Source organism: Cnephaeus nilssonii (genome assembly GCF_951640355.1).
Source record: "Cnephaeus nilssonii genome assembly, chromosome: 7".
NCBI lineage: Eukaryota > Metazoa > Chordata > Mammalia > Chiroptera > Vespertilionidae > Cnephaeus > Cnephaeus nilssonii.
This window is the reverse complement of record NC_137078.1, coordinates 81326216-81397462: the sequence shown is the minus strand read 5'-3', so window position 1 is coordinate 81397462 and position 71247 is coordinate 81326216. Positions and strand designations below refer to the sequence as shown.

Here is a 71247-nt window from a genome sequence, read left to right as displayed (position 1 = left end):
TAAAGCCTCATCCCCTAAGCTAAAACTATATGCCCAGAGAGAAAGAAACCCATTAGGAAGGTGGATGGGTGGATCTACCTATGGTGTCACTTAAGTTACAAACCAATTCTTTGGCAATTGAGAACAACTGTCCTTTATTAGGAACCTTTTCAAAACCAGAAATGCAAATCTAGAAGCAGTTCAAAGTCACCTATCTTCACCAACAACCTCAATTACTCAGAAAAAAATAGGAAACAAGGATTTTTGTAAAAAGCATGAACTGCCGCTCTGGCTCCAAGGCTTCTTGCCAAGGGCAAGTACAAATCTTAATTGTCTTCTCCACAGGCTTAGGCCCGCTCTCCACCGGGGCTGGCCATCGAGGGGAGAGGGCCTAAGCCAGAATTCAGACATCTCCCCCGAGGGTTCCAGGACTGTGAGAGGGCGCAGGCCGGGCTGAGGGACGACCTCCCACCCCCACCCCATCCCCCCAGTGCATGAATCTTGTGCACCGGGCCTCTAATTTCCAAATAAGATAAAATATTGAAGCATTAATTGTTAAATAAGTCTACATTGATCTACTTTTGTTTTCTTACAGAGAAACTTAAAAGGTAAATTTGAATCTGTTTTAATAAATGTTTTGTACTTTGGTGAGGAAACATATGTTTCTAAAAATTATGAATTATGCCTAGAGCATGCCAATAAAAGAACCCATAGGTTATTAAATATATTTCCAGAGGTTATTAAATATATTCATAAATTTGCCAATCTAAAGAATGCTGATGCCCTAGCTGGTTTGGCTCAGTGAATAGACCCCTCAGACTAAAGGGTCCCAGGTTCGATTCTGGTCAAGGGCATGTCCCTCGGTTGCAGGCTCGATCCCCAGCCCTGGTCAGGGTGTATGTGGGAGGCAACCAATCTATGTGTCTCTCTCACGTCGATGTTTCTCTCTCTGTGTCTCTCCCTCTCTCTTCCACTCTCTCTAAAAATCAATGGAAAAATATCTTCAGGTGAAGCTTAACAACAACAACAAAAAAGCTGACTGCTTACTTTTTAGCTGTCATTATAAATTAAGGTTTTTAAGGTTTAAGAATGCAAACTAATATGGAAGAAAATAATATTTTGGAGTTTAATAACATCTCATGGAATTTTCATGAGTAATCTAAACATATTCAGGTAAAACTTTTTCGCAATAATTATATGACAAATGTATTTTAAAATATACAGTAAAAGAAGATATAGGAATGGGAATGCATTTTTGGTGGAATTAAAAGAAAATTGTTTATCTTAAAATAAGTTGGTTATTTCTGAATAAGAAGAGACAAACTAAAAGGTACAGGAAAATTGTAGGTTTGTGAAAAAGAAATCTTGAGAAATTAATTTTGTGTGTGGTCAAGCTAAATAAGATTAAAGTGAATTTAATTAAATAATTGAATTGAAAAATCAAAAGTAAGCTGATGCAAAATTAGAGTTTGGTTCTTTCTCTGTTAAAAGGACAAAGTTTTCCTGTACTATTCCTATGCTCTTAAGAAGCAATTATAGCCCTAACTGGTTTGGCTCAGTGGATAGAGCATCGGCATGCGGACTGAAGGGTCTTAGGTTCAATTCCCGTCAAGGGTATGTACCTTGGTTTCAGGCACATCTCCAGTAGGGGGTGTGCAGGAGGCAGCTGATGGATGTTTCTAACTCTCCCTCTCCCTTCCTCTCTGTAAAAAAATCAATAAAATATATTTTTTTAATGAAGAAACAATTATAAAAGGAAAGCAAAGATTGTGTGTTTTATTAAAATTATTTTTTGTGCTCAGTTTCATTAGTTTTTGATTGTTTAGATAAATCAAGTCTTTTTAATATTAAAAGAGCTAAATTTTGCTTGTAATTATTTAACATTCTGTATTTACCTGTGAAGTCTTTATTATCACTATGAATAAATAGATAACTAAATACTGTTTCACAGTGACTTATGATCCTATTTGATTGTTTTAAAAACTTTTGATATGTTTGATAAACTTCCCCATAATTAAATTGTCTTTTTCTTAACCTGAAAATAACTGAAATTTTTAAGAAGGGTCCCTAAAACATTTCAAAGGACAGCTCTCTCTCTTTATAAAATGGAAAAATTAAACTAATTAGGCCTATCTGATATGCTAAAATTACATGGGAAGCATTGTCAAATAAGAAATTATAATTATGTTGTATTTGTATGTATATATTGTTGTTGTTAAAATAAATGTTCTATAAAATTCCTAAGAATCTATAAAATCACATAATCATATCAATTGATGAAGAAAGGCATTTGACAAAATCCAACACCCTTTTCTGATAAAAACACTCAGCAAGCCCTAACCGGTTTGGCTCGGTGAATAGAGCATCGGCCTGTGGACTCAAGGGTCACAGGTTCGATTCCAGTCAAGGGCATGTACCTTGGTTGCGGGCACATCCCCAGTAGGGAGTGTGCAGGAGGCAGCTGATCAATGTTTCTCTCTCATTGATGTTTCTAACTCTCTATCACTCTCCCTTCCTCTCTGTAAAAAAATCAATAAAATATATTTTTTTAAAAAACACTCAGCAAAATGGGAATAGACGGATCATACCTAAACATAATAAAAGCCTTATATGACAAACCTACAGCCAACATCATACTTAATGGGCAGAAACTAAAACCATTTCCCCTAAGAACAGGAACAAGACAGGGATGCCCTCTTTCACCACTCCTATTCGACATAGTACTGGAAGTGCTAGCCATAGCGATCAGACAAGAAGGAGAAATAAAAGGCATCCAAATTGGAAAAGAAGAAATAAAATTGTTATTATTCACAGATGACATGATATTGTACATTGAAAACCCTAAAGACTCCATAAAAAAAACTACTAGACTTAATAAATGAATTCGGCAATGTAGCAGAATACAAAATTAACACCCAGAAATCTATGGCTTTTTTATACACCAGTAATGAACTCACAGAAAGAGAAACTAAAAAAACAATCCCATTTACCATTGCAACAAAAAAATTAAGATACCTAGGAATAATTTAACCAAGGAGGTAAAGGACCTGTACTCAGAAAATTACAGGACACTGAAAAAAGAAATAGAGGAAGACATAAACAAATGGAAGAATATACCATGTTCATGGATTGGTAGAATCAACATCATTAAAATGTCCATACTACCCAAAGCAATCTATAGATTCAATGCAATCCCCATTAAAATACCAATGGCATAGCCGTAACTGGTTTGGCTCAGTCGATAGAGCGTCGGCCTGCGGACTGAAAGGTCCCAGGTTCGATTCCGGTCAAGGGCATGTACCTTGGTTGCGGGCACATCCCCAGTAGGAGGTGTGCAGGAGGCAGCTGATCGATGTTTCTCTCTCATCGATGTTTCTAACTCTCTATCCCTCTCCCTTCCTCTCTGTAAAAAATCAATAAAATATATTTTTTTTTAAATACCAATGGCATATTTCAAAGACCTAGAACAAACTCTCCAAAAATTCATCTGGAATATAAAAAGAAAAAATACCCCAACCAGCTACAGCAATATTGAGAAAGAAGAACAAAGTTGGAGGGATCACAATACCAGATATCAAGCTGTATTACAAAGACACTGTTCTCAAAACTGCCTGGTACTGGCACAAGAACAGACACATAGATCAATGGAACAGAAGAGAGAACCCAGAGATTGACCAAAGCCATTAGCTCAATTAATATTTGACAAAGGAGGCAAGAGCATACAATGGAGTCAAGACAGTCTCTTCAATAAATGGTGTTGGGAAAATTGAACAGATACTTGCAAAAAATGAAACTACAACACCAACTTACACCATACACAAAAATAAACTCAAAATGGATAAAGGACTTAAACGTAAGATGGGAAACCATAAAAATCTTAGAGGAATCCACAGGCAGCAAAATATCAGACATATGTCGTAGCAATATCTTTACCAACACAGCTCCTAGGGCCGTGGTCGGCAAACTGTGGCTCGCGAGCCACATGCGGCTCTTTGGCCCCTTGAGTGTGGCTCTTCCACAAAATACCACGGCCTGGGCGAGTCTATTTTGAAGAAGTGGTGTTAGAAGACGTTTAAGTTTAAAAAATTTGGCTCTCAAAAGAAATTTCAATCGTTGTACTGTTGATATTTGGCTCTGTTGACTAATGAGTTTGCCGACCACTGTCCTAGGGCAATGGAAACTAAGGAGAAAATAAACAAATGGGACTACATCAAAATAAAAGCTTCTGCACAGCAAAAGAAACCATCAACAAAACAACAAGAAAGTCCACTGCGTGGGAGAACATATTTGCCAATGTTATCTCCAATAAGGGCTTAATCTCCAAAATTTATAGGGAACTCATACAACTTAACAAAAGGAAGATAAACAATCTAATCAAAAAATGGGCAAAGGACCTAAATAGACACTTTTCGAAAGAGGACATACAGAAGGCCAAAAGACATATGAAAACATGATCAAAGTCACTAAGCATCTGAGAGATGCAAATCAAAACAACAATGAGGTATCATCTCACACCTGTCAGGATGGCTATCATCAACAAATCAATAAACGACAAGTACTGGAGAGGATGTGGAGAAAAGGGAACCTTCTTGCACTGCTGGTGGGAATGCAGACTGGTGCAGCCATTGTGGAGAACAGTTTGGCATTTCCTCAAAAAATTAAAAATGGAACTTCCATTTGACCCAGTAATAACACTTCTAGGAATGGATCCCAAGAAAACAGAAACACCAATCAGAAAGGATATATGCACCCTTATGTTCATAGCAGCATAATTTACAATAGCTAAGATTTGGAAACAGCCTAAGTGCCCATCAGCAGATGAGTGGATTAAAAAACTGTAGTACATCTACACAATGGAATACTACGCTGCTGTAAAAAAGAAGGAATTCTTACCATTTGCAACAGCGTGGATGGAACTAGAGAGCATTATGCTAAGAGAAATAAGCCAGTCAGAGAAAGATAAGTATCACATGATCTCACTAATTTGTGAAATATAATGAACAACATAAACTGATAAACAAAAATGGAACCAGAGACATAGAAGCATTGAACAGACTGTACAACCTAAGAGGGGAGGCAGGGGGTGAGGGGGCAAGAGATCAACCAAAGGACTTGTATGCATGCGTATGAGCAAAACCAATGGACACAAACAGTATCGGGGATGAGGTCTTGTGCTTGGGGGTGGGGTGTCGGGGGAGAGTTCAATGGGGGAAAAAGGAGACTCATGTAATACTTTAAACAATAAAGAATTTTTTTAAAAGAAATAATAATTATGTTGTATTGGTATGCATATATTATTGTTGTTAAATGTTCTAGAAATTACATAAAATTTCTAAGAATCTACAATGTCCTAATATAATGCTTTTATTTGTAATTTTATTTATAATCTTAAAATGTTGTGTATTGCAGAAAAAAGCAAATTTTTAGTCAATTGCATGGTAATCAGATCTTTAACCATGACAATTTGAGTCTTTGTCATTAACAGTCATTATTTTATTCTGACACTTTCCACAAATATGTTTCATCTTCAAAGAGATTCATAGAGGATTCTAACACTTATTCTAAAATATAGATTTCTGATCAACTTTCAGACCAAACCTTGAACGGGGTGAGGATTTGCAGAACTCCAGGAAAAACTGGATTCATAAAACCACTAGCAAAAAGATTAAGACCAATAAAAATTAATAACATGGGACTGAATGAACTTATGAGGATAATTATAGTTTTTATAACTTTTTATTTGAAATATTACTGTTCTTTGTTTGCTTACCAGATATATATAAAGAAACCTTTTCTCCTGAGCTGCTTTTGGAGTTCATTCAACACTACCAGAAGTGAAAATAATAATATAGGTATCATTTGGGAGCAGTTACTAGGGGCCAGGCACTGTTCTTAGGGCTTTACATGTGTTAACTCATTTCATCTTCCCAACAACTCACTGAAGCAGGTACTAGTCTCAGCCCCCTTCACAGTCAAGATCACTGAGACATTAAAGACTTAAGTAATTGCCCATGATCACACAGCTGAGTTTTCAATTCAGGCAATCCGACCCCAGAGTCTGGGTTGTTACCCACTGCAGTATTCTATCTCCCAGTCCACGAGTAAATAAATAAGTGAGGCATATGTACATGGTTGCATGTGTGGTGTATGTCTGTGGATGCAGATGCTGAGAAACAAAGTCATTAAGGCAGGTACCTGGCTCCAGTTTCTCACAGTCCAGCCAGGAGGCAGAGACACAGCTCATCCACACAGCCCATTGCCCTGAGAGCATCCTGCATGGAGCTCTGGGCACAAAGGGGAAGGGTATCCAGATTGGACAGGAGGGGTCAGGGAAAGCTTTCTGGAGGAGGTGGCACCGCACCGAGTTTTGAAGGGTAATGTGGGCAGGCAGGCATGGAGAGAGAGGTAGCAAAGGGCATTGGGTCAAAAAGACCCTGAGGACTGAAAGAGAAATGCAGAGACAGAACGAGACACCGAGAGATGGAGAAATACTGACTGCCACTTGCAGAGGCAGAGAAAAAGCCCCAGAGACAGAGGCAGCAAACAGCTGACTGTGTCGTGACTGCCTGCTCCTGGCCTGACCTTCCTCCAGCTCTGGGACAGAAAATAGCCTGGCTGACCCGTAGTGTGCAAAGCATTTCCTGTGCAGCCCTGGGGACCCCTGAGCTGTACTTTCTCAGGGGTGGGGCTGGTGCGGGGGGTGAGGGGGAGTATGAGGGCAGAGAAGGAGGGGACAAGAAGTCCCGGGACGGGATGAATTCTCTAGGAATCGAGTGACAAGATGGGAAGGAAGTGGTGTGCACATGTCCGGGTCCTTGGGTGTGATGTGGATGGGTATGCAGGCGATGAGGGTGCCTAAGGCGTGGGTGATGTGCCTCCACACGTGCAAATAGCTAAACCTGAAATTCTGCGTCTCTTCATGGAAAATGCAGGCTAGATGGACACGCAGCCGGTCACGGTGGCCGCCTCCAGCTCCGAGAGCCTTTTAAGTGCACGAGTCATCTCCTCCGGGAAGCTGCCAGCTTCCGTGTTGCAGAGCAGCTTCCAGTGGCCTCTCTCCTGCTGGTCCGCAAGGACACCACCTCCGCAGGCTCCCTTCACAGGCCAATTCCCAGGTCCCAACTTTCGCTGAAACTTCTCTGAGGGCCTTTCCCAGGGAAACAGAGGAGAGGTTGGGAGACAGGCCTGGGTCCCAGAACCCAGAACATCTAATTGGGGAAGATCTCCTCTCAAAGGAGATCCCAAACATCCCCCAGTGACTTCTCCACACCTTCAGCCTAGCCCCTTGCCCAACTTCCCCACTGAGTCCCTGTCCCCACCATGTTCAAGGTTGTTTTTGAGAATATCTTTATTTTTTTTTAATATATTTTATTGATTTTTTACAGAGAGGAGGGAGAGGGATAGAGAGTTAGAAACATCAATCAGCTGCCTCCTGCACACCCCCTGCTGGGGATGTGCCCACAACCAAGGTACATGCCCTTGACCGGAATCGAACCTGGGACCCTTCAGTCCGCAGGCCGACGCTCTATCCACTGAGCCAAACCGGTCAGGGTGAGACTATCTTTAAACCAGCTCTCCCCATCCCGTCTTGATGCATTTTCTCACACCCTGTATCCCTATTAGATTATCATTCCCACATGTGGAGATGTCTTTGGATCTAGAGCATGCCCTTCTCCCTATTGGATGGACCTGCTTCCAGAAACATTCTAGCAGAGACTGAGTGGCCATCCTGTGGGGCTGCCGCAGAGGGACTGCTTCCCAGGGAACGCCTGCTGGGGAGGGACGCTGGCTTCCGTTTCAGCTAGGCAGGCATGCACACTGCAGGAGGTATTCCAGGTGAGAAGGGGGTTTTCAGGACACCCCACAATGTATGTTCCCTCCACTCTCTTTCTAAGTCTGAGGTCTCGGTCGGGTTACCTTCCTATGTCCTATTGGCTCAAACCCTGACACACCTAACCACCAGCCAGGATCTTTGATTCCACTACATTGGGACCCACCGAGCTCACCCAGAAGACCACAAAAGGGCTGCTGGGCTGGGTGTACACTGGCTTCATCTGGCCGGGCCATTCCAGGCCCTCCTGGCCCTCACTGGGTCTGCTCCCCTGGTTCCCCAAGCAGCTACACAAATCAGAGGTGCCACCGTCCCTGCCTTCCCCAGAGGAGACCAATGAATTCCTGGATTAAGGAAAGGGAAGTAACATTTGTTGAGCTCCTGTCATGTATCCCCTTTACCTGACACCCCAACCCTTCTAAAAGGGAATTGCTCTCCTGGTAAAGAAGGGTTTTCCAGACGATGCTAAGTCAGATTCAGAGTCGGGTTGTGTCTGATACATGGAAAGGTCCGTGCTCCCTCCTCCCAGCATCCCTCCTCTCACTGGGGGAGGGTCTGACTTGGGGGTGGGGCATACAGGAGGTGGGATTCTGGAGAAGGAGAGCCAGAGCAAGGTGAGCTTTCCCCAGCCCAGCTCCCAGGACTGGGTCAGGACCTTAGGGAGAGATGGGGGGCGGGGGCGCGGGGGGCTGCCAGCAAAGGAGTTTTCTTTCCTGGGGATTATGTAAGAGAAGCTCGAATGCCCACTGCTGTGAAGCATGGTGACAAGGTATGATCTGGATTTGGTGAGGGGAACCCTCTCCCCACTTCTTCACAGAACTCCAGTGGTCCAGTTCAGAGAAGACTGAGTGAATGATTGTCTCTCTTCATTGATGGGACCTGGTGCCTAGTCTGTCTGCCGGTTTGAGGGTTTGGGGATGGGAATGGACATGAAGTATGGGCTCTTTCAGGGGCCCCAAAGCCCTTCTGTGGCTTGCAGGCCAGCGCCAGTCACAAATTAATGGGCTACTAACACATGTCAGATATCCTAGGGACTCTCTGAGTAGGTAGAAATCTGTGGTCCTATGGATGGAGGGTGGGGGGGTGTACAAGGCAGAAAAAGTAGGGCATTAAGGTTAATGATTTCATTCGTAGCCACAGGTTGATGAGGCCAGAAAAAGTCCCATCTCATGCACTTTTACAGGGAGATCAAGTTCAAAGAGGCCAAATCATTTGTCGGGGTGGTGGAGCCACTGCAAAGCCTGGGTCCACAGCTGTTCTTTCCAAAATATTAGTCTGTAAGGGCCACCTCCAATGCCTAGTTCAGTGCCAAGGTCCCAGGAATCCTCCTGGTGACTCCCACCACAGTCCCACTTCTAAAGCCGGTGCACTTCTAGTCAGACACCACCATAGCAGAGAGGACTGAACCCGTATTGCAAACCCCTGTCCTGCCTAAGAGACATCGCCACACCTAGTCCTCCTGTGATGTCATCTGAGAAACTGTGTACCTCCTCTGGGAACTGGGCCCCATCCACAGGCCACTGCAGAGTGGCTGTGCTCTTACCTGACACTTCTTCTCCAGCCACTACCTCTTAGTCAAGGGGCAAGAACCCCAGCCGGTGTGTCCCTTCTCTGGGATTTTTGGAATTGGAAACCAAGGATCAACATTGGTCCTGTGACAGAACCTCTAGGATCAGACTCAGGAATTTTCAACACCCCTGGTTTTCTTCCCGTGGAAGAAACAGGCCTGGCCCAGCCGCGGTGGCTCAGGGGTTGAGCATCAACCTATGAACCAGGAGGTCACAGTTTGATTCCCGGTCAGGGCATATAAACGGGTTGTGGGCTCAATCCCCAATCGTGCAGGAGGCAGCCAATCAATGATTCTCTCTCATCATTGATTTCTCTCTTTCTCTCTCTCTCTCTCTCTCTCTCTCTCTCTCTCTCTCTCTCTCTCTCTCTCTCTCTCTCCCTCTCTGAAATCAATAAAGATATATTTAAAAAAGAAAAAGAAACAGGTTTGCAGTGAGGGTTGGATGGAGCCACCGTAGAGAAAGACATAGCGGTGAGAGGCAGAGAGAGTACCAGTGTCCCTATCGTGGCTGCTCTGTGAACTGGGAAGGTTTTTTCGCCTGGAAAGTATAAGTCGGATTTTGGTTACTTGCCCAAGGCTCCCTGGCCAGCCCCCATGTGCCCTTTCCCATCCATCCCAGAATAGGCAGGACAAAGAGCCGCAGCTCCGGGGAAAAGAAGAGCGGGGGAAGGGGGACCAGTCGCACTGTCCCTTGGGTTTCCCCCAACAATGGTGTGGGCAGCACATTGTTTATTTCTGGGTGGAGACACCTCCCCGGATACCCCCACCCCGCAGCTGGCAGTCAAGTGAGGCAGAGACGGGAATGGGTGGCAGGGGCAGTCGCCAGTATCTTTGGAAACCTTCTGATGCCTGGGGACCACCTCTCTGACCACAGCTCACACAGGCAGGGGTGGAAGGAGGAGAGGTCAGGCGGCGAACAAGCAAACAACTTGTTCTGTGCTAGGGAGGAAGGGAGTGACCCCAGGCCTGGGTGGGGAGAGGGGCTTGGAGAGCTCTGACTAATAGAAGCAAGATGGATGCTTGATCCGACTCAGACCCTCGCTGTGACCTTGAGTCAGCCATTTCTCTTTATTTCCCCTCAGGGTCCCCAACTGTGAAGCAAGCAACAGGTTCTGTGCCAGAGAACTCTGATTCCTCTCAAGTGTGGGGACAACTTGGCCTCAGGTGGAATCCCAGACCCGCTCCTGACCTTAGTACCTGCCCAGCTCCTCTGAACTCCAACTGCTGGGATTGTCTGTGTACCTGCCCAAGGTGGGCAAGCCTAGGGGCCAACAGCAAAGGCCTTAGGTGCCAGTGATGCGGGGACTTCACTGTTGGGAAAGGACAGGAAGCTGTGACTCTAACTAGGCAGGGAGGGTAAGCGACTCCAAGGTAACATCCAGCCCAACACTAATGCCTGATGTTCAGAACAGACAGATTTCAGAGCTGGGGTCTCGGGAGATGTGTGTATTCAGAGCAGGACGGCAGTCCACATCTTAGGAGCACAGGAAGCCAGCCCAGGCACTCGGGGTGTAGGAGGGGTGGGGGGAGAGGAGAGGACACTAATGAGGCTAGTCAGGGTGTCAGGGAGCGAAGCAGAGCTTACAAACTGTATTAACTGGGCAAGTGCAGCTGGGACTAGACGGCTAAGTCCAGGGTCTCATGCCCACCAGGCTGTCGGCAACAAAGCTAATTCCAGAGCCCAGCGCCCTGCCAGGGCTGGGGGATTAAGGAGAGACTTAGAGTCATGGGCAAGAACCACCGTCACACTGGGGAGGAGCTTGTGTGATGTATGTCAGAGCAAGGCCATGAGAATGGCTCTAGTTTCTAGGCCAATGATGGGAGGCAAAGGGGTAGAAAGTCTAGAGCAGCAGCCTTAGGAATAAAGGGTCTTATGGGGGTTGTGCCTCCCGAAGCCACTGTTCACAACTGCATGGGGGCGTGGAACACAGGGCAAATTGTGTTCATCTGTAAGGCCTGGGGATGACCCACTCCTGGAGCACAGGGTCTTACGGGGGCAGCTTTCTTAGCGGTCCCTGGCATTGGAGTGCTGGCCCAAGTGTCCACTGGATTAATCCCACGGATGGAGGAAGAGCACATGTGAAGAGTCCAAACACCACTGACACTTCAAGCAGCAGGGGCCACTATTTAACTCAGCTCTCGGTTCCCCAGCTCCTGCCTCCCATTCATTTATGCTTATCAGATTCCATGGTTGCGCACAAGATCCAGCTCAGCGCTGTCCAATAGAACATCTGCAATGATGGACCCATTCTCCTGCCACTGTCCGAAACAGTAACTACCAGCCACATGTGGCTACTGGACACTGGATGTTTCATGTCAGCTCATTTTTACTTTTAATAGTTGCATGTAGTTAGCAGCTACCATATTGGACAGCACAGTCTTGGCTCTTCCATGTGGTGGGTGGGGCAGTAAAACCCTCAGAGGTCCAGGCACTTAACCACTTCCGAGTGCCAAGAAGGGTCAGAAAGGCCTCTATCTTCAGAATGGGGCTGAAGTGACAGAGAAAATAGGAGAAGAGATGGTGGGCATATGCATGACCTTATTCATCCTCACAGAAACCCTGCAAAGCAAATTGATGAACCCCACCTTCCAAATGAAGAGACCGAGACTCAGAAGAGTCTAATAACGTGTCCGAGGTCCCACAGTTAGTTAGAGACATAGTCCAGGTTTGAACCCAAGTGTCTGACTGCAAAGTCCATGCTTTCCCACCTCATCTCATAGCTGAGGAAGAAAGTGTCCCTTCCTGGCACCACCGGGTTAGGGCTGCACAGGGCAACGCCAGGGCTGTCAGACAGTTCTCCAACTCGCCTCTTCCTGAGCCGAGTCTGCCCCGTCACAACTTCATTATTTGGCTAAATGTGAATTTCTAGAACTCAGACACACCCAGATGCACACATAAGGCCAAAGGCACATGGCCAAAGAAAAATTATCTGCGTCTGGCCGTCCATTAGTGCAGATAATTAACCGTTGATTTGATATTCTTGGCATAAGGAAGGCAGAGCTCTGCTTTGTTTGGGCTGATATTAAAACACCTCTTCATCCCCCTACACACGCTGATTCGCTCACTCACTGGAGGACCGGACAGCGGGGTCAGAAGTGAGCTGGAAGGGAAGGAGATGAGGGTGGAGAAGGAACTCCCATTTCTTAGATATCTGCTATGTGCCAGGTACCAAGCTAAGAAGTTCAACAGATTATCTCAAGTGACGATCATCCCTAGGAGGTAACTATGACTGTTGTTTTGCATGAACAGGACTGAAGCTCAGAGAGGTGAGCCCAAGTCACACACACAGTTGATAGTGGCGGAATGTGGTCTGCCCAACTCCAAGCACCCCCGTTTTTTTAATCCTCACCCGAGGAATTTTTCCATTGATTTTATTTTATTATAGAGAGGAAGGGAGAGGGAGAGAGAGACAGAAACATCAATGATGAGAGAGAATCATTGATCGGCTGCCATCTGCATGCCCCTTATTGGGGAATCGAGCCTGCAACCCAGGCATGTGCCCTTGACCGGAATTGAACCCGGGACCCTTCAACCCACAGGCCGACACTCTATCCACTGAGCCAAACCAGCTAGGGCTTTCGATGGATTTTAGAGAGAGGAAAAGACAGAGAGAAACATTGATGTGTAGAGAAACACATTGATTGGGCCCAGTCTAGGGAGGAGCCTGCAACGGAGGTATGTGCCCTTGACTGGAATCGAACCCAAGACCCTTTGGTCTGCAGGCCGACACTCTATCTACTGAGCCAAACCGGCTAGGCTTCCAAGCCCATTCTGGCTCTTGGCAGAGATCTAGAAAACCCACCATGGCTCAAAGAAGCCCTGCACTCCTGAAGCCCAGCTCCTGCTGCAGCCTTCCCTTCTCCCAGGTCAGGCTCCCATGCGCAGGAGAGGACCCCCACCCCCAACCCCATTGTGCAGTCAATGACAATGAGAGGCAGGCGTCCCCGTCTTACCCACCACTTCCCTCCCCGCCCCATGGGGTGCTGCCAGTTAAGCACAATAGTGCATTCTGTGTCCAACGGCCTCGGCTGGCGGCCCCCAGACTTTTGCAGCCCCTCCAGACAATGGAAGAGCCCAAAAGGCCTGATAGCCGGTGACAAATGTATGTGAGTGACCAGCTCACAGGAAGTGGCGTTCAATAGTCTGATAGCTTCCTGCATCCTGACATTGTGAAGGCCCACTTCCTGTGCTGTCTCCGAAAATACAGCAAGGCAGAACTGGGGGCAGGGGCAAGGGCTTCCCTGTCTCCTGCCCCCCAGGCTCTCCTACAGGACTCAGATATTCACGTCCCCAAGGGTGCCACTGTCTCACCTGATGTCTGCTTCAACAGTGAATTCCCGTCTGGCCTCCGACCAGTCCCTCCACCTCCTGACCAACCCCACCCAAGGCCAGTCAGAACCGAGGGACCTATTTTTAAAGATTCCACCACCTTAGTCAGTGCCCCCTCCCTCTCTGCTGGGAAAGGCTTTCCCATGTCCACGTGCATTGATCTCTGCACATGAAACGCACTTCCTAGTGTCCGCTGGTCACTGGACTCTGAATGATAACCTCCGATAGGCTTACAGATGCTTCTTGAGCCTCCCCTTCGGCCTTATCTCCCCAGAGTGGACAGTCCCAGATCCTTCAGCTTCCTCCCTGTCACAAAAAGCAAAGCACAGCAAGACGGCAGGGAGGCAGGTGAAACTGAGGGACCTTATGACTTTAACTTTAGTTTTAAAGCCTAGCCCTAGAAATCATATCTCTATATACAGTATTGGAAATAATACAATAATTAATAACTAATAATACAAGAATAAACTCTGTTTCAAGTGCTCACAACTGTAAATCTACTTTTGCCCATCTCATGTACACCCCGGAGGAGCAGAAGACGGTAGCCCGGACCTGATTGGTGAAAACAAGGCCAGGACCTCTGGCAGCTGAAACATCTTAGGTTATGTTTCCGGTCCAAAGGTGGAATGCCCCCCTCGCTATTCCCCCGTGGAACTGAAGAGAGGAAAAGACCTCAGAGCTGTCCTCAGACCTGAAGAAATGATTTATTGCCGTTACCTCATCTCCAACCAATCAGCTCCCAGCACAGCCCTGAACCCCTAACCCATGGTGTCTTGTGATTTTGCCATCCATACTCTGCACCTACATGCCAGGGGGAGTTCCGGCTTTTGAGCATGAGCTTCCTGTTTTCCTGGGTGGCGCCAGCCATAATAAAATAGCCAATATTTCTCCACTGCAATTCCCGGTGTTTATTGTTTGGCTCTGCTAGCGCCGGGCAGACACTCTCTGCTCTATAACACAGAGGGGCCCCCTCTCTCTCCTCCAGCTGGACACGGGAACAGGCTTCCCAGGTTAGGCCTCCCCATGCACCCTGCCTGCCAGCAGAAGCTGGTTGAAGAGATCAAGATCCCCTACCAACCAGCAGGGAGGCGGGTGCAAGAAGGGAGCGAATGTACTATGTGTCTGTGGAGTCAGGACTGGGCTTCTCCCTCCATCACCTGGTGACATAGGTGATGACCGAGTACTGGCCCAGGGTTGCCCAGCTAACAAGAGGCAGAGCCCCAGTGATGCTTGGTGGCACTGAGAGACAGGAATAGGTGTAGGGGAAAGGGGAGGAAACCATTCGCCTCCTCCTCTCACACCCCCTTAGGATCTCCACTCCATATCCCAGACACTGAGCCTCCCTCCACCCTCCACACACACACACACACACACACACACACACACACACACACACACCCGCCGACTTCCTGGCGCTGGAGCAGCAACCCTGGAGAGGGGCGCTGGCTGCACCCACCCTGCCAGCGGCTTGCCTCTGTGAGTATTGTTCTCCCCTTTCAACAGGGCAGGCTCTGAAGCAGCCTCGGGCCATTGTGGTCACTGGGGGTAGGGGGCTGGTGGGGAAGGTCAGTAGGTGACCACCCATTCATCCCGCCCAGCCACTGGAGACCAGAGGGCTGCAGCCCAGCCAGTGAGGAGCCACAGGCCCCGTGTCCAGGAATAAAACAAAGAGCCCTCGCCGACTTTCCCACCCTCCTCCCCCACTTTCCCACCCTCCTCCCCCCACTGTCACAGGGGAAGAAAGGCAAAGAGCACAGGGAAACCAGGAGGGACAGCCTGCAGGGGAGGGGGGGGAAGGGGGGAGCACGGAGGAGAGGGGGCGCTGCAAAGCCAGCTGAGCTCAGCTTCTCTTCCAGCACCATCACCTCCCCCCTCTGAGAGGGTCTGTGAGTCTCAGTTTCCTCATCTATAATAATGGAGACATCACTCCTAGCCTTGCAGGGATTTGGGGAGGATTAAATGAAAGATTATAAAGCACCCAGCCCAACACAGGCCGAAACCCAGTGCGCAAGCAGGCTTTCCTTCTTTTTTTTTTCTGGGATTGGTCTGCCTCAGTTTCCCGAGACTAACAAGGTCCATGGGAGGAAGAGGTGGCTGCCCTCCAGCCCTTTCCCAAGCTGGCCGCTCCTCCACTGGTAGCCTGACCCAAAGCACCCTTCTCCCCTGCCTCCATGGCTGGCTCCGGGACCTTGGGGGAACCAGCGGCCGAAGAGACCCCAGGCTGCTGGCCGCAGAGGGAGACACTGAGAGCTGGGAAGAGCAATAGGCCGCATGAAAGGGGCAGGGAGGGAGGCTCCAGGTCAAGGCCAGGTGCTCACGTGTAATCCGTGGCCAATGCAGAATCCCAGAAAACCACTTCCGAGCCACTTCCCCACCCTGCATTCTGCTCAGCGGGGAAAGGCTGTACTAGAATGCCATCCTGAACCAACCCCTTCAGGCAGGTAAACCTTCTGGAAAAATAATGAACGTGATGTTTGGATTCTTGGTGCTGTTTCTATCACTCCCTATCCGGAAGAGAACCGAAAGAGGCAGGGTGCAGAGGGTAGGGAGCGCAGCTAACACAAGGGCGGCCCCTTCAGAGTCCTGTGCCCGCACTGGGAGAGCCTGGGGCGCGACCAGCCTATCAACGGTTGTCTAGAGGAAGAGCATCCAGGCTCTGATAAGGCCGGGGAGGAACAGGACCCACGCCTGGGGCCCTGACTGTTCCTTCACCCCAGAGACCACAGGGATAATCAGCTCCCAGCGCCTTCCGGCCTCTGGAGTTTAGTTCCCACCCTAAGGTCTCTTGGGGAGAGGAGGAAGAGGAGCCAGCACCAGCCTCAGCCCAGGACCGGCAAGCAGCCCGGGACCAGCGGGACCTCACCTCTGGAGGCTGGGCACCCCATGTCCAAGCTCTGGCTGGGGCCACTCTCCCTGGGATTTCCCCAGAGGCAGTCCCTTCCAGGCTCTGTCCTGTCTTACAGGCCGAATCATCCTCTCCCCAATCCTTATGTTGGAGCCCTAACCCCTGCACCTCAGAATGTGACTGTGTTTGGAGATAAGCCCTTTAATGGGGAGATTAAGTTACCCCCATGGGGCCATTAGAGTGAGCCCTAATCCAATCTGACTGGTGTCTTTATAAGGAGGTTGGACACAGAGAGAGAGACCAGGGCCCTTGCACCGAGGGTGGCCATCTGCAAGTCGAGGAGAGACCGCAGAGGAAAGCAGCCCTGCCTAACTTCCAGCCTCCGGCCCTGGGAGAAAGTCAAGGCCTGCTGTTTCAGCAGCCCAGCCCGTGGTTGCCGAAGCCCTAATGAACTAAGACACCTGCCTTGCCTCATCCGGGGGATCACGAGGAGGGGTCTGGGGGGACTTCCTCCTCACACACTCCCAGCTGAGCCTCCCAGTGGGCTGGTACGCCAAGAGCCGGAATAACCAGGCAGGGCCCTTCAGCCCAACTTCTACAGCCTCCTCCAGAAATTTTCATTTTCCTGCAAGCCAATCAGGGAGCCAAGCAAGCTAGGGCCGTGTGGGTGCTGGGGACCTGTCCAACAATGGGGCAAAAGTGTAATGGTTACCATAATGAGAAGGTATCATTTTAAATATATATATATATTTACTGACTTCAGAGAGGAAGGGAGAGGGAGGGAGAGAGAGATAGAAACATCAATGAGAATCACTGATAGGCTGCCTCCTGCATGACCCCCACTGGGGATTGACCCCACAACCCAGGCATGTGCCCCGACCAGAAATCAAACCGTGACCTCCTGATTCATAGGTCAATGCTCAACCACTGAGCCACACCAACTGGAGGAGAAGGTATCTTAAGACCAACAAACAAAGCAGGCAACTCCATAGACTATAACAACTTTATTAGAGGGCAATTTACTTACAGGGATGTAGGGTCAGAGTGGACAGATGACCAGCAGTTCTGTGAAAACTACTTTCTGCTAACAGACCCCTGTTACAGTGCTTTCCAAATAGTATAACTCAGGTACTAATGATTGACAAGACCAAGTATGCAGGAGCCATACCTCCTGGTGGTCTTGTGATGGATGATTGTTTATAATCGATACTATTACCAGTTTGATATTTAGCTCGGTTGTCATGCCATTACAACTATTATTAACAAAAATATTTATGGCTACCTATTTTAAGGAACACAATCAACTAGAAGGCTTTTTCGGGGGTATGCTTTGCTAAGGACACTAAGGTTGATCAAAAGCCACAGCATGGAAACTCCAGGGACCAAAGATGGAGTTGGTTTTGTTCTCATCTCCATCTATACAGGACCCATCTGGGGCTGGGGCTGGGCTGCCACAGGATTCCAAGGCAGTGCAGGAGGGACGGGGCCGTGGGGGAGGCAGAGGAGCATCAGAGGGCAGAGCCAACGGGCCTCGGGGCTGAGAATCAGCGCGCACCATTCCCCAGCCTCAGCCCCGCATCGCTAGAGGCCTCGGTTTCCCTTCTACACACGGGCACACCCTTTTAGTGCCCAGAGAGACCCAAGTCTTGAAGGGTGGGTTAATCCATGGGATGGAAAAATACTACTAATCCAAAAAAAAAACCCAACTCTTCCTAAGCGCTAATTATATTGAGTCTCTGTTCCAAATGCCTTGCATGTTTCCTTTTAATCCTCACAATAACCCTGAGATAAGTAATGTATTCACCCCATCTGACACAGGAGACTGAAACACCGAGAAGTTAAGCAGCTTGGCAAAGGCCACACAGCGATGAGTGACAGTGTGGGCTTTGAACCCAAGCAGTCTAACTCCACAACCGAGTTTCACGGAGGGGCAGAGGGAGGGCTGGGATCTGAGACCACTGAGGCCCCAGCATATGTCAGCAAGGCAAACGCCAGCCAAGAGCAGGCCTTTAGAGACAACAGCAGCTGAACAATCCACCTTGTCATCAATTGACCACAGTATAAACACACAGGCCTGCATCTGTGGGAAAGACTGTGACCTCCTGCCCTCCCACACGTGGGGAAAACAGCTTGGAGAGCATCAAAGGGAGAGAGCTACCCCGAAAGGTTTAGCTTTTGGTCTGTGCAACCGGGAAGGGGCTGGAAAAGCAGGCTGCAGCCTCCATCAGAGGTTCAATCTCATGGGAGCTGCCAGCAGAGGGGCTGTAGCTGTGCCCGCTCTGTGCCCGCTGGCAAGCTGGCCCTCCAGGGTGTTTATCCTCATCAAGTCACAGGCCAGCCGGCCTTGGTTTGGGGTGCAGACAAGATGCAAACTGGGAAGGGGAGGCGGGCACAGGGTGGCTGCAAGCCCAGCTCTGCCAAGAATTCCCTGTGTTATCTTGGGTGAGCCATTTCCTGCTCTGGGCCTCAGATCCCCGTTGTTAGCATAAGGAGAACCAATGCTCTTCAACCTTCTAGTTGAAGTCATCAGGGATGGAGGGACAAATGAAAAGAGGGCTTATATAAATGCAAGACGTTTTACATCAGCTCCTTGATGAAATGAGGAAGGCAAAGCCTGCCCTGTCTGTCTGCAAGGATTCCGTCTGCCTCATCCTTCCAGCCTACTCCACCCTCCCAGCCTCGGCCAGAGGGAAGGCACTAAGGAAAGTGGAGACAAAGCAGAGACTCCAGAAACAGCGGTGTCTCCTGCTCCCAGGCATTCCCACGCCTCCTCAGGATTTCCGCATCCCACGAGGTCAGCCCTGGGGTCTGCTGAGCTGAGGGCGAGCCCCACCTGGTAAGGGCTTCAAGTGGTCCCCAGGGCCTCGCCCCATTCCTTGGAGTGCTCCCCTCCACCCACTGGGCTGCTGCGGAGCTTTGATCGCCACTACACGAAGGGCTTCCTGAATGCTTTCCTGAGGACATTGTTCCCCACTACAGAGTCATCAGGGTCAAATTCATCACGGCCTCTGCTAGTGCAGGCCCTACCCAGTGGGGAAAGCCAGCCCTCTGCCCAAGCCCCACTTCCCCTGGGAAACGGAAGGCAGCCGTTTGGGTTCAGCTCTTCGCCAGCCTCAGGGAAGGCAAAGCTGTAGCAAAACAGGGCTGTCCTGAGCTTGAGGCCGCTGGCCCCTCAAAGCACCTGGTAGACCTGTCTTCCAAAGAGGCTCGTCTCTGCACCCAGCCCCAGTACCTGCGCCACCTCGGAATCACACTCAGGGGCCTCTTCATTCATTCAACATTTATTGGAAATGATTCTGGTGCAAGGCCTCTGCAAAGAGCAGAAAGGAGAGTGAGACTTAGTCCCTGCCCTCGAGGAACTCCCAGTCTAGTGGGGGACAGACACTCGCCCATCACAGTGCCTTGTAACAAATGCTGCCAAAGAAGGAACACAGGGAGGGGATGACAATACGGACCCACGGATGCTAGATCCTGCAGTGTAATAGTTCCCCAGGTAGCCCAGGAGGCACGAGGCACAGTGCACACGGAGGCATCAGGATTTGAACAAGCACGACACGTTCAAGAAATGGCAAAACTAGGTTCTGTCCTGGGGATGGGATGATGGGAGAGAACGGAAGGCGGTGAATGATCCCGCATGGCTTGCAAGGGGCTTTGGTGAGAGGAGCCACGGAGGTCTGTATCAAAGATGTTTTAGAAAGAAAATGCTGGCAGAAATGGGGAGAATTTTTAGGAAGAGATTAAAAATTCAGGCAAGAGATGATGAGGGCATGAAGCAGGGATGTGAGATGGTGAACAGAGGAGGAATTCCAGATACAGAAGTCACCACAGTGGGCGATGGAACCCAGGAGAGGGGGCGGGGCAACAGGACAGAGGAAACAGACCTGTGCCAAACACCATGCTGGGTGTTTTAGGAGCATCTTCTCAGCCTTCGTCACTCTGTGAGGTGGGCAGATTATCCCCATTTTACAGATGATGCTCAGAGAAGGTAAGTTACTTTTCTAGCCACACTAAATTAGAGTTAAACTTCAAACCTGGGTCAACACTTTTAACCATCACACTATCTGGGAAATCTAGACAGAGATGTGTAGTAAGCTGTTTCAGAGAATGACCCAGAGTTTAGGAGGACATTCATAACTAGAGAGAGATACTTAGGAGTTGTCAAGGTAGATATAAGTAGTGGCTGATGCCACAGATGAGGCTAAAACTGTCCAACAATGAACTGTCCAGGGTGAAGCTGAGAAAACACATTTAGAAGAGTAGAGAGAGCTGGGACAGGACTGAGATGAATTCCATAAAAAGTGCTGAATACAGCAGAGAGCCATCGTATGCGTGGGGATCGTGAAGATATGACATTAGAAGCGACAAAGGCTTTTAGCCAATATGGCTTCATCACAGTAGTGGTGGAGGAGAGCAAACAGCAAAGGGCGGAGGAGTCCAAGGATAGGGTGGGGAACTTAAGGCACTTGGAATACATCTATAATAATAAAAGTGTAATATGCTAATTAGACTCAACAGCCGAACGACCTTCCGGACAACCTTCGGGTGAAGCCGAGGCTGAAAGGGCCGAGCCCCTTGCACGAATTTCATGCATCGGGTCTCTAGTATATCTATATATATAAAAGACTAAGCAACCGTTACAACTGGTCGACCAGTCGCTATTACACACACTGACCACCAGGGGGAAGGCAGGCGGTAAGGAGTGAGGGGTCCCGGACTGTGAGAGCCCCGGACATCCCCCGAGGGGTCCCGAACTGTGAGAGGGCGCAGGCCGGGCTGAGGGACCCCTCCCCCCTTCCCAGTGCACAAATTTCATGCACCAGGCCTCTAGTATATATATACAATCCAGGACCCCTCGGGGGATGTCCGACTGCCAGTTTAGGCCCAATCCGGGACTGCTGGCTCCTAACCGCTCACCTGCCTGCCTGCCTGATCACCCCTAACCCCTCTGCTTGCCTGCCTGATCACCCCTAATTGCCTCTACCTGCCTGCCTGATCACCCCTAACTGCCTCTGCCTGCCGGCCTGATTGCCCCTAACCCTTCTGCCTGCCAGCCTGATCGCCCCTAACTGCCCTCCCCTGTGGGACTGATTGACCCTAACTGCTCCCCTGCTGGCCTGATCACCACTAACCACCTCTGCCTCGGCCCCAGCCACCGTGGCTTTGACCAGAAGGAGGACTGGAATATGTCTGGTCTATCCAGTCTAATTAGGATGTTACCCTTTTAATATATATATATAAAATCATCTTGAGCAGTGGTCACCAACCTTTTGGACCTCACGGACCACCAGTGGTCTGCAGACCACCGGTTGGCAACCACTGCTCCAAAGATTTCCTTAAACTAGCGGTCACCAACTTTTCGGACCTCATGGACCACCAGTGGTCCGCGGACCACCGGCTGGCAACTGCTGATCTTGAGGATTACATGCAGAAGCCATAAATGGAGAGTACCAGGCAATAGGGTCATGCAAATATTTCCAGCTGCACTTGGCAGCTCAGGCCCTGAAGCAAATAGAAATGGACAGTGGAGCCAGGTTGGCAGTGAGGGAACAGGGGCAGTGGAGAGGGGCATACGGGCACAAAGGACTGTGGGCCCTTCTAGACAGAAGAGCTGCCCCTGCTGGGATGCCAGCCAAGATCTTTAAAAATCTCAAATATTTGGAGGACCCATTTGGAATTTTTAAACAAAAACAAAGCCAGGGTTTACCTTTGCATTACCTTCCTCTTTTGGAAGAATGTAGTAAACAGATAACTGATGCTAACAAATTTAATTCAAAAAGAATGAACTTTTTAAATACATCAGAGGCACCACTGGGACTGACAGACTAATTACTAATTACTCCTCTTTACTCTTAAAGCCGACTCCCCCAAAACTCCTATTTAGCAAATACTTTGGGAGACTGTGTACAGAATAGGAATAAAAGAGCATTTATTTCTATTTCATTATTCAGACAGGCTGCCATCCCAAGTCGATAAAAGCCAGGTTTTACTGGGATGTAACACAGCACTTGCCTGTTTTCAGCACTTTCTGATTTCTCACTCTTTTTATGTCATCAGCAGGAATACATGAGTACCCCCTTTTGCAGTAGGGACACTAAGGCCAGGAGAGGTGAAGGCACATGTCTGAGGTCACCCAGTTCTCTTGCCTCCAAGTCCAAGGTTCACCCCTACCCATTCTCCTGATATGTGACACTCCTGGGCATCCCACGCCTTCCTCCCCACTTCTCATCTCTGACCCTGCAGACGGCACCAATGGCACGACTCCTTAGCCACACAGGTCTGGAGCTTGCTGGCCCTTGGCTAGCTTGGTTCTTATGGGAGGCAGTCCTTTCTGTAAAACACCCCAAAGAAGCCCTCAACCACCAGGCCTGTGAGCTCACTCTCCCAGCCAACGTCACTCTCCCAGTCAATGTCACTCTCGCCTCCGGATCCCTGCCTCACCAGGATCACAAGGACACATGCAACTATTGCAGGAAATGTAGGATTTTCTTGTAAAAAATTCAAGCAGCTAATATTTATTGAGCACCTACTGGTTGCCAAGGACTCTGCTAGGAACTTCACACGTTACCTTCTCACAACCACTCAGCAAAAATTGGTATTCTCACCCCCATTTTACAGACAAGGATACTGAGGTTCAGAAAGGCTAAGTGACTTGCCCAAGGTCAATCAGCTAGTTGGTGAGGCAATATTCACTACTCAGGTCTGTTAGACTCCAGATCCCACTTTATTTTTACTCTACCACACCGCCTTGGCTCACCACCCTGCAAGGGCCTGGAGACCCACGCCAAAGAGGAAAAAGAAAAGTGAGCCTTTCATTGTGTGCCTGGCTCCCAAGTGACTCGGGGGGGCCTAATCCCACGGTGTTTAACTCAACCAACAGCCCCATGAGCTGGGATCCTGGGAGGCTCACAGGAGTCAAAGGGCTCCCCGGCAGGTTTGTCCTGGCCGCCGGCCAGCAGACTTGTGCTAACACAGCAGCAGGCACAGGAAAGGCTCCAGAGAGAATGGAAAAGCACCAGACACTGGGCCTCCGAGGGGAGAGAAGTAATTCCTGCCGTGTTCGGACAGGATAGCGCTGCCACCACCATCACTGGGCCGGGAAGGGACCCCAAGGCAGGGCAAGCAAAAAGCCCCAAGCATGTCCACATACTAGTGTTTCCGTGAATCTGACTACGGGGCCAGTCCGAGAGAGGGCCACAGGGCGCCAGAGTGAGCCAGCAGGCATGGAAGAAAAGCAGCAACCCTGGCCTGCCTGCCTTTGCTCGCACGCACATCCACCCTGCAACCTACTGTCACCAGGCATGCAAGGGAGCACGCACGATCCTGTAGCAGCACAGCGGCAGCAGGCTGCCGCCGGCCCGTGAGAAAGAAAGCTAACCCAGATATTAATAGACTTGCCGGAGGCGAAATTCAGTGAGGGCAAGCCCTAGGAAATAAAATCATTTAAAAGGGGGCACAATTAAGTGAGCCTGGAAGAAGGGAGCAACTTGGATTTCCACAGGGAGGGCTCCCGCGGCCAGGCACTGGGAGGAGGTGCACCAGCGGTGGCAGGGTTATTCTAGAAAATCCCAAAATATCTTAAGTCTCTGGGAAAAAAACTTTGGTGTTTCTGTAGCTCTTCTGACTGCTAACGTTTTGCTTAGGCTGACATTACAACTACATATGCGCAGGATGATCAAAACCGTTTCAAGGGAAACCACTCCTGGGATCTAATATTTGCTACAAATTGTTAGGCTGCCAAAATAATTAACTGGTAACTATCAATTATTAATTTATTCATTGTCAATAATTTATTAATGACTAATTATTGATTATGCTCAGGTCTGCCACAGGGGGGCAACTCATTAATTAAAAGGAGAGGGGCAGTTTGAGAAGTCAAAAACTGGCAGCCATTGAGATCAAATTAACCCCACGGGTGTGTTAACCTGCTTAGAACTCTTTAGAAAATGAAGTGTCAACAGTGAATCAGAAGATTACACACACACAAATCTGAATTTCTACCATTTTTTAGAAAACATGAAAAATCTGGTATCACTGGGCAAGCAGCACAAATTGGAAGATGCTGAGTAGCGACTGCCCCCTTTAGGCAGGCCTGACGCAATCATTTAAGCCACCTGACTGACCCCTGTAGGCACCCGGGTTTGTTACTCCCGAGTTAAAGCCCAGGAAAGGGATCACAGACTTGGTGTCATGCTCAGGACTGCCACCGGGGGGCAGCACCGGTCTGTCAATGAGGCCTGTAACCAAGCTGAGCTTTGGTAACCAGAAATCCCATCCTTACTTGGGTAGCAGACACTCCTCCATATTCCCGATCACATTTGCTCCCTGAGAAGTTAACAGCAGCTCATGTCAACAGTCCCACTAGGCCTGGGCAACTTGACTTGTTCTCTCCTCCTCTCTGGCCACCACCTTCCACATCCTCCCAGCTCCTCTCATTCCACAGCTGGCATTTCTACCTGTTCAGGAATTCTACCTTCATCACCTGTTAACACCATCAAAGGCAGTTTGTTCTTCACCAAATGGGCATCACTTGCCTTTGCTCACTTAGGTTAAACGTCAGTTGACCACATGAGGCAATAGGTTATTGTGCCTCTTCCTGCCCTCTGCTCTCACCCCCTTCCAACCTCACCAGCAGCATCTTTTTTATTTAACACTCACACTGATGGTGTTTTTATTGATTTTAGAGAGAAAGGGAGAGAGAAAAAACATCAGCGTGAGAGAGACATCAATCGGCTGCCTCCTTTGTGTGGATCAAACCCGAAACCTAGACATATGCCTTAACTGGGAATCGAAATTATGACTTTTCCGTGTACGGGATGATGCTCCAATCCACTGAGCCATACCAGCCAGGGCCCTGCAGCACCTTAAGTGGTAGCTTTTAGTATAATCTTCTGCAGCTCTTTAGGAAAGACATTTTATATTATGTGTTGAGACCCTTAAAACTGCTCATCCCATTTCATCCAAAATGCCATTTACTATTCCTACCATTTAACCCAAATTTCAGGAAAAGCCTTATATAAGATATTCATTGCACTGTTTATACTGGTGAACAACCAGAAACCACCTAAATGTCCTCCAGCAGTAGGGAAATTGTTAAAAACATAACAAAATGTTAGCTTTTTAGTTGTATGAGAGCCCTGGGAGTTGTACTAGAGCCCTTTTTAAAAATCCCTACCAAATGTTCTTTTAAGTACATCGATTATTTTTATAGGGAACAGTGTGTGTGTGAAATTGGAAAATTTGATAGCAACTGTTAAGCACCCTGGTCTATTCTAATTTAGATTCTGAAAGGTCCAATAAGCCTCTTATTACCATGACAGAAAAGCTCCTGGGAACCTGGGCCTCCAGGACCCACCACCTCCAGGACCCAGTGCAACCACACTAGCAAAACAAAGCCTCCATACCCTGGAGTCCTTATTAAAGGCCAACGTTATCCCATCCTGAACTGCTTGCACTTGCATAACTCCTAAGGAGACCCCACACACCATTTGGAAGATAGAATTAGATCAATATGGTTCTCAGATGCCATTTAATCGAGTTTTGCACTACACAGTGATGGGGAATGAAAGATGGTGGCTAATTCAAGCAAATTCACCTACCCCAAGTGAACAGCCTGGGCTGCCAAGAACAGCCCTTCCCCAGCGAGTCCCCCCCTTTCCTGAGCTGGTGGGACAGGATTTCAGCAAGAGTGAGCACAAAGGACTGGGCAAACGAGGGAAGGAACCAGGTAGATGTCTGAATTCTTCCCATGCAAACGGGAACGAGACATGTGGTATCTCTCTTAAGGCAACACCCCAATCCCATGCGCTTCAGCTTGAGGTCAAACTGCCTCCCCGAAGGGACTGACAGCCCAGGTTCATTTCATAGCGCTACTCCCAGAGGTGCGCCCAGGAGCCGGGGCAGCTGTGCCCCCCATACAGCAGATGCAGCCTGCAGGCCGGAACCCTCCAGGGCCTTCCTCTTCACTGGCCCCTCAGCTTCTGGTGTGTCCGTGTGCCTGACTGTAGGAGAGCACCCAGTATGTGTGTGGCTGGGCGGTGCCCGAGGGCCCAGAATAAGCAACAACGCAAATCAGATGTGGATTCTGGAGCTGGGTCAACATGGTGGCAGGAACAGTCACAGCCTACGGAAGGCCCCATATGGCCCTGTGTCCTCTATTAATTCTTCTCCGGGCGGTTTCTGTTCAGGACAGCTTTAGGGGCAAATTCCAGCTTGTCCTTAAGGCTCACCACCTGGGTGTGGTCCTTGCCTAGCAGCTCATCCAACTTTCGATCTTCCCGACGCTCTGAGATGCTCTTCTCCTCCTCCACCGGCTGGGGATCTTTTCCCCGGATGAACCATTCCAGGTGGTAGCCCACAGCCCCGACCACGAAGGCCACAGGAAATGTGACATAGGGAGCATAAGTACGCACCACGGTCCAAAACACAGGCCACATGACATCTGCAGAAGAGCACAAGGCGGCATTAGGGAGACACCAGCTGCCCCTCCCCACCAAATGGATCACTGCGGAGCTCCCCACTTTCTAGGCAGCCTGGCACAATTCACTGAGCATCCACCCCGTGCAGAGTAACGCAAGAGAGTATCCTGCTTTATGCAACAGCTGGGTCCCTGAAACAATCCAGAAATTTTCGAAAGATTCAATTGTTAGGGAAGGGGACAAGACTCTCCATTTTATGACCCATACATTTTGACAATTATGCAACCATGTATAGCAGAGTCCCCCATGAGGGGACCTCTGGGCTTACCTAATAAAGCTTCAAGTCTATTTTTTCCTTTTTTATGAGACTGATGTGCTGCCTACTGCACTAAGAGGGCACCTTTCTTTCTTTTTTAAATATATTTTTATTGATTTCAGAGAGGAAGGGAGAGGGAGAGATAGAAACATCAATGATGAGAGAGAATCACTGACAGGCTGCCTCCTGCACGCCCCACACTGGGGATTAAGCCGACAACCCGGCATGTGCCCGGACCCGGGAATCGAAAGGTGACCTCCTGGTTCACAGGTAGATGCTCAACCACTGAGCTACGCCGGCTGGGCTTCAAGCCTTATCTTGACCATAGGGCCTTCCCTCCAGTGTGCCAACCTTTCAAGAATGGGAAAGAAGTCTTTCTCTCAAGTCCCCCAACCTGGCCTCGGAACAAATCTGTAACCCAGGTACCTGCCCTTGACCGGGAATCGAACCTGAGACTTTTCCGAGCACAGGCTGACGCTCTACCACTGCGGCAGTCCAGCCAGGGGCAACTTCTCTCTTTGTAAGCAAACACTTTCCCTAAACAGTAACTCTCCATTCAGATTTCCATTTTTTCTTAAAACATATCAAGTATGAGTCCACAAGTATTACCTGTCACGTGCTGCACCAGGTCTCCCTGTCCTCCTACTCGCATTCTAGTCATTTTCAAATAAGTCAATGAATTCATTTATTTAACACTTATAACCATTTCCTCTGGGTCACACATTGTGCTGGCTTACGCCCACTTGTCTGCCTCCAAACACTTTAAGCACCCACAGGGCAAGGACAATGTCTGTGGCCCACTGTGCCCTATCCATCCCCCAACACCTCCTCCCACCCTTGCCCGGCCTGGCATAAAATGCTCCGGAAAGTTTGTTGAATGAGTGAATGAAAGCTCGAGCAACACACGAATGTAAAACCACAGCAGTCACCCACCCACCCACCCGCCTGCCTTCAAAAGGTAGCAGGAACACAGCAGGTGCCTCTGAGGATTACAAGACTCTAACAAGCCACCCCCCGGGGTAGCAATACCAAAGAGGCAAAAGGGCCTCGCACACACTGGGACGCGGGGTTTCCAGCTCGGCGTGGAGGGGGCCTAACGTGTCAGGTAAAGGTCAGCTGGGTTGCCGGCAAACCTGCCTTTGTGCCGGGGCCCCGGAGGCCCAATGAGATCCCAACCCGAAGTCCGAGATTTGAGGATTGCTAACAAGGGCAGAGGATACCGAACGGGATTGAAGATTAACCCTGACCCTGACTCGAGCCCGGTCCAGGGATGGGGGCGTAAGGGAGGTCAGGGTCCAAGTATCTAGCCGAGGTCTCCCTCCGCGGGGCCCCCGGTCCCTGCCCCTGTCCCACCACGCTCACGGCCTCGTCAGCGGCCCCCGTCCTCACCCACGTGCCCGAGACCAAGAAGCCCTGGCCCCGAGGGCCCGCTGGGCGCCCAGACTCGGCCTCCAACCCCCCGTTAGAAGGAGGGCCGCCAGGCCCGGCCAGGGCCACAGCGGACACTCGTCATCACCTCTCCGGTAACTCAGAGGTCAAAGTCAGGAGCCGTCGCCCAGGCCGCGGGCAGCCCGGCAGCCGCCCCGGGGAAGGGAACCGCCGGCAGGGTCCGCGTGCTCACCGGAGCCGCAGCGTCCGGCCCCCGCCCTCCGCCTGCTCGCCCGGACCGCCGCCGCCGCCGCCGCCCCTCCCAGCGGCCCGCGGGGCCTCGCCCGGGATCCCAGCTCTCTCGGAGTGCAGCGATTGGCTGAGCTCCAGCCAAAGGCGCGGGAGCAAGCGAGGCGCCCGCCATGGAGCCCGGCTGCGCTGAGATGGACACGCGCCCCCTAGGGGCTAGGAGGTGTACCAGTGACGTAACCACGTGCTTTTCGGGTGGAGAGCGGAAAAGGTCACCCACTCATGTATTCCACCGACGATTACCAGGCGTCTTCTAAGACCTAGGTCCGGGCGCGCGCGCGCACAAAGACAGGGTCACTGACCTCAGGAAGCTCCCTTCAGCAGACTGTGATCTAGGGCTTAAGGACTCTTCAGGTCTGGGCTAGCTTTCTAACTGTGACCTTGGGAACAGTATAAATCTGTCTTAGCCTCCTTTCCCGCTCCTAGGCAAAGGTAATAGCACCTATTTCACAGGCTATTGTGAGGGTTAGATAAGATAATGTAAGTAAAGTGCTATACCAGCCACATAGCAAGCAGAGAAATAAATGGTTAGTTTACAAATAATACAAATAAAGTAAAACCTAAGTTTTACCTGATCCTTCAGGTCCAAGTATTCACACACACGCCCATGTCCCCACTGCTCTATTTTTGTTTTTGTTTTTTATTATTGATTAATAATAATAAAAAGGAAGGGAGAAGGAGAGAGAGAAAAACATCAATGATGAGAATCATTGATTAGCTGCTTCCTTCAGGCCCCCTACTGGGGATAGAGCTCGCAATCCGGGCATGTGCCCTGACTGGGAATCAAACCCTGACCTCCTGGTTCATGGGTCGATGCTCAACCACTGAGCCACATCAACCAGGCTGGACATCTATTTTATTGCGTATAGAAAAAAAAACACTAAAGCTCAAGCTTGAAATGCTCCCGCCTAGCCCTGTCTTTCTCCTCTCATCCCACCAGTCTCAGCCAGGCATGTTTATCGTAACACATGCTTAATCCCTCCTTTTCCTCCAAGCCGACCAAACTGTTTCACACCTCTGTGCCTTTAATTATGCCTTTTCATCTGCCTGCAGTGCCCTCCCCACCTTTCTTTACCAAGTATCTCTGGCTCGTTTTCCAAGCTTTAGGAATACCACTGTAGAAGCCTCCTGGACTGATCATTACCCTTCCTCTATAATCTCCAAGAGCTCAATGCTAAGATCTAACCGTGCAGATGGAGAGAAAGGACTAGTATAAAGAAATGTGCAGGAAACTGTCATTAGCAGAACTTGTTCACTAATTGAGTAGTTACAGAGAAGGGAACAGAATCACCTAGAATAACCAGCATTCAGTCAGCCAATTAATTAACACGTGCAAGGCATCAGGGATGCAAAAAATGAATGGGACCATCCCTGCCCTCAGTTCTCTGACTGATGGGGAAGCAGACTGATCTACAAAATGTCAACAGTATGAGTGCCCTGGCTGGGTGGCTTAATTGGTTGAGCATTGTCTTGTGCACCAAAAGGTTTCAGGTTCCATTCCCAATTGGGGCGGATGTGGGAGGCAACAGATCAATGTTTCTCTCCCTCTCTCCCCTCCCCCCTTTCTAAAATCAATCAACATATCCTCCGGTGAGGATTAAAAAAAAAAAAAAGTCAAGAGTGTGAGAAATGTGGTGATAGAAGTATACACAAGTGGCAAAGAGAAGGAGTCCCAGGAAGAATTAGGGAAGGTTCCCCAGAGCAACTGCCCTTGAGCTGAGTCCCCAGTAATGGCTAGTAGTTTCATCAGGCAGAATTGAGTGGGGCTCAACACTTAGGAATCAGCCCAGCCGGTGTCGCTCAGTGGTTCAGCATCGACCCAAGAACCAGGAGATCTCGGTTTGATTCCCAGTCAGGGCACATGCCTTGGTTTCGGGCTCTCTCCCTAGATAGGGGGCATAGAGGGCATGCAGGAGGCAGCAGATTAATGACTTTTCTCTCTCATCAATGTTCCTATCTCTCTATCCCTCTCTCTTCCCCTCCCTCTAAAAATCAATAAAAAGCCCTGACCAGTGTGACTCAGTGGATATAGTATCGGCCTGTGGACTGAGGGGTCCCAGGTTCGATTCTGGTCAAGGGCATGTAACTTGGTTGCGGGCACATCCCCAGTAGGGGGTGTGCAGGAGGCAGCTGATCTATGCTTCTCTCTCATCGATGTTTCTAACTCTCTATCCCTCTCCCTTCCTCTCTGTAAAAAAATCAATAAAATATATATTTTTAAAAATCAATAAAAACATTATTTTAAAAAGACTTAGGAATCAGATAGATGTGGGTTCAAATCCTGCCTCTGCTGCTTGCTAATCTCAGAAGAACTATGTTTTTAAAAAGACAATAGAACCCACCCCCTGGAGTTGTTCTGAGTACTAACTCACATAATGTGTATAAAGCAGCACTCAGTATCTCCTATGTGCTTAGTAAGTGGTCACTGGTATGTTCAGTATATTCCAAGTTTATTTCTCCTTCTGTAATAGCCTATGTCCATTTTTGGCATTACTTATTCACTAAGCCAATAGCCTGAGTGAAAGCTTCAAGGTATCTTCATCTTTGCATTATTCCCAAGATCCAGTTTATGTATAGAACCTACAATTCCTGAATGTCTCTCAAATTAATCATTATCTCTCACCTGGACCACCTTAGCAACTCCCTCAATGGTCTCTCTAACTTCCATTTTCCCTTTCAGGGTATTTCCATTCTGTTGGTCAAAGGTTCTTTTAAAAAAATAAAATTTAAATGAGCCCTGGCCAGTGTGGCTCAGTTGGTTGGGCGTTGTCCCTGCACTGAAAGGTTGCCGGTTTGATTCTCGGTCAGGGCCCATGCCCAAGTTTCACTCTCAGGGTCTCGCTCTCACATTGATGTTTCCCTCTCTCTCTTTCTCTCCCCCTCTCCCCCTCCCTTCCTCTATAAAAAAATCAATAAACTATTCTTTTAAAAATTTTTAAATAAAATCTCCAGCTTAACCCCTCCTTCCCTTCTCTTTCTTGACTGCAAAACTCCACTTCATCCTGCAAGGCCCAGTTCAAAAAGTCCCGCTTACAAAAAGTTTTCCCAGACCATGGCCATTTCGATTCCTGGTCAGGGCACATACCTGGGTTTTGAGCTCCATCTCCAGTTTGGGGCGTGCAAGAGGCAGCTGATCCAGTGACCTTCTCACACTGATGTTTCTCCCTCTCTCTCTCTCTTCCCCCTCCCTTCTTCTCTCTCTAAAATCAATTTTTAAATTTTTTTTAAAGTTTTTCCAGACTCCCTGGCTGCTAGAAGGTCCCTTCCCTAGTCTCTTCAGCCCCCCTGGGAGACCAGGCCTCCTTTTATACCATACCTTTCTGTTTATGTGCCTGGTTATGGCCAGGACTGGGAGCAACTCAAGCACAGGGAGGGGATCTAATCCTTCTCTTATCCAGCACAACTACCCAGGCCACAATACCCACAGGAGACTACCCTCCCCCCATCAGCCCCATTGGGGGAGGTTTTGGACATCACGCCTGTAGAAGGATGCCCGCACAGTTGCAGATGCTGACCTGTTTCTCCCTGTCCACTCCCATATACTTCATCGTCCCGGAAAAGCTGGCCCAGTTTCTGGGAAAAGGCATAGACCCATAAAAAAAATAAAAATAAAAACTATATAATGTGGATGGTTAAACTCAGACTCAGCCACTTCCCAGCTTTGTGATTTGGGATAAGTTGATTAGCCTCTCCAAGCCTCCGTTTTCTCATTGTAAAATGATGGTGATGACAATATCTGCTTCATAGGATTGCTCTGAGTACTGTCTAGCCCAAACCTCACCCATGACCCAGTATCAGAGATGAGAAACAATATCAGAGAGGTAGTGACTCAGCCAAAGCCATATTTGGCTAGTCTACAGGAAATAGACAGATGAGGTTTTCTGGTGGAAACTTTTGGACAGTCATCCAATCTAAGTGTTCCCGGACCTAGCTGCCCATCATAATCACCTGGAGCACTTGTTAAAAAGTCCTTTGAGGGTAGAGAGTCTATTCACTAAGTTTTGGACAGGGCCCAGGACTCTGTTTGAGATCAGCCTGAAGTTGATTCACTTTTGGAAATTCGCATCACATGGGGGCCCTCTCCACCTTCCAGTAGTCTCATATGAGTGTGTGTGTGTATGACCTCTTGCTTTTCAGGTGGTCTCCCAGACCAGCCTGTAAAATATCTGTTCGTGCCACTCTTCTGTTCAAAACCTTTCCATGGCTCCCCACAGCCCTCAGAATCTATGCCTACGCTACTCAAGTTGCCCAGTATGATCAAGCTTTGGCACTCCCAATGCCTCTTTCTTCTCCAGGCCCTTGCATAGCTGTTGTCTGATCTTGGAACATTCTTCCCAGCCTCAGCCCCCCTTCAGTGGCTAATATCTCATCATCTTTCCAGCACTCACCCTTCTATTTTATCTGCTTGTTCACTGTTTTTTCCCCATAAGACTGTAAGCTCCATAAGCGTAGAAACCACACTTGTTCAGGGCTGACTCCTTGGTGTTGGGTGCCAATAGTGATTTTTAAAAAAAGAATTTTTTTTTTCAGAGAGGGAGAGGGAGAGAGAGAAACATCAACGATGAGAGAGGATCATTGATCGATTGCCTCTTGCACGCCCCCTACTGGGGATCAAGCCCGCAACCCGGGCATGTGCCCTTGACCAGAATAGAACTCAGGACCTTTCAGTTCACAGGTCAACGCTCTATCTACTGAGCCAAACCGGTTAGGGCCCAATAGTGATTCCTGGTGAATGTTTGTGAATGAATGAATGAGAATTGGCTACTCCAGGGTGGCCCAGAAGAGCTGCCAACCCCCTGGGAATCTTTTCCTCCTGCTTCAGGGTGACACATCAACCCCAAGGACTACTTACGGACTGGAAAGGTGGTTTCTGGGTGCACACTGCCATCGTACCTTTTCTGGGTTAGCTAAAAGCTCATGATTAGCCAGACCTGGGTCCACCACCCTCAGCCCCGAGACTTTAGACAGGTCACTTAACCTCTCCTGAGCTTCCACTTTCTCATCTGTCATAAGGATGAGCCACATTCGTGTAATGCACTCACCCTTTGCCTGGCCCACAGGAAGTATCCAGTAAATATTTGCCACCAACACTAGGTCTGGACTGCCATTTAGCTTCCAAGGAAAGTTCTGTTCTCTGCCCCAACAAAGTGCCCACCCATACGAGGCATCAGAAAATATGGTAGCACTAAATTGAACAGAGTGTTTCTGTTGCTGATCTGGAATGACTGGAGCAGAGGGAACACCGGGCCCTCCGGGGAAGGGAAACCAATATTCGTCCGTATCGAAGAATAACCACACTCCCTGTTTATTGAGCACATGCTGTGTGCCAAGGCACTGGGCTCTGGGCTCCCCTCCCTGGGGGGGCCCTGGAGGACTGGGAGGCAGAAAGGGAAAGGCGTGCAAAGGTGGAAGTCCTCCCCTCTTCACCCACGTGGGCCCCTCCAGGAGGGTCGGGGTCTTGCCCCAGCTGGCTCAGGCAATCTTTGCTCTCCCCTAACGGAGCGCTTGGCTCCCCGCCTCTCCTCCCTCCACCCCCAGCCCCCCATGCGCAGTGCAGAGGTGGCTCCTTCAGGAGAGAGCAGATGGCTGGAGTGCAGTTCTGCCGTTTTATTTTTCCTGGGATACTCAAGGGGATGTGGGAACAGCCACAGGTGTGGTGAGGGGGGAGCCCCCATCTCCCCTCCCCAGCAGCTGGGAAAGGGGAGAGGCCCAGGCGCCCTGGTCCTGGGTTGGTCCAGCCACTGTGGTCCCTGGGCCCGGCGGGCTGAGGGCTGAAGGTGAGCCCCCGAGAGGGTGGGGCGGGCTCCTAGGCGGGGTTCGGGATTCTTCATAAAAAGCCACGAAGCTGATCCCCACGAAGCCCAGCCCCGCGGGGTGGGGGGGACGCAGAGCCCAGATGGGGGACCTGGCCCGGCCTGGCCCGTGGGGGGGGGGGGGGGGGAGGGGGTGGGGGGAGGAATGGCAGAGATGGTGCCCGTGGGAGGAGGTGGGGACGAAGCGTCGGACCAAGAGAAAGGAGGGTCCAGGTGGGGGCGCAGGGCGGAGAGGCACGGCCCCCGGCCCGGCCCGGGCGCCTCCGCGTGGGGTCAGGAAGGTAAAAAACCCACGAGGGCGCGGCGGGCAAGGGGGGCCGGGGCGTGCGGAGCCGGCGGGGCGGGCGCACGGGCAGCCCGCGTTCACAGTGACCTCGACGCTGGGTGTACAGTACGGGTAGAAAACCGCGGCCGGGCCGGGCCGGGCCGGGCCGGGCGGCCGGGCGGGTCACAGCCTGGTCTGGGCCTCGGGGATGTAGATCTCGATGCTGTCGGCGCTCTCGGTGGCCGAGCTGTGGCGGAAGGAGGCGGCGCGCTTGGCCGCCAGGAGCCGCTTGCGCGCTTCCTGCCGCTGCCGGTCCACCGAGTCCAGGGAGCGCTCCTTCACCGGCACGCCCCGGCCCCGCGGCGGCTTCTTTGGTATCGGCGGAGGGACCTTCTTCTCCTCCTGCGGAGAGGGCGCCGCTGAGTGTGGGGGCGGGGCCCCGCCGGACCCTCCCAGGCGCGCCCCCTCCCCCTCCGCTGGAGGAGGAACCTCCCGAGGCTCGGCCACCCGAGAGCGGTTAGAAGCTGCTCTGCACCCGAACCCCAGGTGTCCCTGTCCCCACAAGGTCAAAACCCACGTTTCTTTTTTAAAAAAAATATTGATTCGAACGCCCCTTGGTGGCGCCGTTCCGAATCAGTGTGTGCTTCACTCCAGGTCTGGGAGGGCCGCAGACAAGGCCATGGGGGTGCACACGCCGGGCTTTGGGGCCCATCACGACAAGGTCTAGTGAGATGACGGCTGAGGGGACCCTCTAGGTCCGAGCTGAGGGCAGCCCGCCCTTCGGGAAGCTCTAGGTCCACTCCCTCAACCTGCTGCCGCCACCTCGGGTTCTGGCAGCTTCGGCAGCGATGAGCACTAGGGCCAAGCAGACAGCAGGGACCAAGGGTGGTCATTTTGGAAGAAGGTGGTCACCATCACCTGTCCAGGGCTGCCTTTGCTGCCCATGGGTCTCCTCCGGTCCCCCTACCCCCACCCCCAACATGCCTCCATGGGGAAGGGCATTTTCCAGGGTCTGACTCTTGGCTTCAAGGGACCTTCCCCCACCTTAGGCTCCAGGAGTTTCCAGCTGTTGGCCTTGAGTTGCTGTAGCTCCAGGAACTTGAGGGTCACATCCTCGATCGAGAGCTGCAGGAGGTCCCAGAAACCCGCCAGGTCCTGGAAGGTGGGCACAGGGAACGCAGTGGGGTCCTGCAGAGGAAGGAGACATAGGAGAGGCAGCCAGTCAGGAATGTCTGAGGCCCAGCCAGGACCCGGGAAAGCCCCACCCACCCTCACTGCCAGGAAGCTCAACTTGGGAGAGTGGGGATGGGTGGGGGGAGTGGGAGGCAGGGAGGCAAGAAAGCCCAGGCTTCTCACTCCTGGGTACAAACACCTGGTCCCGCCTCCAGGCACGCACGCGCGCACACACACACACACACACACACACTGGGCACCTTCCAGGCACACGTCTGACAGGCTCGCACCCAGGGGCACTCACCATGCTCTGCTGACACAGCCTGAAGAACTGCTGAACCTTCTGGGACAGGAGAAGCTGCGTGCTGCCCACAGCACTGCGGATCTTCTCCAGGACTGGGGAGCAGAAGCAGATTCAAGGAGGGGAATGATGGCTTTCCTTCCCCCGCCTCCAGGAAGTCTGCCCGGACTGACTCTTGCCCTTCCATTACCTGACATTTTCTATGTGTGTCTCCTCCTGCCCCTCCCCATCCTACCCCTGGGTTCCTAACAAGCCGCTCCTATCCTACTTCACACGGACATTTCTTCCTTCATACAACCTACATTTCTTAAGCTGCTTATCCTCCCGGGTCAGAGAACTGAGAACACCAGTCCCAGCCAAGCCCAACAGCCCTATGGCAAGCAGGCACTCGCTCCATGACCACCGTGTGCGGCTCCTTGACTCCTTAAGAATGACTAAATTTCACGTATGACCCCCGTCTCACGGGTCACTATCCCATCCTTGGGGTTCTGGGGTAAGACTGTATCTCCCCTCGGACTGAACTTGCAGGGAAGGGCCATGTCTTCCTGGCTTAGTCTTCACCGGTGCCTGAGACACAGCCTGACATTGTGCACGGCCTGCCCCTGTCTTAAGTCCTGGCGCAGGTCCAGGCCCCCACACCCCGCAGAGGGGAAGAATTCCCTTGGCTGCCATGGGCTGGCAGCTAACTCCTAGAGCCGTGGTCGGCAAACTGTGGCTCGCCAGCCACATGCGGCTCTTTGGCCCCTTGAGTGTGGCTCTTCCACAAAATACCACGGCCTGGGCGAGTCTATTTTGAAGAAGTGGCGTTAGAAGAAGTTTAAGTTTAAAAAATTTGGCTCTCAAAAGAAATTTCAATCGTTGTACTGTTGATATTTGGCTCCGTTGACTAATGAGTTTGCCGACCACTGCCCTAGAGGCCCGGCCTGGTCCCTTTCCCCAGTCCCAGCCTGGCCTCTAAAGCTGCTCCCTGCTTCCTGCCAGGAGCTCCAGAACGCCCTGCTGCCAATGGGGACCCACCAAGGTTTGGTGCTAGAGAACCAAACCCCTAGGACGGCACCCTCACGTCCAACCAGAGAGCTCCCAGCCGCGATCCCTCCATGCAGAGTGCTCTCACTCACTCTCCTCGGGCAGCTCGTAGTCCTCCGCCTCGCGTTCCATCTGCTGGCACCAGTGCTCCAGCTTCTCCACCTCCGCCCTCAGCATCTTGATGAACCACTCGCCGTCCCGCGGGCAGGGGGACGTGCGGCCTGAGTCGGGGAGGCTACGGGAGCCACGCTCCATCCAGGAGTCCCGGCGGCCTGCCCCAGGGCCCGGGGTGGGGGCAGGGGCAGGGCCTGGTGACCCATCGGTGGCCGGCGGCTCGTACGGCAGTGGGTAGCCCTCGCGGTAGGCCCACTGGCCCTGCGTGTGGACCGTGCGGAAGACTGAGTAGGTGGGGGCCCGGGGTCCGGGCTGGGGTTCAGAGGCGTGCCTCTGGAAGGAGCGTCCGAACTGCAGGGCCTTGTCTTCTGTGGCCACCGAGGCCAGGCCGGCCAGGCCCTCCAGCTCCAGGTCTGCCTGCACGCCAGCCGTCACACTGTTGGAGCGCTTGAACCTTGCCCGCCTGGTGAGAGAGGTGGCTGTTATCTCTGCCCTTACTGAGTATCACCCCAGCCTTCACCCCCACCCCAGGCTAACAGGAAAAGGGTTGAGAAAGGAAACCTACATGACCTTAACTATATTAGTCCTTGTAACAGGTGGGTACATCATATACCTACCTGTTGCATCGCCTCTGGACAGGGTGATACAACAGCTGCTGGCATATACCAATGGAAACAGGCACAGCCCGAGTGCTACAGCATCTCCCTGCAGAAGCTGGGTTGGGGGTGGGGTACCAGAGGGGCCAGGGAGGAGCTAGGGTATTTGCCAATGAATACAGGGGTTATTTCAGCACCTTAACAAATGCTGTGTCTGCTTATTGACACCAGCTGTACAGGTAGGTCCTCAGCCCTGCAGAGATGAATAAATTAAGGCCCAGAGAGGCCCATGGGTCCCCAGCAATCAAGAAGCAGAGCCAGCATTTGGACCACGGGCTGCGGCTTGCTCCACAGCCCAAGTACTTCCCAAGGCACCAGCTGCTGGAACATCAGGAAGAACTGCCTTGGAGCAGCTGGGGAGAAGGGAGGTGGAAGCAGCTGGGAGGACTTCTCCTCCTCTAGGGACCCCGTGGCTCAGCCCAGAGCCTGGCCAGACACAGTCAGCCGGTGCCAATGGAGTTGAATTAAGTTGTTGGCAGGAATGGCATAAGGCCTGGAAATTTCTTCTTTGAGTTAATAATAAGCAAATCATATGCAAAACAGAAAGTCAAATGGCCTTGTTCTTTTCCCCCTCTGGGTTCTAGGAAGAAATCAGTGGCCCCTGAAGTGCATGAGGCTGGGGTCAGACTATACTTGAAGTGGGAGTCCGGAGATGTAGGGGTGGGTGGAGAGGTGAACAGAAGTTTGAGGTCTGGGATTTCAAGGATCACAAAAGAAAGGCACTTGTGTCCTAAGCAAACTCTACTCATATTATCAGGAGAGAGGGGCTGGGGACCAGCTCTGGGGGCCCCTCCAGCTTCCCAGGAGGTTCCCCCAACCCCCACAACTTCAGCCTTCCTCTTGCTGCCCAGGCCTTCTCTCCCTGCCTGCCTTGCCTGCCTGCTTCCCTCCAGCTGGCAGGCTGCCTGCTGGGAGCTGTTGCCATAGAAACCAGGCCCAGAAGGATGCTGCAGGACCCAGGAAAAAGAGATGCGCTCATGTGCAGTCTCCAACAAGCCCTATGTCCCAACCCCCACCCAGAGAGAGAGAAAGAATATATCACATTGCCTCGCACATGGTCTTCACCTTGGTGTCTGCCCTGTCCTGCCCTGGTCAAGACTTGCATCACTCTCTGCCTTGACTGATGGATCAGCCTCCTTTTACACACCTCTGCCTCTACTGAGTAGGGCACGGGAGAGCACTGGATTAGGAGTCTGACCTGAGTACTAACGCTGGTCTTGTTGCTATGTGCCTTTGGGAAGTCACTCACCCTCTTGCTAGGCCATTTAATATATGCATGTGTGCATATATAAAACATGATTATATATGACACATAAATATGCACACACTATATAAAATGATAGGAATGGACCAGTAATTGCCAAGGTTCCTCTTCTCTCTAAAATTACATCTTGCATATTTTAAGATCTCGTACTCAACACTCCCCTCATCAATCCACCCAGGACTGGAGTAGTCTTCCTGAAATTGACCTCTGTTCAATTCATTCCCCTGCTCAAACCTTTTCCATAGCTTCCTCATGCCAACCAGATATAGTTCAAGCTTCCTATGTTAGCATCTCCCCTCATGCGAGGCTATCCTCTGGATGCAGTTCTCTCCAGCCTCATCTCCCCTGCATTCTCCTTGTTCCCCAAGTAGGTTATACTGGCCCTGACTCTAAGCCTTTGCCCATGATATTGCCCTGCCTAAAATGGCTTCCTCCTCCTTGCTCCCTTTCCATTCTATGCCCAAGTCTCCTCTTCCTCTGTGAACCTCCAGACTGCCTCCAAGACCATCCTCTGTACCGTACCTCCCTCAGCAATCTTCCTGCATTTGGAGGCAGCCCCACCGTTGGGTTACACTGTTCTCTGTTTCTGGTGAGAGTCTTATCTAACTGAACTGTTTGGATGCACTTTAGCTCCCTTTGACTATTTCTGTGCCTTTGAGCTCCGGGTAGCCTGTGGCTCCTTCAGAGCTCCAGAAGTTGCAAAGCACACAGATGAAGGTGGGGTTTGCCCCAGTAAACGCAGTATTGAAGACATGCCTTCCCTGCTTGCTTTCCTGTTACTGCCATGAAACATGGGTCTGTCCTTTGGCACCACTGGGTTTGCTGCCTTTCACCTGTCCTCTCGGGTCGTCCTGAAAGGACCACACATTCTTGACGGAATAGGTCACACAGTCTGGAGCAAAAGCCTAAGTACCCCAGGCTTCATGGTTCTCAAGTCAGCACCCACCTCAAGGAGCTCTCTCATTGGGTCTACTTCAAGAAAGACCAACAAAGCTGAGTTTATGGGATTACTGGAAGCACAATCTTCATCAACACTTCCAGCCAGAGATTTTCACAGCACAGGCAGGGGTCAATCATCCTTGTGCAAGTGGCATTTACAACCGGAAGTGTGGGACAAGATCACCCAAGAGAAGAGCAATGGAACAAAGATCCAAAACCCCAGGGAACAAGGACATTTCATGGGTAGGTGGAGAGAGTGTACCCCCTAAGGTGCCTAAGCCAGAAAGACCAAGGAAGAAAACCAGGACAAAGACACTTAAAGGCAGATAGGGGGCAGATGGGTCTCAAGAAGGAGTGAGCAACCAACATGGGAAATGCAGCCGGTTAAGAATGAAAGGTGTCCATTGATTTGGCAATATGGAAGCCAATGGTGATGAGGGCAAGTCGGACTGGTGGAGTATGGGGGCAGACGCAGATAGCAGGTTGTCAGGAGGTGGAGAAAACTAGCCAATACAGCTCTTGAAAAGAGCTTGTTGAGAAGGGAGGAAGAGAGAAGACAGTGTACCTTTTTTAAATATATATATATATATATATATATATATATATATATTCTTATTGATTTGAGAGAGGAAGGGAGAGGGAGAGAGAGATAGAAACATCAATAATGAGAATCATTGACTGGCTGCCTCTTGCACACCCTTACTGGGGATCGAGCCCACAACCTGGGCATGTGCCCTTGACCGGAATCAAACCTGGGACCCTTCAGTCCACAGGCTGATGCTCTATCCACTGAGCCAAACTGGCTAGTATGACAGTGTACCTTTAAGGGAGGTATTTTTTTTATTTGTCAATTACATCTCAAAAATCTGGGTAAAAGAATAGAGGGGTATTTTGTTTAGGATGGTTCTCACAAGCCATATCTCAAGGGGGGAGAACTTGGGGAGGGGGTAAAAAGAATAATGGCTATCCAAAGAGGTTAATGCCCTAATTCCCTGAAGCTGTGGATATTACCTTCCATGGCAAAAGGGACTTTGTAGATTAATTTAAGGATCTTGAGATGAAAAGAGACTGGATTATCCAGGTGTGTCTAATTTAATCACAAAGGTCCTTATAAATGAAAGAGGGAAGAAGGAAAGTCGGAGTCAGAGAAAAAGTTGGGGCAATGGAATCAAGGTTGGAGTGATGCCATGTGAGGAGAGCCTGCCATTGCTGGCTTTGAAGACAGAAGTGGGCTACAAGCCAAGGAATGCAAACAATCTCTATAAACTGGAAAAGGTGACTAAATGGATTCTTCCCTGCATCTCCAGAGGGATCAGTCCTTGATTTTAGCCCAGTGAAACCCAGTTCAGACTTCCAACCTCTAGACGCACACTGACCACCAGGGGGCAGACGCTCAACACTGGAGCTGGCCCCTGGTGGTCAGTGTGCTCCCACAGTCAACCTCCTAGGGTTCCTCCCCATTACCTCACCCCCAGCTGGCCAGCCAGCCTCCTGATAGGCCTTGATCACCGGCCAGGCCGAGGGACCCCACCCATGCACGAATTTGTGCACTGTGCCTCTAGTAAAATCCTATATAATAAAAGCTTAATATGCAAATTAAATGACCAGCAGAATGACCAGTGGAACTACTGATCGCTATGACGTGCACTGATCACCAGAGGGCAGATGCTCAATGCAGGAGCTGCCCCAAGCCTGCAGGCCCCAGGCTAGCCAAGGTGGGTGGGAGCAGGGGGCCCCCGATTGCCCCGCTGGTTGCCCTGAAATGGGAGGCTACCGGTGACGGCGGCGGGGGACAGGGCTGGCAAGTGGGCAGCGCCAGGCCAGCCAAGGCAGGTGCCAGTGGGGGCCCCCTAATCGCCCTGCCAGTCGACCCACAGATCAGCTCTGATCACCGACCAGGCCTAGGGACCCTACCTGTGCACCAATTTCATGTACCGGGACCTCTAGTAATAAATATGTACTATTGGAGGCCACTAAATTTGTGGTCATTTATTACAGCACCAATAGGAAATTAATACAACTTGTAAAGAGAAATCAATTGAAGGTATAGAAGAGAGTAGTCCAAGGAACCAGAAAATAGGGGAATCCTGTATAATAAAAGCCTAATATGCTAAGTGTCCAACCATTCGTTCAACCAGTCATATGACATGCACTGACCACCAGGGGGCAGACGCTTCAACCAGTAGGTTAGCTTGCTGCTGGGGTCTGGCCCACCGAGACTGGGTGAGATGGGCCAAACACGCCCTGGAGTCCTCCTGCGGTCCCTCCCCACCCCGATCGTGCACCGGTGGGGTCCCTCGGCCTGGCCTGCACCCTCTCACAATCTGGGACCCCTCAGGGAATGTCGGAGAGCTGGTTCGGCCCAATCCCTGCAGGCCAGGCCGAGGGACTCCACCAGTGCAAGAATCCGTGCACCGGGCTTCTAGCAGATAATAACTAACACTCAGTGAGCACTTAGTATATGCTAAACACTGTACGTGAATTAACACGCTCAATCCTCACAAATAGTCCCATGATAAGAGTGATAGTACTACCCCTACTTACAGATGAGAAAACAGAGACTTAGGTTAAGTGACTCCCTAAGATCAGACATTTATCAAATTAGTACAATATGGCTGCGAGGCCAGCTCTCAAACACTCCACTGCCCACCTAGGACTGAGGGAGAGGGGAGGCTTTAATCAGGAAGAAAGATGACTCACCCCTGAGGCAGGACTGGTGGAGGAGGAAAGGGAAGAGATGCAAGTAAGTGAGGAGTTGGTCCAGAAGTGGAGAGAGGTCCCACCCGATGACCTCAGTCATTATAATAAAGTGAGCAGAAAGAATGCTGGATACTTGGGGGTGGAGAAGTGGGGGAAGGAATGAAAACAAGCAGCTTTAGGGGAGTAGCCTAGCAGAGTGGTTAAGCACCCTACTCTGGAGCCAGACTTCCTGGGTCCAACACCCAGCACTATGGCTTGTGCCTCAGTTTCCTCACATATAAAGAAGAATGATAATAGTACCTGCTCCTAGGATTGTTATGAGACAATACATGTAAGAAACTTAGAGCAGCACCTGGGCTGCCCATTGTAAATGTTAGCTGCTATATGGAGAGGCAGAGAGGATTGTAGCTCTTGCTGAAAAGGAAGGAAGCTGGACAAATGAAATCATGGGAATGTAGCACTGAGAACCCAGCTAGGGCATTGTCGTTGTTCATTATTATGATTGCTGTTGATCATTTCCATCTGTTCTCCCACAGCACTCTGAATAAAACCTCTTTTATACTCCATATCCCATTGTATTGCAGTAAGTTATTTGCATATCTATCTCCCTTACTAAATAGGGCAGTTACTCATCCTTAAATGTTAGCTGACTGGAAGAAAGGATGGTAGAGAACACTAATAATCCCCACCATCCATTCTTCCTAAGTAATAAAATCCCACGATTTTAGGATGGACACATGGCCACTTCTAATAAAGATTTGTTTACCAATCTCCCTTGCAGCTAGATGTAGCCATGTATGGCTAAGTTCTAGGCAGGATATAAGCAGAAGTTGTATGTGCAACTTCCAGGAAATGTTCTTCTTTTTTAAAAAAATATTATTTTTATTGAGAGAGAGAGAGAGAGAGATAGAAACATCAATGATGAGAGAGAATCACTGATTGGCTGCCTCTTGCACCCCCACACTGGAGATCGAGCCCGCAACCCAGGCATGTGCCCTGACTGGGAATTGAACCGTGACCTCCTAGTTCCTAGGTCAGTGATGGCGAACCTATGACATTTCTGATGACACGCGGCCGCTGAGGCGGCCGCATGCTGAGGATGAAACATTTGCTGCTCCTGAGGATGAAACATTTGCGAAATAATGTTTTTTCCTCAAAGTGACACACTACCCGAGTTATGCTCAGTTTTTTGGCGAAGTTTGACACACCAAGCTCAAAAGGTTGCCCATCACTGTCCTAGGTCAACGCTCAACCACGGAGCCGTGCTGGCTGGGCCAGGAAATGTTCTTAAAAGGAGAACATGCCCTTCTTTGTTCCTTCCTCCTCCCTGCTGACCAGAATACAGACGTGATGGCTGGACCTCAAGCAGCCATCTTGGAACATGAGATGGAAATCAGGATGGAGGAGCAATAAAATAGTGGAAGCCTGGGTCCTGACACTGTAGAACACCTAACAGCCCCTCAGTTGACTCTCTCTCCGGACTTCTTCTAAGCAAAAGAGAAATAAACATTTATTATATTTAAGTCACTGTCATTTGGGGGTTTTCTGTAACTCACAGCCAAATCTAATCCTAACTATAATAGATGCATTTTCAGGGTAGTGAAGTTCAGGGCTTATGTCCCTATTTAGTTTTGCATTTGGCAGTATCCACTGTGGTCCTCACCAATGCTGTAAACATAGAACAGAAAGTAACTTCAGTTACGAATTGTCACTAATTTATAACAATGCCTTTTCCAATATTTTCTCCCCAAGCTTTTTGACAAAGTTGAGGAGGCTTCCTCCCCTCGAGTTATTTAGGGCCACAGTGATCACATTTTTGATTATTCTGAAAGTTGTTATCATGGTTACTTCAGGGAGACATTTCTACTGTGATTCTCTAGGGGAAAACACAAGAGGCTCTGGGAAAAAAACTGGTTCATCCCAGGAGACACAGTGTCTAAGGAATGCTCAACATCCAGGAGTTGTCAAGAGGTTTTGCCAAGAGTACTTGGCAGCAGGATGACAGGGGATGTGGGGGGAGTGGGCGGGGGCGGGGGGGCGGCGGAGTAAGCGCAGGGACATTTCAGCAAGGCTCAGCCATTGTGCTGGCTCCCGCTTTGAGAAAGCATCTAGGAACTTAAACATAGAACCAACTGGGGTCCCTGAGTCCCCCCACTCCATCCTAGGGGGCTATGATAGGGTGGGAGATTTAAGTAGAGTCATGATGGTCAGTCCGAAACCATCTTGGAGTTGATAGCTGAAGAATGGAGGCAGTGTCCATTCTTCAGCAATCAGGGCTTGTGGTCAGTTAGCAGCTCAATGTTTTTGCAGGACTATTATTGGAATATAGCTTCATGAGGATGCAAGCTTCCTTCCCAACGCTCAAGGGGCTCTGTTCTTTCAGCACACTCCCTTCTCAAGGTCCCAAAACCAGAGATGACCATGATCCTAAGGAAAGATCATGGTATAGGATGACTTTCCTACACAGAGCTCTCCAGACGGCCCTGACTGGGCACAGTGGGCAAAAGTAGGGTTGTCAGAATAAATACAGGACTCCAGTTAAATTTAAATTTCAAATAAATAACATAATATTTTTTCCTACTTCATTATGAGTTTCTTAGGTGAACATGGCTATAAGCTTCACAGGGCAGGGGCTGTGTGTTCTGCTCACCTTTGTATCCTCAGGGCCCAGCAGAGTAACTGACAAATAATAGGGTTACAATAAATATTTGGGTGGAGGTGCAGTGGAGATGGAACTGAAGGAGCACCAACTCCCACCCCTGTGTATTTCTAAGCCAAGTCACCACTAATGATGGACAACTGGAAGTCCCTGCAGATGACTCCCAGGTATCAGAGGCAATAACTCTGAACTCCTCACCCAATAGGTTAGCAAGGAACAGTCTGAAAGGCAGAAATAGAGACCTTTCCTCCCTGGCAAGTTTTAAAACCAAAGGGGACAGAGAGAGAGGGGTGGGGAGAGACAGAGAGATAGAGAGAGACAGAGAGAGAGATACTGGGACCAGTGAGATGAGAGCAAAAACAAGAAAGTCCAAGAAAATGGGGTGGCAGCGGGTGCGGGGAGGGGGGCAGCTAGTCCTCGATATTTGCCTAGAAAGGCTGCTGGTATTCATGGTTCACTTTTATGTGCCAGTTGGGGCATGGTGTGTGGTAAGTCAGACTGAAAGTGCCAGGGACATAAGGGACAGAAAGGATAGAGCAGGTGTATAACTAAGGATGCCTTCAGCCGACAAGCAAGGGAGCCTGGCCAGAAAGATGTGCCAGATTTCTTCTCTCCCCACCTGTCACCCCCTCTGAGTTTCCAATGTGATCATCCCAAGTAATTCAGTTCTTTACGCATTTACCCAACACCATCTCACTGGCCCACGCCACCAAGAACTCCCTGAATACCTACACAAGAGCAAAGACGACCTCATTGTCTGCCTGTCCCTGCCCTTCCTGACTTCACTCCAAATGCTTCTCAAATTGGTCCACTTCTCCCTGTATCTGCTGCTATCAGCCTAGTCCAGACAACTGATCAATACTGTAGATTGAACCAACTTGGGAAGCTCCCACCCACCCCTTAAACATTTAGAAATGCTGGCTAACATAAAGTGGGAAAGGTGGGTTTGCTATAATGCCAAGCCTGAAATAGAAAAGAGAAATCTTCAGGTACTAGAACAAAAAGGAAATTCAAAACACGAGCAGTGAGAGGGGATCTAAGCCAAATGAGCCACAGGAATATCAGGCCAGACATAGGCTAGAGGCTAGATGGTGACACCCAGGAAGAATAAGAGGAGAGACCCCAAACTTGTGCATCTGGTGAGCTGGAAGGAGACCCTATGCATAAAGCCAGCAGCCAAGAACGGTCATTTTGTTTACAAACTTGGACTTGAAAACTCACACCATGATTCAGGAAAGTGGCTAAGAAATAAGATGCTGAGAAAACAAAACATTAAGGCTGTTTTTTGTGTGGGTGTGGGGTTCAAATGAGTACTACCAGTGAAATATAGAAACCTCAAGCTGAGATATTAACTCTAAAACTGGTCTCAAGCTCAAGAAGTACTTCAGCATAAAGGAAATTGAACCCATGAGGAAGGAGTGGGCAGTAACAAACAATAGTGAACACATAAATTGTTAAAACATGTTTGCAAAACTAAATATTAAACTATAAAAGATATAACAACAACTGATTTAGAAGAGTTTTTTAAAAAGAGGTATAATCAAAATACTAGATAAATATATAACATGGAAGATGGGAGGAGGGAGTAAAAAAGGAAATTAAAGTGTTCAAAGTACTTGTTTTGTACCTAAGAAGGATAGAAATAATGACAAATTTTAGACTATTAGAAAAATATAAACTAAGTACATTTGTTAAAATTTTGAGAAAAATTATCACTCAAATGTACTTCCCAGCCAGTGGAGGGGGAAAAAAGAGAGATAAAATAAATTTGATCAGTTCAATTGAAGGCAAAAAAGTAGGAGAGGGGCACAGCAAAAAAAAGCATATCAAATGGAAAATTTTTAAAGAGATGACAGAAATAAATCCGTAATCAAAATACATATAACTGGATGAAATATGTCTACTAAACTCTAGGTCCATACTGCTTACAAGCAACACATCTAAACAGGAGAATATAGGAAGGTTGAAAATAAAAGATGAAAAAGATAAATTGGAAAATTAACCAAAAGAAAGCAGCCATAGCAATAAAATCAGACAAAACATAATTCTAGGCAAAAGCCATTAGTAAAGATGAAAAGCAGCCTATTAGTATATGTATAAAAGCCTAATATGCAAATTGTCCCCTTGGGAGTTCGACCGGGATACCAGGAGGTTGATCGCTCACTATGACATACGCCTGACCACCAGGGAGTGGCGGAATGAAAGAAGGCCCCAGACAGCACTCGGAAGGCCCCAATCAGCCCTGATTGCTGGCCAGGCCTAGGGACCCTACCCATGCACGAATTTCGTGCACCAGGCCTCTAGTTTCATAATAAAAGGGCCAACCTACCAAGAAGATACAACAATCATAAGCTTGAACACTTCTAAATAGCACTTTATCAAACTAAAAATATTAATAAAATTACCAGGGAACATGAAAAGTAATGGGGAGACATTTTAATACACCTTTCTCAGAAATGGTAGATGAAACCCAAAAAAACTGAAGATAAAGAAACCAAAAAAAAATTGAGGATAAACATTTGAAAAATGTTTACATGTCTGATCATATTACTTATATGTGCATACTAGGGGCCCGGTGCACGAAGATTCGTGCACGGGGGTTGGGTCCCTCAACCCAACCTGCACCCTCTCCAATCTGGGAGCCCTCAGGGGAGCCCTCTCCAATCTGGGAGTTTCTGTCTGTCTTTGCAATCATATGAGTGGATTGACTAAGACCCCAACCCAGTTAGGTTTGGTGCTCGCAGAATAATAGAGGTCTTTTTTTTTTTTTGCTCCATTGGTAGAGATTTACTAGAAATTGCAGGATATCTTCCCTTTAATTTTTCCTCGACACTCTGGCTTTACTTATGTCTCTCACCTTTGCTTTCCCTCCATGCCCCACCCACAACAGTAACTTGCTCCAGGCTCACTTTGCTCTAGTATCTAGGAGATCCCACAACATGTCTAACACCAGAACTATGATTCTCAGAATTCCTGGTGCTCCCCGCACTCTTGTTTTCCGCTCCCAGTCCAGGGGCTGCACAAACCAAAAGGACTGCGAACTCCAGCCACCCCCAGGCTGGGCTGACAGGACTGGACACTCCAGTGGCATCCCCGGGACCCTGGCAGCTCGGCGCTGGCGTGCACACGTGCTAGCCACAGGCCTGCCATCTTTGTCGGGTTAATTTGCATACTCACTCCTGATTGGCTGTGGGTGTTGTGGAGGTATGGTCAATTTACATATTTGTCTATTATAAGTATAGATGAGGGAGGAAGCCTCGCCAAATTCTATGGAATAAATATCATACAGAAGGCATACTATGACCACAATGTAGCAAATTTAGAAATCAAGAGTGAAAAGGTAGACCCTCTCCCCAAAAAATACATTTGAAAACTAAAAAAAAAAGTCTAAATAATTCACAAGTTAAAAAGGAAATTATGATGAAAGTTACAAACCATTTCAAATTAAACAATGAAAATAGTGCATCTCAAAACCTACGAGCAGCAGCTGTAACAGTTACAAGGGAATTTATAGCTTTAAAAGCACACGTTAGAAAATAAATTATGTTCAAGAGGCTGAAAAAAAGACAAAGATGGTAGAAGAAAGAATATAATAACACAAAAGTAGTAGATGGCAGGAAATATTAATGATAAAATAGAAACAAACAATAGAGATGCTCACGGAAACCAAAAGCTAGTTTTTTTAAGACTAATAAAATATAACTTAATGAATACATTTAAACTAGAGGCCCGGTGCACGAAATTCATGCATGGGTAGGGTCCCTAGGCCTGGCCGGCGATCAGGGCCGATCTGTGGGGCAACTGGCGGGGCGATCAGGAGGCCCCCGCTGACACCCACCTTGGCTGGCCTAGCACCACCCGCTCGCCGGCCCTGCCCCCACCGCCACCCACTCGCTGGCCAGCCCCGCTATCCACCGCCGCCAGTCGCCTCCCTCTGCGGGGCGATCAGCAGGCCCCCGCTGGCACCCGCCTTGGCTGGCCTGGGGCCTGCAGGCTGAGCGCAGCTCTTGTGTTGAGCATCTGCTCCCCTGGTGGTCAGTGCACGTCATAGTGACCAGTCGTTCCACCGGTCATTCTGCCATTCGGTCGATTTGCATATTAGTCTTTTATTATATAGGATGATAAAATATACAAACCTCAGACAAGATTGTTCTAGAAAGGAAGGAAGGAATGAAAAGGGGCATAACCTTTAGATTATGCCCCTTTTCATAAGTTTATAGAATTGTAATACTATAACAGAATATTTGTGCCAAAATTTTTGAAAATTGTCAATTTTTGTAAATTGGTCCATTTTTTTTAGAAAAATATAAATCACCAAAATTAACTCAAGAAGGAAAATGAAACCAGAACAGATCAATAACCACTAAAGAAACTGAAGCTGTAGTTCAAAAAGTTTCTCCTGGTTGGCCTGTGTGGCTGGGTTAGTTGAGCGTCATCTCATGCTCCAGGAGGATGCCGGTTCAATTCCTTGGTCAGGGTACATGCCCGGTTTACGGGCTCAATCCCTAGCAGGAAGCAGCCAATGAATGTTTCTATATCTCTCACCCTTCCCCTCTCTGAAATCAATAAAATGTTTTGTTTTTTTTAAGTTTCTCCTATCCCCTAAAGGCATCAGGCTGAGGTAGTTTTATGGGCAACCTTTACCAAACCTTTAAGGAATAGATAATTCCTACTTTACACAAATTGTTCCAAAGAACAAAACACAGAGAGTGCTGTCAAACTCATTTTAGAAATCTAGCATAAATACCTGAACTAACAACAATAAAAGCAAAATAAAAGGCCAATATCAGCTATGAACACAGATATAAAAATCTTAAGTAAAGTAATAGTTATTCAAAAATCCAACAAGGTATATAAAAATAATCCAACAAGTCTGTGACCAAAACTGCTAGAGTTCAATATATCCATTCTTCTCTTTGTCTATTCCACAGCCTCTCTTGCAGCTAGATACCACCAGGTGATGAGGTTTCAATGTGATGTAGGTGAAAGTGTTGTGTGTAACTGTCAGGAAGTCTTATTAAAAAGGAAAGACTGCACCCCTTCTCTCTTCTTCCCTCCTACTGCTCAGAATGCAGACTGGCTAGAGCTTGACCTATAGCTGCTTGGATATGAGATGATACACAAAGGGTGGGAATGCATAAGATAGAAGCAGCCTCAGGTCTGACACTTCACTTCTATATCCAGGCTTTTTAAAATATATATATATATTTTTTATTGATTTCAGAGAGGAAGGGAGAGGAAGAGAGAGAAAGAAAAATCAACGATGAGAGAGAATCATTGATCATCTACCTCCTGCACATATCACACTGGGGATCAAGCCCAAAACCCAGGCATATGCCCTAACAGGGAATCAAACCTCAACCTTCATTGGTCAACACTCAACCACTAAGCAACATTGGCCAGGCTGGGCTTCTTCTTTTTTTTACGACAGGGAAAAACATTAAGACATTATCGAGGCCCTATTACTCACAGCTAAACTTAATCCCAACTGATAATAGTATCAAGTAGGATTTATCCAGGAATGAAAGAATGGGTCAACATGGAAAAATTCATTTGATATAATTCACCATGCTACAAATGAAAAGAGAAAAATATATGATCATCTAAGTAGTTTCTGAAAAAAAGCATTCAATAAAATTCCACTCTCATTTTATTTTTTTTTAATTAAAATGAAAACTCTTAGCCAACTAGGAATAGAAGGGAATTTCCTCAACCTGATAAATAGTATTCATCAAAATCTGTAGCAAACATCATCATACTTATGAGTGAGAACTGAGAAGATATCCACTAACATCAGGATTGGGACAGGTGTGGTACACTCAACAGCAAACTAGAAGTCCTATTCAATGCACTATTACAAAAAGAAATTAAAAAAAAAAACACAGATTTAAACAAATGTCCTTATTTGCAGAAAAAAAAAACACTGACTATATGGAGAACCTATCATGATTGTCAGATAAACTATGAGTTCTAATAAAAGACAGCAGCAAAGTTGCTAATTATAAAACCAATATATAAAACTTAACAGTGTCCCCATACATTAGCAGTGCCCAATTATAAAGTACAATAGAAAAAAAATCCCCAACACAAGATCTCCCATAATGCAAAAGACCATCACCTTTCTCCTCCATATCTACTATTACTTCCCTCAAATTCATTCTCCACTCAGCAGCTCGTGATCTTTTATAAACATAAATTAGATCATGTCACACTCCTTTAACCTCTTAATAGCTACTTATTAGTTATAATTAAATTCTACTTCTTTATCATGCCCATGCTCGGCATGACCTGGCCCCTGCCACTGCCCCATTCCACACCGGCCACATAAGCCTCCTTTTAGTTCCTGATGCAGGTCAAACTCTTTCCTGCCCCAGCACCTTCACATATGCTGTTCCCTCTAACAGGAAAGATCCGCCCCGCCCCCACCCCTCATCACCTGAGTGTTTCTAGTCAATCCACAAGTCTCGGCTTAAATGTCTCCTGCTTAACTTAAATAAGGTCCTTTCTCTCTCAGCTCCTGCTTTTTTTTCTTTCATACTCCCACCATAATGTGAAATAATACCCCATTATATGTTATACTGCAATGAGTAATCATATTTTTATTCATGGATGATTTATTCATTGCTTTGATTCCTCTCTAGACCATAACTTCTGTGAGGTCAAGAGTCAGGTCTTTGATATTTCCCTGAGCATTTAACAGGAGCTGTCATATGCTTAATAAGTATTTTCTGAATGAATGACTCAATGAATGAATGACAGAATTTGCTGGTTTAGCCAGAGTCTCAGTAGAATGCCTACTGCACTCTTCTTAGGATTCGGGCTTGTTAGGAGGAATAGGAGGACCCCAGAGGTGTATCTGGGTGAGGGACCAAGAAGCCTCATTGGGAGTGAGTGAGGAGCACATGGGCTTGGTTTATGATCCATTAGAGGGGGGCAAGGGTTCTAAACACAGAGCTGCACCCATCCATACCTCCTAACACACCTCTCAAGAAACTCAAGTCATAGACCATCAAGTTGGCCAGAAAGTGCTACTTTTCTGTGATCTTTGCGCAATAATAAGGGTTTGGAGGATAATAGCTTTCAGGAGTGATGGGGGGGGGGGGCAACAAAAGCAAATTTTTGCCATCCTTGATGGTGGCATTTACAGTCTCAAGAGTATGTGGAGCCGCAGGAAGAGCTAGAGTAAGAGTGGAGAAAAACATTTGATCAGGCACACACACAAGACACTCCAGGAGTTCCCAGAAACAGTTGGGGGGACTTTAGGGGAGGCCCAACAACGGCAACTGGAACAGCGCTGCAAGGGACTGCTACTGGGACTCTAGTTTCATTCCTCCAGTGGGTATGGCTTGAACAACATGGATTACCATGTAACTCTTACAGCCAGCCTCAGGCAGATCCCCAGAAACCATACTTAGGGCCACCGGCCTGGTAGCATTGTAGCCCAGAGGGCAGATGGGCCACACGGACACTGCCACCTGGTCATCAAAGAAAGCATCTTCCCACAGGAACTCAACAACAGAGGGACTTGTCCCGGTATTCCCTCCAGAGCTCACAATGCTAGTTTTCCCAGGAGAAATTACGGAAGCAATGTTTCTGAGGCCACCTAATGCCAGAATGCTGGCTGTGGGTAATGCCACCATCTCGGGTACACCAATGACTCAGGCTTATTATAGGTACCCCCACCTGGTTCAGTGCTGTGTGAGCCAGGTGAAGAGGAGTGCTATGTGTGCCAGGGGCCCCTGAGAGGCAATCTTCATTTATTTGTTTTTCTCTGAGCTCACATACTTGGACACCACAGGAAGTTAACAAGGGATTGGCAAAATCCTGTTATCCCCTGTAAAGGACCATTGTTGGAGACCTGCTCGGCACCTACCTCTTACCTCTCCCTACCACTCCCTGCCCTCAACCTCTGTGCAGCTCCTGTCCACCTCAGACCACCGGGGACAGGCATGGGTATAAGGAGAACTCACTTTAGATGTGATGACTGCCTATCGGTGGATAACCCCAGTGGCTGCTCCGACTCCTCCCCATTAAAAGGGTGTGGTCTCAGCCAGGAAGAGAGAGTGCCCAGGGAGACCAGGCCAATGGAGTCGATACGCAGCCTTCTCTCCTCTTCCCCGCCAAGGAAGCTTAGGATGGCCCCACTCAGACCTACCTCTTGTCCTCTTCCACCTGGACGCCTATGGAGTGGAACTCTCTTCGACTCCTGTTCTCCGTGTCCGAGTCTGAGATAGTCTCCACCTGGTGGCAAAGTTGGGGAGTCAGTGGCTGGGGGCTAGACCAGGGACGCAAGCCCTTCCCAGGGAGAAAGGCCAGCAATGTTTGACACACACACACACACACACACACACACACACACACCCCGCAGCCAGCTGGCAGATCCTGCAAAGACAATCTGCCTGAACAAGATGAGAGACTCAGGAGTCAGCGGCATCCAGGTGGCCAATTCTGGGAACCACTCTCCACGCGCCAGTAGGGATGATGGTGCCAGGAAGAAGGACAAAGGTGTGGACCGGGGCTGGTTGGAGCAGCCCTGTCCATGAGCAGGCCCAGGGGCTACCTGCAGCTCAGAGTAAGCCAAGGACAAGGTCTATGTATCCAGAAGGCCCCGATGGCCCACTCCACCCATCCCCAACCGACCCGGCCCGAGTTCCCGTCGGCCCTCCTCCTTCCATACCTGCACCCCGATGGACGGCCGCCACTTCCGCTGCCGCGCCAGGCTCCGCAGCTCCTCCCTGCCAGGAATGGTCTTGATGATGAGTGTCGGGGGCTTGGGGCTGGCCCGAGGTGGCACCGGCGCCAACTCCAGAGTGCGCGCGCCCATGGCGGGGCCATCCAGCCCATCGGCGGAGCTGCAGCGCCGGGCGGGGCCCTCGGCCGCCGTGAAGCTCTCGTGGGCAGAGTCAGTGCTGCTCTGGGCGGTGATGGAGATGCGGGGCGGGGCCTGGCTCCCCGGCGGGATGGGGGGCGGGGCCTTTCTGAAGTTGAAGGCTGTGGCCAGGGACACGGAGACGCCGCGGGTGAGAAATGCGTCCCGGCTTAGCGTCCGTGTCCCGCCACCCCACAGCCCCACACGGCGCCCAGGACTCCACGTGCTGCCGGGCACGGAGCCAAGGGTTGTCCTCCCCATCATCCACCCCAGAGGGGCAAGCGACCTGCCCAAGGTCACAACGCACTGCTGTGGCGGGAGTCAGAACCTGCACCTCCGACCTAGGGCCCAGCTGGGGGCAAGCGAGGCGTACTCACAAGAGCCGGGCCTCCCTGAGACAGAGGCAGGGGCAGCAAGGAGGGGCAGGCAGTCGTCGTCTTGAGAGCAGCCGGCCTGGATGGCCCGGAGGTAGCTGTGGCTCCGCATGCGGAAACAGCCGGGCAGGTCCAGGGCGTCCACGGCTTGGGACTCAAGCTCCCCAAACACAGACCCGCACACAGCCTCCAGTTGCTGGCTCAGCTCCTCGCTGAGCTGGGGACAGGGGCCGAGAGGACAGTTACTGGGGTGGGGGGGCGGGGGTGTTTCTGGGGCACTTTGCCATAGGGCTATGTCTAGATCTGCGGAGGCGGTGTCTGTGTGCGACTCTTCTACATTTGGACTAAAAGAAACCCTCATTCTCTGCAAAGAAAGATGAAGGCACCTCTGCCCTGTGCTGCTCCCCAAAACACCTTAAGGCCAGACTTAGGGGTCCAGTCTTTCCTCTCAATACTCCCCCCTCCGCCCCATCTATGCCTCTCCCAGAGGTGTGGCTGTACCTCGGCCTCCAGACCACCCCATCTTCCCCTCCCCCTGTGCTCTGGGTGTAGCGCTAGCCCCTCACGTTTCTCTCACCTGACCCTGACTTGACAGGCACCCTCTTGCCCTCTATGGGGGTGCCGGGCTGCAGGGAAGGCTAGCTTTTATTTTATTATTTATGATCCACTACATTGTAAAACTGATTGAAAGCAACTTATAGAGATATACACCACGTGGCAGGACAGAAATAACTGGTAAGTGATGGAGCAAAAATTATTAATTTGGCCGACTGGTTCCGTCCCTGCCCTCCACCTCGAAGGGAAGTTCAGCCATTGCTGGATGAGGTTCTCGTTTTTATTTTTATTTTTTTAATCCTCACCTGAGGATATTTTTTCCATTGATTTTTAGGGAGAGTGGAAGAGAGAGGGAAAAACAGAGAGAAATATCGATGTGAGAGAAACACATTGATTGGTTGCCTCCTGCACGAGCCCCAACCAGGGCCCGGGCCGGGGAGGAGCCTGCAACTGAAGTATGTGCCCTTGACCAGAATCCAACCGGGGACCCTTCGGTCCGCAGGCCAATGCTCTATCCACTGAGCATTGTTCTTGTTTTTACTTCTGATATTTTGTGATGCAGAATCCATAGTGTTCCAAAAAATAAAAATAAATTAATGCAACTAAGAAAAGAGCAAAACAAAAATGTTGTTCACAGAATCCTGTCACACAACACTGCGCTAAGACTAAATATACCACAGAGGCTGCAGCTTCGTTTGCGTTATACGAGCAAACTGAAGCAAAGGAATAAAATAAAGGTAGGAAAAGGAAGCGATCCAGTGGTAAGCTCTACACCCAGAGCACAGGATGGGTGCACATTTGACCCTGAGCTTCAGAGCAGCCAAAGCATCGAGGGGTATAGCCCATGGGTTGCCCACACGAGTTATGAAGTGAGACCAGCTGAACTCAAGTGCTGGCCCCCCTACTTCTTAGCAGCGTGGCCTGAGAAAGCTGCTTAAAGTTTTGGGGCCTCTGTCAAATGGGAATGCTAATGGTACCATCTTCATGGTCTATTTGAAGGAGAGAAAAAAACAAAACAAAACCGTGTGAGGCACTATGTGCAGATACTGGCACACAGTCAGCACTCAGTCAGTGGCAGGCGAAGGTCTCAGGGCCTATCTGGTAAACACAGGCCAGCGCTCATGAGAGCCACAACTCTTCCTGTCATGGAGCCCAAGAGAAATTCCCCCACGAGTGATTATGTAGAGGCCCTGCAATGAAGTCATGGACAAGGGCCTCAGTGGCATCCACATGGTGAGTGTGACAGCAAGTATCCCATGGCTGCAACTTGTGACATCTCTCAGACTCGTGGCATCATGTTTATGTGCAGCCCACAGAGGCCAAAGGAGTGGCTCGATCCATGTGTAAAATACAGCTCAGTGTTTCCATAACTTAGCCTCAAAAGCATAATATGGTACCACAGGATTCTACATCAAATGGAGGAGGAATTTTTTATCCCGGTCTACCAATGGACAAACTAAGGCCCAGAGAGGGCAGATGAATCATCCAAGGATGCCCAACTTGTACGTGGTAAAACCAGTTAAATGCCAGGTTTCCGGGCTCTCATGCCAGGCTGACTGAACAGCAGAATCTTCCGGAGAGCTTGTTAAACTGACATGAACTCAGGCCCCCACCTCAAGGATCTGACCCCGGGGCTCTTCAACTCTATGCATCTCTGCTTTGGCTGCTTTGAAGCTCAGAGCCAAATTAACTGGAGATCCAAAACTCAGTGGTTCCAACATGGGGCCAGTCATTTACAAAAGGACTGTCTGGACTTCTTTTGGCAGCTTTTTCTGAAGGAACTTTATTACAAGTGTACAAAAGTCATAGGCCATGGAAAAATCAATCCAAGATCCTGGGAAGTTCGCCCACATTTGACTGGCATAAGCCCCACCCCTGGGCAGCTGTGGCTTCACCACGACTCTTGTGAGTCTCCCTCTCAGTTTCCTATCTGTAGGCTTCCGGGGGTACCAAGGACCAGCAGTGGCCTGAGGCTCAGGAGCTTATCTAACTCCTGCTACTTCTAGGCCAGGCTCAGGATACTCCCCCACTAGAACCGACCCAGCCCAGAGGGTCCCTCGTGGAGCAGAGAGCAATCTGGTCTCCAGTCAGGAATCCAGTGATGGAAGAACTCTCACTCAGCAGCTTATCTCTGTACCTCCAGCCTTCTTCCGTGTGTAAAGCACTAGGCATAATATCTGGCATGCAGCAGATGCTCAATGAACATCAGCTACTATTATTAGTAGCAAGAGGTTCTTAAATCGCAATGGAAATACCTCTCGGAGACCTCTCTTTCCCAGGGGTTCTGAAGCTCTTGAAATCCCAACCATATGTTATCCCCACAATGAACTCTGTAGCAAGGCAGAGATAGAAAGGGTGAGAAGCTCCCTGGGGCCACACACCGCCCATCTCCACAGGCCAAGAGGAGCTTCTGGAGTTGAACAGGAGACCAGGACCCAAGGGAGATACAGAATCATATAGACTCTCAGAGGAATGTTATACCTCAAGTTGATCTTTACTGTATTACGATTATGAAATTGTAACATTATACTTTGAATTCTCCTATTATTCCTGGGCTGCCTTCCTTCCACCCTGCTCCCTAGCTCCCACTTTCAGAAGAGTCAAAGTCAAAAGAAACCTCTTGGGAAATAAGAACCTGAGCCTTTCTCCAACCCAGATTCAGACTCAATAAATATTTCCACGGGTGTAGGATATTTAGAAGAAAATACTTTGTAGGGACTCATTGAAAATTGTCCGTGGTAGATTGTCCAACTGGGGGCTAGGCTGTATACTTTATATATGGCATATAGTTTAGATAACCTTGAAAAACCCTCCCATTTCAAAGAACTCTAAAACACCGGATTAAATATAACAAACGTTGCTTTATATGCATAGCTGAGCTCGCAAGAAAGCAAGGTAAGTCCCCAGGGGACAAAAGCAAAGAGGAAACTGGAAATTCAGAATGTTAACTGTGTGAGCCAATGCCACAAACAGCCTAGTGGAGGTGGAAGGGGAGGGAGGCATTGCTGGTCTCAGTAATCAAAGGGCTTAGGTTTTAGCACCCGCTTGGGAGCAGCTGTAAGGCTCTGGGCCCACAGGAAGCACGGAACCAAATGAGAACCTGCATAAAAGTAGGAAAGGAGAACACCTTTGGTGAAAAGTAAACTAGGGGGAGATAGTATCAGCACAGACTGATGATAAGGGAGCTAGCCCATAGTCTAGGCACTGTGGGGAAGGGAAAGGAAGCAAACCTTTTAAGAATCTGTACCTATAAGCCAATCTTCTCACAGACACAGGCTTCTGTGTCGGCATGGGCCTGCAGGGGCCAGACCCACCTAAATTAAAATTTAACATAAAATGGTCCCAGACCGAGAATTCTCTAATTGTCGAACAGAAGTCCAAAACATTTTCTGGGGGAACTACTTCTAACCCAGGCTCAGGATTCTCACAGATAAAGCTCCACTGAAGATGAGCTAATTTTTTTTTTCTTCTAAAGATGAGCTAATGTTAAACTGAGAGACAGACAATCTCTGACATGGCCCCTAGTGATTTCCAACTGCTGGCATTCACACCCTTGTGCATCCCCTCCCAGTGAGTGTGGACTAGACTTATTGGCCCACTACTAATTAATAGAATATGGCAGATACAATGGAATGCCACTTCAAAGATTTGATTACAAAATGATTGTGGCTTTCATGTTGGATACCTTCTCTCGCTCTCTCTCAGAGCCTTTGCTCTGGGGGAAGTAAGCTGTTATGTTGTGAGTAGCCGTGTGTTGAGTCCCACATGTCAAGAAACTGATGCCTCTGGCCAACAGCCTGCAAGATCTGAGGCCTGTCGACAGCAGATCTTCCTCCAGTCAAGCCTTGAATGACTGCAGCCTTGCTAACACCTTGACTGAAGCCTGTGAGACACTGACCCAGGTGGCACCCAGCTATGTTGTGCTCAGATTTCTGGCCCACAGAAACTGTGAGATAATAAATATTTGTTGTTCTAAGACACTATGCTCGGGGTAACTCATTATGTAGCATTATGTAACTAATACAAACTATGACACAAACAAGAACTAAACTTCCTGAGAATTCAAGGTTTACCTGTAACAGCAGCTAATGTTACCTTAGCTCAAACAGATTAGCTTTTAAAATATGCTTAAAATTTCTAAAACTTAACACGTTAAGCGCCCAGCCTGTTTTGTCTTCTGGACGGAAAGTATAGTGTCAGTCACCGGTGACTGACTGGGCGCTTAACATGTTAAAAGATAAAACTGAAAATATAAGAAGAGAATAAAACTTTGAAAAAAAAACTATGAAGATGTAAAAAGGAACCAAATCAGATTTCTAGAACTGAAGGGAAAAAAAAAATCAGTGAAATTAAAAACTCAATTAATGAGTTAAACAGTAGATGAGACACAACTGAAGAAAAATTTAGGGAACCAGAAGATACCTCTGAGAAACTTACCCAATGGGAGCATAGAGAGGTAAAGAGGTGGAAAAAATGAAGGAGAGGTTAAGACACGTGGAGGAAAGAATAAGAAGTCCCACATACAACTAGTAGGAGTTTCGGAGGAGAGACTAGATAGAATTTGGAAGAGGCAATACTTGAAGAGATAATAATGGTGGTAGCTGAGAAATTTCCAGACTTTCAATTTCAGGCATGACAGAAAAAGGAGAACACCAAAATCCTATCCAAGACAACTATAAAGATGGACAAAACTGCCAAAAACAATTATTTCATCACTCTGAAAATCAATCAAAGAAGCATTTATTAATGAAAAGTACTGAACTTTGGGTAAGAACAGCATGAATCTGTAATATCCTTGCCTGGAGCTGCGCCATTACCCCCAGCTCCCAGCTCTATTAGTTGCAATAGTTCAACAAGGGTGGAGCAGACTGTGAAAACTAGCTGCTTTAGTGCTAATGGCAAAGGGACCTCACCTAACTGGAGCATCGTCCGTAGACTGGAGTGTCAAAAATAGGAATGGCCAGCAGCATTGGGAGGCTGAGGTTTTGGCACTGTTTGGGGCAAGCTATGGACTAGCAGACTAACCAGGAATTTAATGGGGAATTCCAGGTGGGGGGTGAGGCACCATAAGCAGTTTGATAAGCTCTCCATATATCCTGGGTTAACTAGAGGCTGGGTGCATGCACAACAGAAACCAGAGAGGCCCTGAGTCAATGGAGTCTGTGTACATGTGCAAAGGAAACACAAGAGAGCCTGGTGAAAAGTAAAAGCCAGAGCAGACGTGAAAACAGTCTGAAGATTATACTTCCCAGGCCATACATAGAATCATAGCAGAGAGAAGTCCTACTGGCTTGTGCTTTTGAGCATAGCCTCTCACCAATTTCTGGCTGAACAGTATGCTAGGTAGACACAGGGGCAACCCCTGGGAAACCAGGCTTAAAAATAAAAACAAGAGAGAATAAAACTGATGGAAACAGGAGAGTTTGCATTTGGCAGGAAAGATGGATTTTAGATATTTAGTTTTGAGATTAACAAATAAACAAAATAATAACAACCTTCGAGAGGTAAAGTAAGAATCTAGAGTTGCTACAATATATTACCTAAAATGTTTAGTATTCAACAAAAAATTATGAAATATTCAAATAAATAAGAAAATTTGCCCAAATGTTTGACTGATCAAAGACTACAAAGCAGCTATTATAAATATGTTCAAAGAAGTAAAGGAAGATTTAAAGGAAAGCACTGCAACAATGATTTAATGAACAGAAAATCATAACAAAAAGCTAGAAATTATTTTTAAAAGAAAAAAGAACCAAATGAAAAATCAGAAGCTTAAAAGTATAATAACAGAAATAAAATAATTTACTAGGAGGGCTCAGAACAAGAAATAATCAGTAAACTTGAAGCTTGATCAGTATAAATTATCTAATCTGAAGAATAGAGGGGAAAAACACTAGAAATGAAGAGAGACTCAGAGACCTATGAGACAATATTACATGTATACCAATGTACATGTAATGAGAACTTCAGATGAAGAGAGAAATAAAGGGGAAGAAAAAATATCTGAAGAAATAATGGCCAAAGAAGTTCAATGAACCCAAAGTGGGTTAAACATAGAGATCTATATCCAGGCATATTACATTCAAAATGTTGAAAGTTGAAGACATTAATAGCAGCCAAGAGAAAAACAATTCATCACATACAAAAAAACAATATGATTAACAATTTGCTTTTCATCAGAAGCTAAAGCAGTAGAATAGTACATTCAAAGTGCTTAAAGAAAAAAAACTGTCAACCAGTAATTCTATATCAGCAAACTATCTTCCAAAAATAAAGTAAAAATACATTTCCAAATCAATATAGAATAATAACTGCCAGCCAGTGTGATATTTGGTGGGGGAAAAAATGAAGAAAACTCAATTGACCCAAAAGAAGGCAGCAAAGGAGTAAAGAAGCATCACCCAGCACAGCCAGCCGGCGTGGCTCAGTGGTTGAGCACCAACCTATGAACCAGGAGGTCAAGGTTGGATTCCTGGTCAGGGCTCATGCCCGGGGTTGCAGGCTCGATCCCCAGTAGAGGGCGTGCAGGAGGCAGGCGATCAATGATTCTCTCTCTTCATTGATGTTTCTCTCTCTCCCTTTCCCTTTCTCTCTGAAATCAATAAAAATATATTAAAAATAAAAAGAAGCATCGCCCAAACAGCAGGATACATAGAAGGCACAAGGTAAAATGACAGAAATAAATCTAAGCATATCAGTAAATCACAATAAATATAAATGTACTACACTCTCAAGCAATTGTCAGAATGTAGATAAAATAAAATCTAGCTATAAACTATTTACAAAAGATATACATAAAACATAAGGAGGCAAAATTCTTTTGAAATATGGAAAAAGAATGTTCTGGGAAAATACTAAACCAAAACATAGACTTAAGGGCAAAAAAAATTATTATAGATAATAGAATGACATCTCTAGTGTGTTAAACCTGTTTCTTCTTCTGTAAAGCAAAGATTATAAGCTATATCTCCAAGAAGAAATATGAAATGTATACACAAAGTGCTAAGAAGAAGAAAATAAAAAACAGAGAAGAGGAATAGGAAATTTTGGGGTAGGAGAGAACTAAAATTTAGATTTTACAACATTTGAGGAAATGCTTGAAAGAACTGAGAGAGAGATCCATGGGAGTGTCTAGGAAGGAGCGATCCAGGCAGAAGGAGCAGTAGATGCAAAGGCTCTAAGACTGGTGTCAGAGGAGCAACAAGGGGATCAGTACGGCTGGAGTAGGTGAGGGGAAGGAACAGTGTGAGAGAGGAACTCAGAGGTAGCAAGGGCCAGATTATGCAGGGCCTTATATATCATAGTAAAGCCCTTGAATTTCCTCTAAGTAAGGTGAGGGTTTTGAGTGAGTATAAGTCTATTTTTAAGTGATTGTTCTGACTATATTGAGAGAGAATGAAGTGAACAAGTGCAAGAGACACACTAGAAGGCAGTCCAACAGTCCAGACAAAAGAATATGGTGGCCTGGACCGGCGTGGTGACAGTGGAGGCAGTGGGGAGTGGTGGGATCCTGGATGCACTCTGAGGGTAGTACCAAAAGGATTTGCTGAAAGATGGGATGTGGGATGGGAGAAAGAGAAGGAAGTCAAGACTGGCTCAAGCTTTCAGACCAGAGCTCCTGGAAGGATAAAGTTGCCAGTACCTGAAATGGAGAAGACACTGGATGGAGCAGGAAATTTGGGGGGAAAGAGTATCAGCAGTTTAGTTTTAGACATCTTGATTTGAGATGTCTACTAAATATCCAAGTGATATTTTAATATACCATTAGATATACATGCCTGGCATTTATGGGAGGGTTTGAGCTGGAAATATACATTTGGGAGTTATCAGGCTCTCGATAATAATCAAAGCCATGAGCCTGATGAGATGAGCTCACCTAAGAAGTAAGTGTAGAGAGAAATCCAAGAACTAAGGCCTGAAAAACTCCAATGTTCAGATCCTGGAGAGTTGTAGGCACAGAATGAGAATAAGCAGTCAGAGAGAGAAGAACCTAAAAGGTGTGGTGTCCTCAAAGCCAACTGAGTAAGGTGTTTCGGGAAGGAGAGAGTCATCAGCTGTGTTAGACGTTGCTGACGGGTCAGGTAAAACAAGAACTGCGCATTAACTAGTGGCTTTAGCCACAGAGGCTGGTCTGATGTGAATAGATAGCTGTGCCAGTCAGATTCCCTGATTCAGGAAATGTAACAAAGAGATGCTGAGAGACTGCAGCAGCCGACAATAGGAGCCAATGGGACAGCCTTTGGCATTGCCTTTGCATTGCTTTCCCCCCCCCCCTCCCCCCCAGCAAACAGTAGAAATAGCCAACCTTCGTGGGCTGTTGGCTCTGTGCCAAGAACACTATTATGCTGCCTATTTTTAAATAGGAAAAAATGGGGCTCGAAAAAGTCAACTAACTTGCCCCAGGTCACTCAGCTTGGTAAGTAGCTGAGCTGGAATTCAAACCCATCTCATGCATTTAATTACTAAACTGCCTTGCTTCCCTTTAGTCAAGGGAAAGTCTACACTTAAATATAGAACTCAAAATTATAAAACAGCAATGTGGGGCCAGGTACCTTGGGTTTGCATACATTTTCTCACTGAATACTCACAAAACCCCTGCGAGAGAAATGCCACTACTCTTGTCATTTTACAGATGAGAAAACGGGGGCCTTGAGAGAACCTCTTGCTGGTGGTCCCACGGGGGCAGGTGGTGGGGAAAGAACTCAAGCCCAGATCATCTGAGACTGCAGCTCTGCCTGACCCATCCGTACAACCAATCCTGCCTTTTGCAGGGGGTGGGCTTGGAGCAACCAGGCCAGGGCAGGGCTGGAGAACTGAGAGAACTGAGGGTGCCATTACATGCTCATCACTTTGAGGACGCTTGGTTTTTAAGGATGACTCTGAGATCCCCAATCTCAGTCAGTCCCAGGAGTCCCAAGGCCGGCTTCCCAGTTCCCCCAGAATCAGACCTGCACTCTCTCCCTGGCCAGACCTTTAACTTTAAGGCCAAGGCTGAGCATGGACTGAATCCCCTTCCCACCCTTCCCTCCAGGCATGCTGGGCCTCGCCCTACCTGTCCGGTGGTGAGGGAACGGCTGTAGCCGGGGATGGAGCTCCGGGGATGGATCCGGGGTGGGACGCAGCAGCTGGGAAAGGTCAAAATTCCAGATTCAGAATGGGGGTCTGTGAGGAGGCAGGGGAGGGGAATGAGAGGATTGGGGGCCCTGAGCAGGTTCTACCCCTCAGAAACCCCCAGACAAGATCCCACAGAAAACTCCTGGGTAAAGGGACTCTCCCAAAGAGGCACTCAGATTGGGGTTATCAGAAGGACCTTTTTTCTTTTTTTAGTATAATTATATATTTTTTAATTTAAATTCTTTATTGTTTAAAGTATTACATAAGTCTCCTTAGAAGGACCCCTTCTTTCTATGGAGCAGACTGATACTCCCCAGTTGAACCTTAAGCAGGGAGCAGACTGGTACTCACTCTACACACACCTCCTGCAGGGACCCCAGTATCAGCTTCCCATTCCCCCTGCCCCCCACCCTATCCTCCCCTCCCCTCCCAGTCCTTACTTGATCCGGGCCTGGTCCACACTGGAGGAGCGGCGGGAGGCAAAGCGCCGGGCCAGCGCTTTGGGAGATGTCTTGGGACTGCCATCTGAGTCTCCACTCTCCTCATCCCCCATGGCTTTGATGTAGCTGCCGCTCCGCATCCTGCGACAGGGGATCTCTCCATCCTTGCCCCCAGTGGGGTAACCCCCCCAGTCATCTTGCGGCACCTGCAGGAACAGGGGCCTCTGACTCTCAGACACATCCCTGCTGAATCTGAGGCCAGGACCCTCTTCTCCACTGCCGGTGGGAGGCGCTCTACCCTGGCTTGGGCAGGCCATACTCAGGAGCATGCAGATTCAGAGCAGGAGGCAGGGCTCGGGCCGTACCCTCCCTTCCAGGAGATGCCTCATTATCCTGCATGGACCTGGTGCTACTTAATTGAGGGCAACCTAGAGCAGCGGTCGCCAACCGGTGGTCTGCGTGAGGTTCAAAAGGTTGGCGACCGCTGCCCTGGAGAGTCTGGGTGGGCAGTGACATGTAGGTGCCAAAAGGTCAAAGATCAGAGGCCAAAGTGACCTCTGTCAACCCACCCTCATCAGCGAAGTGTCACCTGACCTCAGTCACCTTTCACCCTTCCTTGTCCTTCATCCTCGTAAGCTGCTTATATCCCCAAATCTCCATCTCTCCTCCCTCTCCTCTGTGAGAAGCCATAGAGGGTTTTAAGGAGGGGAGTGACATCAGATTTGTGTTTCAGAAAGAACATTTTAACAGTCCAAACAGAGGATGGATTGTGAGGGCCAGGAGTAGGGCCCTCACAAATTGCAGGGGCGCAAGCGGCAGAAGAGACCAATTAGGAGGCTGATGCTGTTCTCCAGGCAAGAGATGATGAGGCCTAAATTAAGACAGTGACAATGAGGGGAAGAGGAGATGGAAATGAGAGGTGTTGAGGAGCATCAGTGAGCCTGATTAGATGTGGGGAGTGAGGGGGCAGGGAAGAGTCGGGGATGACTGGAGGCTGCTGGCTGAGGACCTGGGGGATGGTGCTGCTGCTCACTGAGCCATAGAATCCCAGAGAAACAGGTGGGGGAAGGTGAAAGCTCAGGGTTGAGCATGGTGAGTTTGGCGAGGACTGTCGAACAGGTGGTTGGATGTTTGGTTCTGCAATTCCGTGGAGAGATCTGGGCTGGAGGCAGACGTGTGGGAGTCGTGGGCAGCAGCTGAATCCACAGGAGTGAATGAAAGTACCCAGAGGGGAAAAGAAGGAGCTGGGGAGGAATCGCTGACATTTAAAAGGGGGCTGCAAAGAAGGGAAGAGGAGCCTGTGAAGTCACCTGAGAACGAGTGGGCAGAGGGGTAGGAGGGAAGTCAGGAGAATGACATGTCATGGAAACAGGAGACATTTCAAGAATAAAAGGAGTTGATAATGTCAAATGTCAAGTGCATTCAGAGGTTAGTAATTGAAGCTCAGGAGTTAGATCTATGTTCAAATTCTGGGCCCATGACTTGCTAAGTAGGTGAACTTGAGCAAAACTGATCAATCTCTAGGCCTCACTTCCCTCATCTGTGATTGGTAATAATTATGCCTACACCGCAGGGTTGGTGGGAAGGATAAATGAGCCGTATAGAATGCCAGCACATAGTAAGTGCTCAGTATGTGTTAACTATTATTATTATAAGCATTGGAAGGTACCTTTCAGGGAAGGCTGGCAAGAGACCACTGTTGGGACATTTAAAATCCCTTTTTAGATGTCAGTGGATTCCTCCCCAGACTGTGGTAAAGGGGAGGATGAGAGGAAGTGAAGAAGTGGGGTCTGTGGTCTAAAAACATGGGTATGAAGGGAAGTTAGGAGATGGAAGGGGGAATAATGTTGATGAAAAATTTCTTCTTTGGATGAGAGACTTGACATGTTTTCAGGACCAGTGAAAAAGCCCGTAAAGATAGTCTTTAAATGGGGGGGGGGGGGTACAGACAGTTCAGGGATGGAGGGAAACCTGGGGAGACTGGCTTAAACCCACTAGAGGTATCAGCCTGGGATGGGTGGTCCTGGCATCTCTTGAGCCAAGAAGGAAAGGGATGAGGGTGGCTGGGGATCTACATGAGTGGGCTGACAGAAAAGTGAGGGCGTCCATGCTGGTTGGCTTACACTGTAAAGAATGAGTGTAAATGAAGGTGTGGAGGAGACAACTGGGGCAGGGAGGGAAGATTTAAAACACCTGTTATTATTTTTTTAAAAAAAAAAACAACACAGGTTAAATTGGGGTGGGACTGGAGGTCTGAGGGGTCAGGGTTCAGGGAAGGGACACAGACTCTGGGATGAAGCTAGGTGAGGGGACAGAGACCCAGGGATGGGATGGGACCCCACGAAGGAACCCATGCAGAGACAGGGTCGAGGGAGAGCTGGAGACTGGTGAGAGGAACAGGGTCTCAATAAAAGGGTTGGGAATCCATCAAAGACACCTACTCTGATGGGGTCAGCTTCCCATTTTTGTGTCAGGGGAACACCAAGCTGTCTGGAGGGTCCCTGCATCCCCTGTTCTCCCCCAAATGGGTTCAGACCTCCTAGTCCTAAGATGCCCTAGAACCCCAGACCCTGATGGATCATTCCCCTTCTCCATACTCTACAGAGAGGAGCCACAGGCAGGCAGAGAGAGGCAGGCTAGCAGATGGGAAAGCCAGGGCACGCTCTGCCACACTGCAGGGTTCCCACTCCGTAGCTGCTGCTGCAGGACACTGTGAGGTGCATATTAACAAGGAAGCCCCCAGGGAGGTCAGGGCAGCCCTGGAGTAGCAGCAGGGAGCAGCGGAGTGGCGGTGAGGCTCCAGAAATGACAAGGGCTCGGTGATGGGAGAAAGGTCAGTACTCCCTCCTCAGCCCTTTTTGTTGGACCCTTCAATTGCAGCTTAGAGAACCTCTCTACCCAGGGAGGGGGCAATCCAAGGCCAACCCAGAAGTCCTGAATCCTAGCAGTCTCCAACCTCCCTTCTGTCTCCCACCCCTTCTTGCTCCCACTGTGACCCATTTGTCCCCTTGAGCTTTCATGAGCTTCCCACCCAGGAGAGTCCTAACGTGTGAACAACTTACCAGTAAGACCAGTGACACCCAAGAGACACATGCAAGCTCAATTCCCATCCCTTTGGACGTGCTGTGGCTTCTTCCTGAAATACCCTCAATCCACTTCTGCACTGAGGTTCAGCTTAGAGGACATTCTTCCCAGAAGGTGCTTGGCCACCATCATCCCGGGGCAGGTGAGATGCCTCCTCTGTGCTCCCATGGTGCCCACCGCTCTCTCCTATCACAGCCTTCTTTCACTGTACACTATCTGCTTCCTTATCTGTCCCCCCTCTAAACAGCTCCTTGCAAGCAGCATCTGTGTTTTCATCTTTGTACCCACAGCATCCGGGAAATGCTCACTGAATGAATGACTGTGGATTAACTAGATGGAATGTGGGCTTGGGAGGTAACCCTAAGTCTGCTGGACTCCAGAATTTGTATTGACTTTTCCTCCTAAAACTAGGAGAAGGCTCAAGAAAACAGCTCAGGGGGTACGTGAGGGGTGTCTGAGACAGAAAAGAGGAAAGTTGATGGTGAGATGAGCCCCAGACCCCATCTCAGTAGGAAGATGGAGAGTGGACAGTGTGGGATGGATGAAGACTCCATAAGAAGAAGAGGTCACAGCTTTTAGCCTCATCTGCAGAGACCATGGACAATGGTGAGACCGGATGGGGATAGCAAGCCAGCTATTAGCGACACCATCCAATCCCAGGAAGCCCTGTCCTGGCTCAGACTCCAGTGTGGCCCCCAGCCTAGGAAAACCCAGAGCACAGGCTCCCAGGGCTCTCCCACAGCCTCGCGGGTATCCTACCACAGGCACCCCAGAATGACAAACCCCACAGAGGGACATTCCAGAACTGACCTTCATATTCCAACAATATCTGGACCACCCCGATTTGAGGAGAAAGAGGTCTGGAGAAGGCCTGGGGCAGGAGAGCTGCTTTCCAACTGCTGACCTTCCATCTTAAGGGAAGCTACAGCCAGGGAGCACCATGCTATCCTGTCCACTGCCTACCCTCAACCTCATTCTGCCTCCAACCTCACAAGACAGGCCAGCACAGCTGGTCCGAAACAGCAAGTCAAGGGGAAGCCCTCCTGGCACTGCCACACAACGTCAGAATCAAAGGGCCCCTTCATTGCACAAATGGGGAAACCAAGGTCCCGAAAGTGGCTCAGGGTCTTACAGAATGAAGCAGGGCAGAACCTCCCTGCATCTAGACCCTCTATCATGGCAACAGCTGGCTCCCATCCAACCCTTTCCAGAACTTACTGGGTGACAACACTATGAGGGCTGATGCCCTGTTCCCCACCCCCACCAAGCCTCACCTGCAGGTAATGATAAGTCCTGGTTTTGGCCTTGGCCTCTGGACCCAGGAGCCCCTTGCCTGGCCCGGGCCCTGGGTATCCATCCCGGCCCTGGCTGACCATCATGGTATGCCAGGCATTTCGCTTAACCGATTGTCCATCCAGTGACATGGACATGCCAGTGCAGGCCAGACAGCGGCCTTCCGACCCGCCTGAGCGCCCCTTGAAGCTCAAGTCCCGGTAGGACCCATCTGGAGCCTCCAAGCAGAAGGGACCACCTGGCTCCCCAGGAGGCCGCCCACCCGCTAGGAAGCCGCTATCACTGTCCAAGTTGTCGTCAGAGCTCCACCAGCCCCCGGCCTTGGCCTGGTGCCGCCCATCGCCCTTGCGGTCCTTGCTCTTGCTCCTCTTGCCATGCCGGGACTGGTGGTGGTGGTGGTGGTGATGGTGGTGGTGGTGGTGGGAGGTGTGGGGGCCTCCGGAGCCTGGGCCAGGGTAGCTGTCTCCCCCAGAGCCACCTCTCCCATCAGCCTTGGGCCCATTGTAGTCCCGCTTCCCCGGGGCCTCCAGAGAGTGGGACTTGGCAAAGAGCTTCTGCACGGAGTGAACAAGGTGCCGGATGCGGCTGGGGCTCTCGCTGCGGGCCTCTGGGGCAGAGCCAGATCCCGGCCCAGGCCCGGGCCCGGCCCCTGCTGGACCTCGCTGGTAAGGTAGCGTGTGGAAGCCATCTTGCTGAACTGGCAACTGCTTTTCAAACTGGTCCAGGAGTGTAGGAGGCAGGCGGGGGGCACCCTTGCCCTGTGGGTGGCCCACACAGTCTTCACAGGTGTCGAAGGGGCCCTGGCCGGGGTACATCCTGGGGAAGGTGCTGCTACCCCCCCCAACTCCAGTCCCCCCTGGCCCTCCCTCAGGGCCTACTGATGGCCCCTCACTCAGGCTCAGGGGCCCTTCCGGAGAAAGGTGTCCCAGGCCAGCTCTCGGGGCACAGAAGCGGGGCTCGGTGGAGAAGGTCTCCCCGGAGCCCAGCAGGTACGGGGCCCTGGCAGCTGGGCCCACGTCCATATGCTGCTGGTCAGCAAAGCGGGTTGGGCGGGGATGGCTGCCTCGGTCGCCATGGTAACCCCTCATGGCCTCAGCAAGGGCTCTTCATAGTGTTGGGGGCCAGGCCCCAAGAACCACCTGGGAGACAGGGAGAAGAGGGATTCAGATTGAACAATAGGCCACTTTACCTAAAACTATCTTTTATTAGGATTCTGGTATCCCTTTAGATAATGCATATCAATTTATGGTGATTAATTGTACTATCTTTCCACAAATGGGCTTAGAGTCCTTAAAAGAATCATGCTAGACAAAGACACTCACAAGGGCACAAAATAATACTGTCATTCATCAAATGCTGCAAATCTGATAAATATTTATTCACAAAAGGAAATGCCTGCAGCCAAATGGCTGTGTGTGGTGGGGTTTTTTTTTTAAATCCCAGGGTTAACAGAAATAAAAGGATACCCACACAGATGTATAAAACATTCAAAGAAACCAGTCATTAAGTGAACTGGCTTTTAACAAGCTGACTTTAGGCAAATTGATCCAGAGACACACCCTCTAACCCATCCCTACCCACTTCCACTGCTGTGAAGAGCCAGGCCCCAGGGTCACAACGCCCAGCAGCAATAACCAAAGAGAAT

General features: G+C 49.0%; 2 protein-coding genes across 5 annotated transcripts; both read right to left on the bottom strand.

Moving 5' to 3' along the window:
- Positions 1-21466: 21466 nt before the first annotated feature.
- SMIM12 (small integral membrane protein 12) lies at positions 21467-29015 on the bottom strand. 3 transcript variants are annotated; one of them, XM_079777407.1, is made up of 2 exons: positions 28676-28782; positions 21467-26993 (listed from the first exon to the last, which is right to left on the bottom strand). In XM_079777407.1, the coding sequence occupies exon 2, from the start codon at positions 26986-26988 to the stop codon at positions 26710-26712; it is 279 nt and encodes a 92-aa protein (XP_079633533.1). In that variant the 5' UTR covers positions 26989-26993; positions 28676-28782; the 3' UTR covers positions 21467-26709. The 3 variants fall into 3 exon arrangements, with proteins under 3 accessions (XP_079633533.1, XP_079633532.1, XP_079633531.1); XM_079777406.1 differs by lacking the exon at positions 28676-28782 and adding an exon at positions 28803-28938 and having other exon boundaries at positions 21468-26993; XM_079777405.1 differs by lacking the exon at positions 28676-28782 and adding an exon at positions 28908-29015 and having other exon boundaries at positions 21469-26993.
- A 6006-nt stretch (positions 29016-35021) lies between these two features.
- DLGAP3 (DLG associated protein 3) lies at positions 35022-70690 on the bottom strand (the record flags this gene model as incomplete). 2 transcript variants are annotated; one of them, XM_079778268.1, is made up of 10 exons in its annotated part: positions 35022-35443; positions 36086-36229; positions 36519-36610; positions 37634-38118; positions 54029-54114; positions 54551-54864; positions 55120-55333; positions 64724-64796; positions 65226-65431; positions 69584-70690. In XM_079778268.1, the coding sequence occupies 10 exons, from the start codon at positions 70688-70690 to the stop codon at positions 35225-35227; spliced, it is 2940 nt and encodes a 979-aa protein (XP_079634394.1). In that variant the 3' UTR covers positions 35022-35224. The 2 variants fall into 2 exon arrangements, with proteins under 2 accessions (XP_079634394.1, XP_079634395.1); XM_079778269.1 differs by having other exon boundaries at positions 36086-36196.
- Between the last annotated feature and the right edge of the window lie 557 nt (positions 70691-71247).

Coding starts and splice junctions, on each gene's coding strand:
- SMIM12 (XM_079777405.1), bottom strand. CDS start 26,988: ATGTGGCCTGTGTTTTGGACCGTGGTGCGTACTTATGCTCCCTATGTC.